Consider the following 60,948-nt stretch of genomic DNA (forward strand, 5'->3'; position numbering starts at 1 on the left):
TGGCTTGTTTACTTCATGCAACATAACTCAAGCCCTATATTACCCATTAACACAGAGAAAGATTTCATGGTCCTTTCGCATCCATAACAAATTGAGGGCGGACAAATATACCTGTTCAAACTCAATGGATCCTGACCACAAAGGGGTCAGCCAACTGTATGTTAATTGACTGTGTTTTCACCCTGACTAATTTAGCACCTAATTTGTATTGCAGCTTAGCCTCTATGATCAATTATGAAAATGTTCTCAGAATGCATGCACTCAATTGCATTTTCAACCATGGCAGAATATGAATATAAGGCGTATATCCATTTTAAATTCCAATTAATAATTTAAGAAGAAAAACAGACATGTTCATTTCATATGGCCCTGTTGGTCTGTTGTAGTGCACCGGACAATGTGTAAGAAAGATATATCCATTTTCTTTATACGTCTATAAGTCAGTCTGAGACACAGATATGGGACTAAACCAATTTCAGGTGCATTCGCTCAAAATTAGACAGTGCTTTTTGTATCTGTGTAGGTTTACATGGTCATGTTCAAACATCACAGCCTACTACCCAGCCAAGACTGCTGCTCAGTCAGACAATGCCAGATTGTTTTTTCAATATATAACCACGTTAAAACAAAGTGCAGCAAAGGAAACTTTGACACTAAACCTGATTTAAGGGGGTCTGAAAGATAAATGGATCCAACACAATGTTGGACTTTAACGCAAGAGACCATTATTCACTTACCTACTCAAACTGAATGTGGGTTTGTAACCATGATTACAAATGTGTTTGTTCGTTGTTTCTTGTTTGAGACTGTCGCTGGGGTTTAAGAATCCAGTTTTTATAAATGAATATTGGTTAAAAGTAAAGAAATATTTTCTTTTCTTTTTGACTTTACCAATGTAAGTGTATAGTTTCAGGGACCAAGGCGTAAGGCCAATGGACAAGTGTTCAAAGCAAAACTAGTCATATATTTATCTATTGCTAAATTTAAAATTGGTAGATTAAGCACATGAATATTGTACCACTGTGCTGTCCTGGGAGACATTTTGTATTTATTGACAGTCAACAGTGTGGAGAGACCGTAAGCATGGGGAGACATTCCTGATGTGCCTTGACTATGAGGTCACAGCAGAAATATTTGAGTTCCAAAGTTTATGTTACAAATTGTTTGGTGAAACTTTCCAAGAAAGGTAGAGGTTAAAAATGCATGCATGTTACATGTGGTTACGACTTTAGCGACTATGTGAACCTCAGAGCATTCATCATTGATGATAAATTCATGATTTATTTAAAAAGGTGCAAGGACTCAGGTTCAAGAAAACTCTAAAGAATATCCACAGAAAATGTACTGCATGTAATTCCTATATTTAAACCAAAAAAATCCTCGCTGTGAAGGAAAACTACAACCAAGAGGAAGATTTCTTAACTCTTCCATGCTTATGTCAGCTAATTGAAATGCAATGAACAACAACATTGCTATGCATTCTATTTATTTCCATCACATACTCACAACAGCAACACAAACAGAAGCCACAGGGCACAGTATTGTTGTCCCTCATTGTTTCTAGCCCCGCGTCAAGTATTATGTGGAAAATAGGACAGCCATTGAACGCTCCTTCAGAATCCACTCCAGCAGAAATGAGTCACACAGTCGCTTCTCTACACTGCTATTTCCCAAAACTTCCTCTACAAGGTGTCTCTAATTAAATGAAATAGAAGTCTAAATAATATCCCCGATAAATGGCTCCACAGTCAATTAAGAACCCTTTGCCCCAGTAAGTTAAAAGGAGAACAAAGACTGCGTACAGCCCCTTATTTATGGCTGCTGCATGCTCCTGCCTCATAAAGCTGCATATAGCTGGCCGCAGCTTCACATTCAAGTCAACACAGCCAGAGTTGTATTTCATGGTTACAACTATTTAATTATAGTCGCTTGCGTGTCATAAAAGACACTGCAGTTAAAACCCACTGCATGCCAGTTGTAACGTGACACAAAGTGTACCGATTCCAATCTGCTGTGTACAAATCATTATTAGTGCAATTGATCTATGGAGAATGGTGGGCGAGTTGTGTGCATGGAGTGAACAAAGGAGTGGGTATCTAGTACACAAGGAAATAAACACACTGTTAATTCTTGGTTCCTACAAACACCCCTGAATGTTATCTACATGTACATCTGTTCGTGTTCAATTCAAAGGCTGAATCAGTCTTTCAACTATATACAAACACCCACCCTTTATCAGAAAAGACAGAATGTTAAATGTTCCTAACGACATGTCTTCCAAATTAAATGAGAAAATACATGGAATGGAATACATTTTACAGATCTGATGCTCCTATCGGCAATCACAGTTAAAGAAACACTCGGTGTGCTAAGGTAATGATACACAAAACAGACAAGGCCAGGCTATCTCTGTCGGCCACACTGCCTGGCGTTCCTGTCTGAATGCAAATGATGGCGGCGGGGTAACATGGTGTCCAGTTTGTCATTTAGTTTAGCCCGACATGTGGCTCGACAAAAACTCAGCTGGAAATAAGACTGTGAGAGCTTAAAAAAGGCACAGGAGTTGCTTTCCCTTGTCGAGAGCACTGATGTCTGTCCCCTTCGAGGAATGCACCACAAAGCACTTGCTATATTGCTGGAGGTGTCTACCAAACAGCAGGCTAAGTTGAACACAAATACAGCAAAGATCAAAGAAACCATTGCTTGTCAAATGTGTTCAGTAGCATGCAATATGGACAGCAAGGGAATGCAAAACCTTGAAACGTGATATGATCTTCGATCATGTCTCCAAGACATTCACATGTGGCCTTCCCCTTGGCGGCTTTACTAACCCGTCTCCACATATTCATGTCTGTAATGACCTCTGCCTTCCATTTTAGTCTGTTGAGCTATAAGTGATACTGTTAAACATTACATGCGCTTTGAGCAGGCTATATATAGTTCTGTACACAGTTGTTTGGCAATATCAGGAGATGTGGTGCGCCCCTGACAGGAGTCATAGACTGGCACTTAACAGGTGAGAAAGAAGGATCTACATATCTTCATGACATGCTATATTTTGTGTCGGTTCTATTTGGGATACTCTTTGGTAGAGTCTACAGAAGGTATGATAATGAGTCAAAATAAGTGATAAAGGCCTTACTGCTGAACCAATAAGGTGAATTTCACTGCAATAATTGTTATTTTTCTATTGATTAAAAAGGCATTATTTATACTTTCATAATTTCATATATTTTTCTTGGATTTAATCTCCATGGTAGTATTCCATGGATATACCAATAATGCTAAACATAACTTTAAAACAGTGAATACAGCATTCTCATGTGAAGGACTAGAAAGTTTAACTTGGGTAAGTAGGTCAGGTCTTGGAAAAGCACACAGTATGAATAACAGTAGACAAAAAGGGCAATGACATTGACCTATGTTTTAAATTCAAAATAAACGGATAATAGATCTGACCAGAGGTTAGAAATAAATAGCACTTTTCTTTTTACTACACAAAACAAGATATAATGTGTTAATAAGTGAGCTTTGACTGTGTTGCTACCAGTGTTTATGCTGAGCTCACTGTGACAACTGCTGGTTTCATATTTCTCTTATTCGTCATCTGTCACATCTAACTCTCGGCAACAATCATCACACAATGTGACCCACTGTGTCACCACATCTATGTCTTATTATGTTTTACTCAACACAAGGGCGTAACACAGACATACTGTATTTGTAGGCTGTATCTGCACTGTCCTAGAATCAGTTTAAGATCCAACTTGAGATTTGAATCTACATGAAGATCAAGCTCAATTCTAACAAATAAATACAAAGCTTTTCATTTATATTTTCAGTATTTGATGCTTTGTTTCAGGCCAATTTCTATCATGTTCAAAAACGTAACAATTCAGTCATCCAAAACAAAACCAATCCTTGCACCTTAAAGTTATACCTTTTATATGTCTTTTACTCTCATAATTTATTTGAGTGTCTGAATGGAGGACAACAGTTTTGTAAAAAAGAGCCTTTGACCATCACTAATATGAGTAACATGTAGAGCCAGTTTTGGGTTAAATTTACTCTGACATTGTAATCTTCAAATAATTTAGCTGACTGACTCTAACCTACTCTGTATTGTCTTGTCGATTCCTACGTTGCAACCATGTCTGTCTGTCAAAGCCTATAAGCTTTCTTTTGGCTTGGCTGTCTGCTTTGGCTTGCTGTACAAACTGAATGGGTGCCTTATATATGCAGACTGATGGGCATGTCTGTCTGGATTATTTCTTCATTTTATACATCTGGGAAGACCTGGGCAGTGTTATTTCTCTACACATTTATGTCTACACGGGGAGAATTCCTTTGTGTTAAATTTTTACAACACACTTTTCTTCTAAATAAACTTTGTCCGAAGTGAAGATTTCAGAGCTGAAAACAATAGTGAGCAAACAGCAAAAGGCCACCAGGATTAGGCTGGAATGGGTTGAGTCCCATATTTATTTATGAGGGGGTTAGATATTTCCAAGCACATTCTTCATTGAGAGTGGTTGGTTCTTCTTTAGGTGTATCCTTTTAAAAACGTTGTCTGTAGGGGAGACCGGGGTAGGCACACTTTTTACTCTAGTGAGAATTGCTCATCACCGAAACATCTTTCAATAGTCATTCCTACATTAAATTGAAGCTTAAGCTGAAATGTGAACCCCTCACTTTTTCTAACTTATTGTAATAACGAAGAAATTTACCATCAAAGACGCTCTAACACATTGTGACAACCAACCCCATCAAGGGGTCGGTTGTCACACACTATGGGGTTGTTTGTCACAATGTTATCTTTATGGGAAAAATCTTAAAAAGAAGGCAAGAAAGCAGAACTACATTTGAAAGTCTAATTTCATTGTCAAGTTGAAAAATAGGCCTACATAACTGTATGCATCTTAACACAAAATGAGCAAGGAATTAACAAAAAGGAAATCCATATTAAGACCAACCTACTGTATGTAACAACATAAAGAACAAAACAAATAGATCTAACAATAATAGCCTACTCAACTAGGATACACACATTCACTATCTGAATTACAGTGATGGCAAATGTAGGGTCTGCTCACTCTAACTAAGCAGAGATTGTGTGCCCACTGGTTGCACATACAACACTTCTCCCTTACCTCCCCTGAACGGGTGCTGGAGAACGTTTCCATACAAACCAAACACAAACTATCCTCTTCATCTGATGAAGATTCCTCCTCCTGTCTCTTTCTCTTCTGTTTCTTCTTCCCCAGCTGGGGTGGAGTGCACTGGGTTGTTTTGATTTTGTTGCCCTTTTTCTCTTTTGCATGCTAGCTGCCTCTCCTGCTCAATTCTCTCCTTCTCTGGGGTGTCAGTGAGGATACAGCTTGACATTTTATTGGGTTCCTTTCCTGGCGGCACCCTTTGGATAACATGTGACAACCAACCCCCCAAAAAATGTGACGACCAACCCCAACTGGAATTCATTGCTAGCATCAAGACCAACAACCATCTGAAAACTAATTAGCTTGCTAAAAACAATCTAAACTATAGCTTACCCTTCACACTTTTTTAGGGTAACAAGTGTTTTGTTATATACCCATTGTGTAAAAGCCTAGAAGAAAAATACTGAGCAGCTAAATATTTTCAATTCGACATGAAAAACACTAACAGTCCTCTCACCTCAAATGCAGCAGTCTAACTCCAAGGAAGACTATGTAGGTGACCTCTGATCCCAGTTGTGGATATTTACGTACCAAAATTTAACAGACAGCGCCTTCTGGTTCCGAGATATAATGATTGTGACAACCTACCCGTGTGACAAGTTACCCCGTTCTCCCCTATACATGTTGTTAGATAATTGTTGTAAATTATGAGCTGACACTCCATCGTTTGACTTATATACAGAAAATAGAAGATTCCACAACCAACTAGGGACCACAATGGAAATAAGCCTTCGGGCTTTTTTGTGTTTTTATCCCTGGCTTTTTATGTATTTTAATTGTAACAGAGTGCTATTCTTGTTTTTATATATGATATGGTCAAAATAAAATCAATCAATCAAACTACAGACCTTTTCCGGTCATTGACGAAATAAGATCACAGAGCACCAAAGATTGTTTCCAACCAAATACAATGTATTTAAATCAAACAAACTAAAACACAGTGACTTTCCATCTGGAATACGAAAATCTAGTCATTCTGTATGACTTGCAAGTTTCATGCTTATTTACCATTAAAGAGCAAATACCATTGCTCTTTATACTTTTGATTTGATTTGTTTGTTGTACTTTATTGTTCTGCATTTTACATTATGTTTGTTTTACTTACATTGTCTGCTGTCATTACTCAAAATAATAATACATTTGTTTTGAAGCTGCTTTAACACAATACCAGGACACAATCCAAATGAAACAAGCAAAAAGCTAAATTGAACAAATGCTTGGCTAATAAACTCAATCTTTGTTCTAAATTAATTTAAAAGAAAACACTTGTTAAAAATGACAGAAGATGTAAAGAATGACGCTAGCTTCCTCTCACCTGTCACCTATCATAAGATAGTGAGTGAGTGAGTGAGTGAGTGAGTGAGTGAGTGAGCGAGTGAGTGAGTGAGTGAGTGAGTGAGTGAGTGAGTGAGTGAGCGAGTGAGTGAGTGAGTGAGTGAGTGAGTGAGTGACAAAAAAAATTACCAAATATAATTGTCTCCTGAAATGGATAACTTGGGAAAGTGCAGCTAAAGAGAGCATGGATGAAAGAAGACAGTTTCTTAACAAAGGCCTATCAAATTCACACAGCTGAGATACAAGAAGAGAGACTAATGTCTCCATTTAAGTTTCTTGAAACATTTTGAGGATAACCACCTCTTTAGGCTACAAACAGCATGGATCGCTGCACAAAGCTTCTTGTATTCACCCAGACCCAACAGCCACGCAGACTCTTATTTACTCTGCAACTCCTGCCAAGGGTCAATCTCCCATGGGGGAGGGAGGGGGGGGGCTCAAGATTGGGATTTTGTGCCATGCTGAGCAGCTATTTTCCAGGGAATCAAAGGCGTTGAGAACCCTTTGAGGTACAACTTGGGCAGCTAAAAATAACTTTCACAGCAAATGTACGAATGCTGGACACAATGACAACATAACTGATGGCTGATAGTTGTAAAATTGCACAGAAATGTCCACTCCTTTGGCATGTTTCTGTCTAAACTCTGGTCTGATTACCACAAGTAAAGAAACAAGCCTGTGATGTCACGCCATCTCAAACACTGTCTTGTAGACGTGTTGAAGGTCAAGTTCGGTATGTGTCTATGAATAAAACAGCAGCACGGCTCATGGTTATATTAGGGTTGGTCTGGTCAAAGGACACTTTTCGTTAAGTTGTACTAGTGAATGGAAGGGGGAGTGATCACCACAGCTGTAATTTGACCTTTCATTTGCAAGCCACCGATTAATCCAGCAAGCTGAGATCTGGGCAGGGTGAGAGGTTACGGAGTGACAGGCTAGATAAAAGGGTTGACATTTTCAGCATTCACTTTCAGATATCACTTGGGTTGCTTATCAGTATACTAATTTCTCTCTGCAGAGTTGTTTATTTTCATGAACGTTGAAAGTGTAAGTAAGTTGACTAGAGCAGCTTGCGATATTTTATATTTTTCATAGAAGATCGTGAGGAGATATTCACTGATTTTAAGTAGCTGTTTCCCACTGTGTCCAGTTTTCATGCAAAGGTATATGTCAACCAGCTTCTGGCACTAGTGGTATATTTACAGAATACATATGAGACTAGTTCCAATCCTCTCATCCAACTCTCTGCATGGACATGAAAAAAGTCTGGTCCAAAACATTTTGAATTATTTGTTTACATTTTCTAAATCTTCAGTGGGATAAAATGCTTGAGGTCACAGACAGGGAAGTTGTTGAATATTATATGAGACGGACTAAAACATAGTTATGGTCTTTTTATTGGATTATTTGACAAAAAAAATATAGAAGAGACAACTTTATCTCACTCACATAATTAGACAAAAGGTTATACAAAGAATCTCCAATGATCAAAATTCTTGACTTCATTGGCTACGCCTCAACCAGGTAATGTGGCTTGTGACCTGACATATATTATCCTTTGCGAAGATCCGGTGGTCTTCTAGTAGGTGACATACTTTAACGTCCCCTTCTACTGCTAGCCCACCATTTAGGAGAGAAGAAACAACAGTTTAGCTTCCAACAACACAACCCTGATTTTTTCATTTCCTCTGTTTCACCACCCTCACCTCTACATCTGCTCACCCCCTTGCCACCTTCCCCCTCCTCACACACTTTCTACACTACCTCGTTGGCCTATCAGGTTTCTATGGCTGGCAGAAAATAAAAGGAAATGCAATAGTTTTCACTGGCGGTGTTGGAGTACACCCCAACCATTTTAGCTATGAGAAACGTTCTAATAAAGTGTTTCAATAAATATAAGACTTCAAGGGTTTTGACTTCTACTGCAGCCATGAAAGCCTTCCGCCAGCTCATATAGCCGAGCCACACACAAAAGCAGCATATCAATGATATTATTATTAATATCAACTGGTTTAAATGATTGAAAATTGAAAAAGAGGCTTATGATTTGCCAGGCCTGTATAAGAACAGAGAAATTCAATGCATCTTTAATACCCATGCTTCAGTGAAGGGGGAACAAGGATAATGAGTAATTGTAGAAAAAGGGAAAGGTTAATCTGGAGTGTTTTCCCACATGAAGAGAAACATAAGAGATTTACACCTCTGCCTGCTTGGGGGAAACACACTGGATGTGCTCGGTGGAAGACAAATTACTGCAACAGAAGCAATTTGATGGTCAGACCCTGTGAGTGATGTGTCACATTGTCCCACTGCCCCCGTGATCTCTAATATACAGAGACTTTAATGGATCATGAAAGTGCACAAGACACAGTGATCTATGACCTGAGACACTTGCCCGTCTGAAACACACCTAGTAGGAATCTGATCGCAACAGATTTATACTCTGATGGAGTAGATAGAACCCAATCCCGCAAGTACGGGGATGTGGACATTCTCCTTGGAAATATTACAGGATATTGCCAATGCATTGTTAGTGACAAGACAAGAGCTACATTTGGGTTTATTTATATATAAAAAGGAGTAATTACTGTTTGTAGTTAATGTTAAAATGATGGTGACTTTGTACCAAAAGCTCCTTATCTGAAACAAAATATGCCAAAGTTCAGTTGACTCAAGGGGGGACTCACTTAAAAACATGACTTTAATTCTCTGATTTCTTTTGCCCAATCGTAAAGCCGCTATGTATAGGATTTAAAAATGTCGGACTATGGTCACAACTAGAGCTAAAAGAGACACTATATTCTACCTGGTTTATACAATTGACAAACATATGCTAATCATTCATGTCCCACAACAACAGTACATAACTATAAGTCAATGTTGAAAAAAATACACTTCCACATGGGGGCAGTCCTACAAGCTGAAGACATAGCACTGAAATGATCCTTCTGACATTGATACAGTATGTCAAGCAGGTTAGCCTATTGTCGTGATTGCCTTTTTACATGGAGCAACATTAAAAAAAAATTGAGGCCATATTGGTGTCCACCTGATTAATGAAAGTAAAATCATCACCCTGCTTTAAGCTCTCATTGAGTGTCCGGCAAGTATTTAGAAAAACATTGCATAAGGTTTTTCAGCTGCCAAACGCTCCATTATGTTCACCTAGTGGCTACATTTGGAGCTGGGCATATAGTGTGCCATGGGTTTATTTCCAGCTGCCTGCAGAAAATAGTGTTGATGAGAGCAGAGTTTACAATAAACAAGCTGGAGTCCATCGTGGCCAAAGAAGCACACAACACTTATAAAAAGACGATAGTCAAGAACCCCATAAAAACTCAAAAGTTAGATCAATTTATAGATACTGTGAGTAATCGAACAACACAGAAGTTATACACTTTACAGCAACAATATTGGCCCATTACCAAAAATTAGTGCGCCTACTCCTACACACTTTGAAGCACTTTGTCTTCCAGAAGACCTCCTCCTCCAATGCCATGTCTCCTCCTGACTAAGGTCTATGTTGTGTATCTATGTTGAGTATCACTCCAGATTGGTCGTCAGCCATATGTATTCAGCACTGCGATTTGGCTTATCACCATGGCCATCACTCCCTCCAATCCCAATTAAGCCTAATTACCCACGAGGCAGCCATCAAAAAACAAAAGCGACTGCCCCCGTAAGTCATCACCTCTTTTAATTGTGTGGAGCAAGGGGGAAGAAGAAAGAATTGAAGAGGGGGGCAGGCCAAACCAACACACACACACACACACACACACACACACACACACACACACACACACACACACACACACACACACACACACACACACACACACACACACACACACACACACACACACACACACACACACACACACACACACACACACACACACACACACACACACACACACACACACACACACACACACACACACACACACACACACACACACACACACACACACACACACACACACTAATCGACACTCCCCCTTCACAACAGGCACAGAACTAACGCACTGAGCAGCTCCGTCCAGCCGTCTGTGAGGCAGTGTAGATGCGCGCAGCTCTGTGTGGACTTGGTGGGAGGGGAGAGAAGTTTCCCCAAAGACGAGCCTGGATCACTGAGAGAGAGACGATGCCTTCCTCCTCCTCTAGTCCACTCTCACAAGCCGCTCAGTGGATTTGCTGATATACCTAAAATTATTTTTTTGTCTGCTATAGTTATTCCTTGGGACTGAGGGGTGATTTTTGAGCCAGAGGATGCTCCCACAGGTCATTCGGATTCTGTATGTCTTGTCTTTCTGCTTTTTCCAAGGAGGCTTTATCAGGTGAGGCGCACTTACGGTTATTATGCTATTTGTTCGTGCGAGATTTTCCTTGTTCTTTCTCTCAACTGATTGACATTAACTTTTCGATGGTTAGAGCCGACGCTGTACAGCCTATATACTCGCTGTTCACATCACATCTGTCATTTCATCGACTTTTTTGACTCTCTAATTATATATTTGTTTTATTGTTGAAGCGACGCAACTGTTCAACCAACTAACTGTCCGTTTATCAGGTGTTGATGCTGTGTTATACAATGTAATTAAACGAGAGAACAAAACAAAAAAACATGCGGTACATGCCAGAGGACCCATAGGCATTATTTCAGAAATCAGCCTTTTACGCACAGAGCAATCCGAGAACTCTCGTCTAAAACTCCGAAATGTGATACCAAGGTCTTAGTTTGATAATTGGCAGCAAAATTAGCAACAAGCTTATATTCAAACAATTTAGGCTAAAAACACAATTGAGGGGGGAGAAATGCATCAGCTATGATTCCGTTATCTTGGCCCACAGAGAAAACCTGTCCTTGTCCAAACTACCTGTGGAATCCTCGCTTCTATGGCAGGATTGAAGGGGAAGGATAAAGGGTAACGAATACGATTGTGTATGTATATTATGATATTCATGAGGTGATTTGCTACAAAATGCAATCAAGGGGCTAAATGGGAAATTTGCATTGTGTGTTCAATTAGTCTGGGGACAGATTTTATTTTTTAAACACCCGCCTTTCTACCTCTGTCTTTCCCTTCTTTATTCTCTCAGCTTGTCCTCTCACATACCTCATGTATCTCCCTGAACCTCCACCAGCAACCACGCTCAGTCTTCGCTCTCCTTCCCCCACCCCCCTTCTCTCTGTCCCTCTTGGTGGCAAAAAAAAACTTTTATATTTGCAGTGAACACTTTCCTTATTTCATGCCCTGCCAACCTCAGGTGTGAGCGGAAGGGGGGAATTAAGATCTGCATAATCCAGGAGCGAAACAGCAGGAAGCCGTGACACTGTGAACCCAGGGGCAAGAAGAGCAGCTTCTTATAGCCTGGAGAGCAGTCAACTTGATAGCACCTCCTCAGAGAAATGATATGCTCCCCAGCCCCTCTCTCTATCTCTATATCTGTCTCTCTACCCGGCCATCTATAGGGAGGGAGGAGGTCAGGTGTACAAGACAGGCGGAATCTGATGAAGTCGCGGAGAGGTGGAGGGTGAAAAAGTAAATGGGAATGTGCGAGCAAGACATCCTAAAGGGTGATTCATTTAGCTGGAGGCGTCGGAGGAGATTAGTAAAGTGGAGGATGGGCCTCGGAGATGGAGAGAAACGGTTGAGATAGGAAGGAGGAGATGAGATGGAGAGAGAGGGAGAGAGCGGGCGAGGGGGTGGGGGGTTTTGAGCGACAGGCAGTGTTGAAAGATATTTTAAAAAGAGATTTCTATGTGGAGTAGATTCACAAGCCGGATTTGTGTGAGGAAATGAACGGACTAAAGGTGTAATCAATAACCAAGTTCATATCACATAATCTGAAAAGGGTGATTGTGCTGAGGGGTTATGAGGTGTTTGTGTGTGTGTGTGGTGTCTTGTACGACTTGAATGATAGCTGGAAAGGAAACTCAGGATCTAATTTCTTTTAAATCTAGATGTTTGCCACCCATTTTGCACAAATGTGAGTTTTCTCTTTGCAGATTCATTTGAGGAATCTTTCAAGGGAGAAATATGACACAAAATACATTTTCAGTAGAGCAATAGCACAGGCAGAGTAGTCGTTATACAGTGGAAGTGATATGTTGTGATGTCACTTTAATCGTCACAGCTTGCCCAGGCTTGCTGCTTGAGATAGTTGATTTTTTTTACCTCAGTTCACCATTGCCTGCAGTCATTGATTGGATGCATTTTTCACGTGTGCTGTTGGGCTGCATTTTCTGGTTTTAATTGCAATCCTATTTAATTTTGAATTAGTTTGAGGTATGCTTTGGTAAGGTAAAATACTTTTTCAATATCTTACTCTATGAGATCATGCTTTTCTACGTAATCGATTTTTTATTCAACAAAGACTACACATTTCTGAAATCTGGAAGTTTTCCTCCAGGTCAGTAGGGGGCAACCGCATGTTTATGGTGGTTGCACTATTACACATGGATAAACACCTGTTGACTTGGTTAGTGTATGAATGGCGGGAAGGCCTATTCCATGCACTGCAAGACTGTGTTACGAAGTAATATTGTACGTCCACTGCACTGCAAGCCACCTCAAATAGTGTCATAATTTCTGAGTCAATGCTATGGACAAATTCTGGTCAAAAAAAAAGGTACGGAGAGGGTTAGCCCAGCTTATGGTTCGGAGCACTCAGTTAAGGACTAAAGACACTGGATGTATCCTATTGTTAACGCTGATTTACAAGCTCTCACTTCTGGTGTGGAGTGTCATTAACAAGCAGAACTCATGTTGTGCCACTTGCATTGGTTCACAGTGGGCTCTGGAACAGTAGCTTGTTTTGTTTTTTTCTTGGTACCCTGCTTCCATCAGAGCTGTACACTGAGATATTGTTGTTAACTCTAATCATGAGATGCTGTTTCCAGTGCAAAGTGATCACATACAACGGCTTCACAACAGTTTAAACCCACATTGTGCAAATGTAGAAAAGTCCTCTCGTCATCTGATGAGTGATTGGCAAATTGAGAGTGATGTGTAGTGGATTGGTTTGAATGAGGAGAAGAGAACCCCCACCAAGGGTCCCTGCTGCCCTTGCCCCCAGTCAGTGAGAGATCATGAGTCAGAACTGGAAATATCAAAAGGATAAATCTTATCAGATGGAACTGTGTCCTCATAAGCCTGTTTATTGGGTTTCCAGTTGATAGTGTCCATGTGTTGTGTGACGTGGGTGTGTGAAAGAAAATGTCAGATTTTGGGAAGGCCTGCCATCTTCCCCTCTTAACTAAACATTCAAGTTGATAATGGCTTTATTTAAAGTCATCACATCTTCAAAAGAGTGTGTCAGTAGCAGAATGATCTAAATGCATAAATGATGGCCGAATGTTTGAAGATCAACATGGGGGGAAAAAAACTGTAATCCAGTTAGGGGAAATAAGGGAATTTCAATTTTCTACTCTATCGAGATTGTCCTTACTTTATTGCTGAGATATGTTCTGTTTCTCATACTTGAATATATGGTATTGAATATGTGGATAACAACCCAACAACAAAAATCTAAAAGGTATGCATTTTGGGTCCATTTTGTAGTTTGGAGGCAGGTGTCCTGTTTCCCAATGGAGGCCCAATTAAGATGATGTAAATGCCACGGGGAGACTTTCAGTGTTTGCAGTTTTGTTTATTTACAGAATAAATGTGCTGCTATCTAAATGCTCATCTCATAGCTCATACATGTCTAATTTCAGAATCAAGAACATTAAACACACTTGATTTTTTTAACCCAAAATCCTTGCTTAAAGCTGGGGTATGTGATTTCTGATTGGTCAAAGTTAACATGAGCTGTGCACTTTGACCAATCAGAGCGAGGCTCCGATTCTCTGTTTGTATTGGCTGTTGGGACTGTCCATTCACTTTGGCACGACTTTGTTGGTGTAGAGCGTGTCAAGGAGGGACCATAGGGGAGGGACCAAAGAGAACAAGTGGAGCGGTTGAGGTATTTGGATTTGAATCTCTATCCCAACTGCAATTTTCTCCCCAAATCCTCCACCCCAGCTTTAAGTCAGAGAGCTCATTATTTTTAGTTTCAGATTCTTGTCAGCTGTGAACTGTGGTGAGCACTGCAGTGTCCTCGTATAGCAGGAAGCTGAACAACTTTTAATGGATTCTTTACAAAGAACGTTGGACAAAATTAAATTATGAGCTTTATTTACTGAGGGTCCATTTATGCCCAAGACTAGCTGCCCTATAGTTCTTTACCATAACAATGTTTTGCGTCTAGTCTGAGTTTTTTCCAAGCGGCTATGGTTAACAAATTGCAAAGCAGATGTGTGCAGGGAAGGGAAGAGTGTTTGGGATTGGGTCTGGTCAGTGAGCAACAGGAATGGGCGATAACATTTTGTACCAAATGATGTCTCTTGGGACAACTGCACCTGAACACTGACTTTTTTCCTGAGCACAAACTTCCCATTTCAAGCACTGATGGGCAAATGGGTGCAGGTGTGGTTGGATACATGCAGCAAGTGCACACTGAGCTGGTTAATGCCAAAATTAGTTTTAACGCTGGCTTGAGATGGTTTTTGACTTGTGCGAAAAAAGAGAAGGCACAAAGTGTGAGACGGAAACACAATTTTGGAATGAGTTGTGACCTAGCGAACATTGTATACACACATGGCTGACAACGGATGGATTGATAAGATGGCTATATGTCAAAATCTGCCTTACCAACATACTTGTCATACCATTAAACTGCAAACGCGATGTTGATTTTTAAAAAGGGGAAGTGTTTTCATTCATAGCCTACTGGGAGAGCCAAGCGGGGATATACAGAGGTGTTTGGAAGAGACGATTTTTAACCTGCCTTATTTACTTAGCTCGTCTAAAAACTCTAATTTTGACACCAAAATGTGAAGATGAGGTGCTAAGAATGTGCAGTTGTCAGCTTGGTTTTCCAGCCGAGTTTGCCAGGTAAAAGTATCTGAAAAAGTGGCTGACAGGTGGGCATAGGCCGAGCGAATGCCGCTTTTCCTGCATGCCGTTTGGTGCTGCAGAGACTGCTTGTAGTTTTAGCATTCATTTCACATTTAGATGGAAACTTGGCTAACGACTGTACCTCATGCTCATGTAGTTGTAATGTGTAGCCTTCTTCTTGTAATAGCTAGGCCGTTGACCAGTAAGAAAATGACTAGCCTACACTGTGCTGTGCTGACCTTTTGCTTAACGTAGAACCAAAGCTTTTGTAGCATTTTTAGCAACACAACTACAGTGGAGGAAATAAGTATTTGATCCCTCACTGATTTTGTAAGTTTGCCCACTTACAATGAAATGAACGGTCTATCATTTTAAAGCTAGGTTTATTTTAACAGTGATAGACAGGATATCAAAAAGAAAATCCAGAAGATCACATAAAAAAAACATAGAAATTATTTTGCATTTCATTGCGTGACATAAGTCATCCCCTATCAAAACATTGCTTAGTACTTGGTGGAGAAACCCTTGTTGGCAAGTACAGAGGTCAGACATGTCTTGTAGTTGATGACCAGGTTTGCACACATCTCAGGAGGATATTTGGACCTCTCCTCTTTGCAGATCCTCTCCTAATCTTTAAGGTTTCGAGGCTGTCACTTGAGCTTCAGTTCCCTCCACAGATCTATTGGATTAAGGTCCGGAGACTGGCTAGGCCACTCCATGACCTTAATGTACTTCTTCTTGAGCCACTCCTTTCTTGCCTTTGCTGTATTTTTAGGGTCATTGACGTGCTGGACCCATCCACAACCCATTTATACGGACCTGGCTGAGATAAAAAGAGGTTGTCACCCAGTATTTCATGGTACATGGCCATAGTTCCCTCGATGCAGTGAAGTCCACCTGTCCCCTTAGAAGAGAAACACCCCCAAAGCATAATGCTTCAACCTCCATGCTTGACTGTGGGGATGGTGTTCTTGGGGTCATAGTCAGAATTCCTCTTCCTCCAAGCATGGCGAGTCATTATGATACCAAAGAACTTTATTTTGTTCTAATCTGACCACATTACCTTCTCCCAAGCATTCTCTCAGTCGTTCAGGTGTTCATTGGCAAACTTCAGACGGGCCTGTACATGTCCGTTCTTGAGCAGGGGGACCTTACGGGCATTACAGGATGTCAATCCATTACTGCATAGTGTGTTACCAATGGTTTTCTTAGTGACTGTGGTCCCAGCTGCCTTGGGATCATAAACAAGCTCCTCCTGTGTAGATCTGGGCTGATCCCTCACCTTTCTCATGATCATTGATACCCCACAAGATGAGATCTTGCATGGAGCCCCAGACCAAGGGAGATTGATGGTAATTTTGTGTTTCTTTTATTTTAGATTAATCACACCAACAGTTGTCTCCTTCTCACCAATCTTCTCGCCAATGGTCTTGTAGTCTATTCCGGCCTTGTGCAGGTCTAAAATCTTGTCCCTTAGACAGCTCTTTGGTCTTGCCCATGATGGAGATGTTGGAGTTTGATGTATTGATCATGTGGACAGGTGTCTTTTATACAGGTAACACGTTGAGACAGGTGTGTTTTATACAGGAAACTAGTTGAGAAAGGAGTACTTTTTTAAAGCACGAGAACTAATCTATGGGGGCCAACATCCTTTATGGTTGGTAGGGGATCAAATACTTATTTCACTCAATGAAATGAAAAATAATTTATATATTTTTTTAATGTGATTTTCTCACTGTAAAAATAAACCTATCTTTAAAATTATAGACCGCTCATTTCTTTGTAAGTGGGCAAACTTACAAAATCGGTGAGGGATCAAATACTTATTTCCTCAACTGTAACTGACAGTTAGCAGGCTTGCTAGCACAGCTTTTTCCCCTGAAATAACTTTACTGGAGGAAACAATGTTCAATTCTGGGAACAGATTGTCAGAGAGAAGAAACAAACCAGTGCAGAGAAAATGTAAAGCTTCTTAGCGGTGAGCTCACCACCTACAGTAGTTAACCAACTAGCCCTGAGAGAAGTCTGTGTGACCAAGCTGCTAGAACTGCATATTTTGTGAAGATTGATGGATGGAGTTTTCAGTGGCACTTTCTGGTGTGTGTATTGAAAAAGTTGATGATGGCCTCAAGCTCATGTTGCACTCATTGAAAGTGAGTGCAACATCAGTCCATCACAAACGAAAATGTCAATGTAAAACAAAGAAGAAGGGGATTTATAAAGCAGAAAGGTCTAAGAGACATAAAGTTAAAAACATTTGACAATATCATTTGTGCTTGAAATATACAAAATATTGTTTTCTTTTAAGGTAGGCCTACTTTCTGAGGCAGAAAAGATGATTCTCACATGAAACAACAAGGCCTAAACAAAATGTAGTCAGTACAAACGTCAAAAAGCACTGTTCTTGGACCGTAACATAATCTTCCTTAAGATAGCATTCAATTAAATTCTGATGGTAGTCCCAGCTGGTAGAGAAGTATCGGCAGCAGCAAAGTAATATCTGGTGGCTAGTAAACAGAGTAAGGGAAGAGGAAAGTAATGATAATGTGGCTTAATTTTAAATGTTTAAGTGTAGTTAAAAATGTGGCTCATCCCTGGCAAAAAAAAGACATGCTTGGGTGGGAGAAACACCATTTCCACCTGTGAATGGCTTCTGAATATAGAAGTACACTTCACTTTATCACGTATGAAAAAGGCACCCGCAAGCTGAGAAAACATTTGTATACCAGTTTGAATGTGGAATGTCAAGCAGAAGTGTCAGATACATTTTTTTTTTTAATTAAATTAAAATAATTTGAATTTGCATGCAGTGTGAAGCGGGTGAAAAAATATCAACTGAAAATAACTCGGATATCACCTTGAGTTAGACCGTCACAGACACTTTCGGGTCTCTCTTATCCTTTCCAAGAACACAGGAAGTCCCCTCACACTTGACTTGTACAAAGACTAGAGCAGCTAGGAGTGCTGATGAAAAGCAAGCGTGAAAGGACGACAGATGGGATGTTTATGTGAGGTAATGATGACTAAAAAATGAGGGCTATGCTGGAGACAAGAGTCGAACAGACGGTTTACTCTTCACAGCCAGCCCCTCCATGAACGATAGTTCTGTACTTATCAGTAAAATATGAAATCTACAGAAAAAAATGAAATTCATCAAAGATAAACAAAGGGTTTATATGTTTGAGCTGGTACGTTTTGAATTCCATGGAGGATATGTTGAAGATGTAATTGTAGCTTCAAAACAATTCTTTGTGGCCAAACTGTCACGAAAATCAGTGACTGACACCCAGCTGCCCATTCCTTCAGTAGGCATTCAATTTGTGTTTGGATATATGGTGGGAGTGACAGCTTACTGATGGTCTCTAGCATTAAGCCAGCGCCTTCAGTGTACGGCTGGAGCCTCGGGTTGTGATGTGACTGATGGTTTCCATTATAGGAAATGTGCATAACAACATCCTTTACCACACCTTAAGACATTGTAATTTTCACCCGATATCCTGATACCGCAGGAACAAACACAGCAGTAGTGCCCTCAGTGTGTATCCCCGTAAAGGCATGCCAATCATCTTTTCTCTTATTCAGTTTAGAAGCTTTAGTTTAAAAGCTATAATCACTGACATCTTACAGAAATGTTTTCCATCCCGGATCAGAAATGGGTGTCCCTCCCTGTCTATGCCCTACCTACATTGGCCGCGTTTCCCAGATTCGTTAAGAGCCTCTTTGGGCTAAGTACTTCTTTGGAGCGCTCTTAAGAACGCTGTGAAAGAAGAATGCGTTTCCCAGATTCGTTCTTAGCGAAAGTAGTACTTTCACTAAGATGGAACTGTACGATGGAGCTGACCCACTCTTTCAACCTTCTTAGCGACCAAATCGTCAGTGATCATGCCGCGTCAGGGAAATTTATTTCCTCCACTTTTCGAAATAATAAAACAATGTTCAATGCGGACCTGGCGCAATAAACATAAACTAAAAACCCCTACCCCTTTACCACCAGTCACCAAGCACTGATCACTAAACCATAAACCCACAACCACCACATCACCCATATCAACTCTCAGGCCTGAAGGCTGAAATAAATAAACAGAACCAGCAGATGTAGGCTACATGTAACGTCCTGCACACTATGAGTATTGCTGCAGTGTCTGAGTCCTTTACCTGAAAGTCTGGCACTGGAATGCTGTTGAAAGGGCGCACTATACGCACACGTCATTAACCTACGCTTAGATAAATTACAAATTGCCTGGAACTTTTTGTTGCTATAGGTTTGACACCCTCATTTCAATGCAAAATGATCCACACAATACATGGTTGAAAAGGAAACCAAAGTAGTTTATTGAAACCATATGGGGGAGGGGTTACTCCGCGCTGTCTTTACTGGGCATCTGCATCACCTGCAACGAAGGGAGATTGATTAGTGAAACCTTCGCACTCTTCCTTTTTGTTTGGTTCTGGAACTCCTGCCACTTCTTCCTCACAGCACGCCAGTCACGCAGGCCACATGGGCTGGAGGGGGACATATTTTCGGCTATGGCCTGCCTAACACGGTTCTTCAACGTGATGTTCTTTTTGCCCCTTGTTCCCCTGAATAAAACTGCCCGGTGCTGCCAGACCTCGTCCACTAAGACGCCCATCTCCTCCGCGGTAAACGACGGTGCCCGCTTGTTTCTTTTGCTGCCGCTTTCTTCCACTCTCACATGTGTGTGCCTATCCACGGGGTATATATGCGCTAATGGGCTTGATTACTACTTGGATACACTTGTTGCCACACACACACCCGCACCCACACACCCCCACACACACACACGATACATGCGTAGCCTAATTCCACCTGTGTGGGGGAGACCACGGGGCGCTGTGTGTGACTTATGCACTGATAAAGAGGTGGGTGATCGATTCGCCTGGCATCGATTTATTCAGTTTCAGCACCACTGCGGTGGACAGCTCCCACCAAAGAACTTCTTTCGCTTCATCTTACGCGTTCTCCAAAGAAGGCACTTAGGATGCCATCTGGGAAACACCCGTATCTTAGCGCTACTTCTTTGACGAACCCTTCTTTCGACCCTTCTTTGGTCCCAAAGAACGATCGAATCTGGGAAACGCGGCCATTGTCTGTCTGTCTGTTATTCCTCTGCTGCCAGCCTAAATCTAAAAAAACCCTAGCCCAGGAATAATAAATGAATCATGAAGTGTAACTGATGAACTTCAACTCAGGGTAAACTTTTAATCTCTGCAGACATGTAGCCAGCTATCGCTAAACCAGCGAAACCTTTCAGGCACGCATTCACAGAGGTTCAAACCAAAATGTGTTTCTATGCTTCCGGCATGTCACTCGCTTCATGCACATTCAGGATAAAAAGTAAGCGTTGAGTTAAATAAATAATTGCATGGCCACAAACTTTTCTGCTTTTTTCTCTTTATAACATGTTACATCACTGTTTTGGTTCACTGTCATCGTTCTTATCAAATGGCACATTTTTTCGCTCACAGATCATATACTATGCGAGTATTGTCAGTATCCAGGTAACAGAATGCGTGACACAGTGAAGAAGTAATGCAATTAAGTGGACCTCTCCACTCTACTTCTATGGCCATGGCAGATTAAAATGGCCACTTATTGACTGGGGTGGCACTAAGACTCTGAAGGTTCACTGCTGTATAGGTCTTTATGTTCCCTGCGATTAGGAACATAAAGTGGGGGAACATTATGAAACCCTCCATCGTGTTGTTTTATACTGTAGGACTATACAGTCTATGATGCTTAAACTTCCCTTTACATTAGAATGAAAACTATACCTCGTAATATATGGTTTGACAAAAAGAAAACAGTAGACAGTTGAGTCAAACTGAAGCTTGGCCTTGTAACTGAATCGCAGTCGCATTAACCCAACCATTAAGAATGAGCGTGCTGCAATCAATCAGTAATTGCTGAGGCATGTAATTCATCAGCCAAACGCTGCAGGCTAAAGCTAACAGTAGTCCATCATACAATACTTATTCACCATTAACGAAATTTACTCACAATCCAACCCTATTGGCTTCAAATGTAGTCCTTTAGGCAGGCTCAATTGACTCTGCGCTACAATACAGTGAATTAATCAGTGAATTAATTTGAATCATTAGGTACAGTATGTTCAGTATATAATTGGTTTCAGGTTCAGACCTTGCACTTTTTGATTCAGGATTTGGCAAGTAAAAGTAAAAAAATACAGAAGGGAGATATTTAAATAAAAAAATGACACATGAACGTTTGAAAATAATCAAGTTCAAGTTTAATTTAAGATTAATTTAGAACCTATATAACGCTACCGACCTCTCTTTTGGGCCAAACGATTTTGAACTGAATAGTTGGAATTAAAAAGCTGTTTGGTCTTTTTATTTTCAGTTTTCGCAATGGTATACTTATTTTGATAGACCATGGTGCATGAAATGACAGTGGTCCATTTTGGGATTCAATGCAGTAGTCTGTGTAATTTTGTGTCTGTGTATAGGGCACACAACTCTTAAGACACACTATAGAAAAAAGCAAATTGCATATCCAAGGCCTGATCACAGTTTTCCCACCAGTAAGTGAACAGGTGCATTGATGTCCATTGGTTGGTTTTGTGTATCCGGCTGAGTAGCTGTGCAATTTAAAGCTCTCTCAATTGTAACAGCAAGGGATCAAATAGGATCTCCATGCATCTCTTTCCATAGAAATAGCACTGTATTGATGCTGCAGATGTCCATTATCTTACACCATGTGATTCACTGAAAGTGGCCTTCAGGTGACTATGTGATTTTTATACACAGTGTAAATCTGCTTCAAGGGTAAAAGGGTTGCACTAATCTCTTACACTCTGACCTATGGATCACTGGCAGACTTTTCCCCACACATTAGTGAGATGACTGGCTGTCCTTTACAGGTGAAGTGTGTTCAAGTTAAAAAAATAAAACCATGACGGAAGCAAAACCAAGTTTTCATTAAGAGGTGAACACAACAGTTTGAGCCTTAAATGGTGTTGTTGCTAAGCCCGAGGATATTTTGGGTCGCAATGGTGCTCAGATTCATAGAGAGGTTGGATTTTGAAAAGATTCAGCCATACCTCGACTATAGCTCCACCAAGGATGTTTTTTTTCTCATGATAATTGGTGTCTAAAGTTTACAACCACTAGCACAGCTGTAAAATAAACCTTATTTATGTTTAAAACTGTAGAAATTCTAGTTACTTGCGGTCTAATTATTTAACCGCTTGCCACTGAATGAATCAGAAGAAAATCCTTGTCTAGGTGGAGAAAGAGATAAGAGTCATTTTGGACAAAGAACATTTTATGCTAGCACTTTATAATACAGCCCGTGTTTAACTGTAAGTGTACGGTGTAACGTTCTGTCACGTGCCGAGTTATTATGTGGAACTTACTGTGGAACTTTCCGTTATGTTCCTAGTCATTATGTGGAACTTACGTTGCAGTTCCACATATTTACTTGGTAAGTGAAGGAACTTAAACAGTAAAAGGCGGGTTGTAATATGCATATTTTAACATAGTTTAACCAATTTAGTAAACTTGAGCTTATTCATCGTCACACATACAGTATTGCCGACAGGTCATTTGTGGGTTATTTGAGATGAGCACGATAATGCTGCTTTTTTTAATTACAAATGCAGGAATAACCATCTTGAATACATGAGCAAATATCTAGGGCAGAAGCCTACACCGTCGTTGTAAACCTCTTTAAATTAGGTGGGTGTTTTTTTTAGTAGGGCTAGACTGGTAATCGTATTAACTATCATCTTATTAATTAAGAGGACGGGCACTGCACTCTTTTTATGCATGCAGATTACTGTCGGCATTGTATATTTACAGCTCACTGTCAGTTAATATCGTGTGGTAACTTTTGACCTACAAAAGTGTTGCAGGCCTGCGAAGGTAGAGTTATTTAAAGCTTGAATGGGTCGATTGGGCTCTGTATGCATGGCCTATGGTGGCAAAATGTGATATCTTCAGCACGTCCTCTCACTGCCACATACTACATATGTGAAAGAAACAAAAAAAGCTTGTGTGTTGAGTACGCAGCAAAATGAATGTATACCCTTGTTCGGTCAAACAAGGGTATACAGGTAATCCAGCTCGTATTTCATATTGGTCTTAGGTTTTGACCTTGGGTGTCTTGAAAGGCGCCTACAAATTAAAAATATATTATTAGTCTTAATGAGATCGTTTTTTGAAGTCAAATTGGCATTGGGTAAAAACAGTAGACATACCAGTTAAGAATGTGTTCTGACTTTTTTATGATATCTTTTTTATGGGCACAACTTGGTTGTCTGGCTTCATCCTCTTTGGAAGGGTTTTTATCTTCTCTTCTTTTCTTATCTCAGGTAACACACTAGTGTCAGCGCTTCCTAACCACCCATAATAGGGCTGGAGGCACATCTCTTTATCATGTTGAACAGACACAGTGCGGGTACTTAGTGTATTCCCTCTCTCTCCCTTGTGGTGCTGACCACTGAGACTCCCTCCATTTGTCTGTATGTCCCCACTGGAAGCCCGCATTGTTTCCTGAAGTAATGTGTCAAATCCTGAGGTCCTCTTGGGATGAGAAATCTTTGCTTTTCAATAATCTTGTTGCACACTTGATAAGTGTGCACGAGCATATGCAAATCCATGCTCACATTGGCCAATGTATGTACATCAGTCATTATGTACTACATTTTTGAGGTGCAAAATAATTAGAAAATATGTTCTCAAAAACCTCACTGTACATGTCTTTTTATCAATAATGATTAAGTGTTTGGCTGGAGAGCGCCATACAAATTCTTCAGTTCCACCACAATTATGCCTCAAATGGCTGTTTTGACTTGGAATAGCAGGAGTATAGCAAAAGTCCATGAGGCAAGACAAGCAAACTATGGTGGGGTGCAATGGAGCCATAAAATAATTCTGTAGTCATTTCTAACTTGTTTGATAAGGAGATAGAAGAAGGTGGCGTAACAACCTTTTCTGAATTTTCCTTCAGATGCCTCTGCTGAAACAACCTCAACTGCAAGTAAACACTGATTAATAAAACGTTCAGTTTGTGGCTAACTTTACAATGCGGTGTGAAATCTAATCTGTATTTAATTGTTGAAGGATTGCTAGAATCAGTGCAGAGTCTGTTTCTGAGGGGGGTAAAGTGTAACGGTATACCTATGTATAGGGGAGAACGGGGTAAGTAGGCACACTCTAGTGAGAATTGCTCATCACCTAAACATCTTTCAGTAGTAATTCCTACATTAAATTGAAGCTTAAGGTGTTGGCTTGAAATGCGTACCCCTCACTTTTTCTATCTTATTGTAATAAAGAAGAAATTAATCATCAAAGACACCCTCACACATTGTGACAACCAAACCCATCAAGGGGTCGGTTGTCACACACTATGGGGTTGTTTGTCACAATGTTATCTTAATGGGAATTAAGATAACATTAACATTGCCTTAAAAGAAGGCAAGAAAGCAGAACTAAATTTGAAAGTTTAATTGCATTGTTAAGTTGACAAATAGGCCTACATAACTTACTGTAGCCTTGGCAGCTTTTGCATGCTAGCTGCCTTTTCCTGCTATATTCTTTCCTTCTCTGGGGTGTCAATGAGGGTACAGCTTGACAATGTATTTCGTCATTGGGTTCCTTTTCTGGCTGCAGCCTTTGGATAACATGTGACAACCAACCCCCCAAAAATGTGACTACCAACCCCAACTTGAATTTCTTGCTAGCATCAAGGCCAACAAACATCTAATTAGCTTGCTAACCACAGTCTAAACTATAGTTTACCCTTCACACTTTTTATGGGTAACAAGTGTTTTGTTGTACCCATTGTGTAAAAGCCTAGAAGAAAAATACTGAGGAGCTAAATATTTTCAATTTGACATGAAAAACACAAACAGTCCTCTCACCTCAAATTCAGCAGTCTAACTCCAAGGAAGACTATGTAGGTGACCTCTGATCCCAATTCTGGATATTTACATACCAAAATTTCACAGACAGCGCCTTCTGGTTCCGAGATATAACGATTGTGACAACCAACCCGTGTGACATATAACCCCGTTCTCCCCTATTGTGTCACGTCAGATCACAAATTAAGATAGCACATACAGATTCACAAAACCACTGCAAAGTGAGAGAATACACATCCAAAAACAGAAATGCTGCAAGTACCAACAGTGTCCCGTGTGCATCACTTTAAAGTATCCCCTGGAAACAGTTGCGGTCGCCACTTGCAGTGTTTCTGTATTTAGTTGTGTTTCTTTCCACTTTCCAGCATTTTATCTGAATGCTAATGTGTCAAGATGTATCTCCATTTGCATGTGTTTTCATAAGTGTGCAGTGTGTTGAGCTCTCAGGGCCACTGTAGAGCAGGGAACAAACGTTATTACTTACCATCTGACAGCAGCCTGCACGTTTAACTATATTGTCAGCAAGCTGCGCCAGACTAATGCTCACTGGCTGCACGCTGTGACAGCGAACACATTATACAAGTAAATTATGCTAGGAAAACTAACAGTTAGTCATTTTGTATTATGAGGGTGATGGGTAAAACTTATGTGTGCCGTGTATGCCTACTGCAGAGAGATACCTTAGAATTGCGGTAATATACGGTTACATGAAACTTTTTAGAGATACACGGCGCCTTTCAGTGATAGATTAGATAGATAGATTTGTTGCCGTAAGAGCCACTCAGTGTCTTAACCAGCACGTAAGAATGTCATACCGACACAAAACACCCAGAAAACGCTCATTACATTGATGGTCCGTCACTGCTCCAAAACAGAGCTGCATTTGAAACACAACGGCCACTCAAACATATCTGTGTCCTGTTGTCTGGCATTTCTGTATTGTTGGTCACTTAAAGTTCTGAGTCAGAAAGAGAGAGAGAGAGAAATTGGACTTTCAAGTATTTGGGGGAACAGACGGGCATAAGCAGAAGTAAGAAACATGAATTTGACATGATGTTTCACTATTCACATCCCAATATTTTGATCGACTACACTACCAGGTCATTCTGGCTAGAAATAGATTTATGTGGATATTTTATCATTGGTTGATATCTCTTGTATGTACTGTAAATCTATGAATTATATTTTTAATTATGAACTAGTTGGTGATGTAAACTTACACATTGTTGGCAAAGCCAATTTATTTTCATATTTTAACCCCATGAAGAAGATTGGATATGTTGAAATGTTGATCCGCTGAATGTAAAAACATAACATAGATCTACAACATGAGTGTGTACATCTCCTCTACTTTATTCACAACCTCATGACCCCACTAATACACACAAAGTCACTGTGATCTATCTCTTGTTTGACTTGGCAGATACTATATAGATTTTGACAATTCAACTGAAATAGTGAGGGATTTCAGCTTTGAATGCTCATGATACAATTTGAATTTCAAGACCCAAAAACATGATAACGGAAACAAGCCACAGATGTTTCTATATTAAAACCTGGCTGTCTGAGTTAGTCAACCCGTCCTTGAAGGTAAGCTGCAGCTGTCTCTTGGAGATGTCAGGGGACCACTTCAAAAAAGTTTCAGCCGATGATACACTCTCCAAAGCTTGTCCAACAACATGTGAAAATACCAAACAGCATTGAAACTCAATAGTTTGTATCGTGCAAAAATTATAACACAATCAGGGACACTGGCTAAATGGTTTTTACTATAGGGTTTCATCTCACTTTATTTCATATCCACCTTTTCCTGACCTGCTTGCCTAGCAAATACATACACACATCACTCTCTTAAAAAACACATAAGAGGAGGAACTCTCTCTTCTTTTTCAAACATAGTGGTGTTTACGGTCGTTTGCTGTTAACATGTCATTCATGATCATCAGAGGAAAAATTAGACCATTTCAGAAATATTGAAAAGTTCCTCATAGCACATTTAAGGCTATTATATTTACATAAGCTGTGTTAAATTGTCCAAACGGTTTTATCCCTTAGCTGACAGTTACCAATGAATGCTTTATTTTTCTGAGGCTCAATAATTACACAAACAAGCATGGGGTGTTCACAGTAGGAAACAGTAAACAATGCACGGTAAATACCTCCTTGTTTTCTTTTTTCTGTAATGATTTTGCAATGCCTTGGAGTGGGAACACATCTGCTGCTGAAATGATAAAGAATATATTCTATTAGCAAAAATGACCATTTTGTTTTCTTATTTAAATTGTGCTCAGTTGCAATAAAACATTTTGAAATAAAAAGATAGATTTATCTTGACATAAGTAAGATGGCTAACCTGACCCGTTTGTCTCCTGTAACAATAGAAAATGACACATCTGTTAGTGGCCAAAAAATGTACAAGAATAAATAACACAAAACCCTAATGCAGTCAAGGTTCTTATCAACAGCTTAAAAACAAGTTAACCTTTAGACATGGGACATTCTACTTTAGCAGCATGAGTAACACTGTATGAGACACTGGTATTTCACAAAGCATTGTTATACTGTCTACTCCTTCATGGGTATGATTCAGAAAATCCCTGGTAGACCCATCCCCATGGTGACTTGGTCATGACGCTCTTGGTTCCAGATAACAGCTTGATCAAGCGCAACAGGCCAGCAGCTATGCCTACATCTTTCTTCCTCAGTGTTGTGTCCCAAATATGGGTCATGTGAAGTGCGGTGTGTGTGTGTGTGTGTGTGTGTGTGTGTGTGTGTGTGTGTGTGTGTACCTCACTTCATTGTACAGATTTACATTAAAACCCCTGTAGCTTTTATTCTCTGGTTTAAAGCACAGGTAGACCATACAATGGAGCCAATCGCACAATGACTCACCAGCTAGCCTTTGGCTTTTTCTCATGTCACTCTTTTTAATGCAATAACTGCTGTGATGCTCTGGTCCCATGGGGCAAAATGAGAAAGTCACCCAACTTACTCCATAAGTAGCAACCGCTGACAGTTAATAATCATGGAAGTTGCCAGAGGACAGTCAGAGCTGTGGATGACTAATCAAGGTCTAAAACCATATAAAGAAGGGAAAGACAATCGCTTAAGCCGCTTAAAGTAGCTAACAGAGGAAAAAAAGGATGGCAATGACCAGCGGGTTACAGGAAAACAAGCATATGCTATCAGACGAGGTGATTTATATTGTAACTGATTGGAGCAGACACCTCTATCCATATTCACATAGATGCATGTGGTAAATGGAAGTCATTAATCATCGCAGTCAAGCAGTCTATGGCTTCTAATAACATGTTCGACTGTTGTTACCTCTATAATAATCCAGCTGGAGAGATTTCCCAGTGGCCTTTAAAACTAAAAGAAAGTTGGGTTGTGGGGTGGATTGCAGAGCCCAACATGTGCAGCTCAGCAGCTGGTGAAACCCTCTATTTGTACGCTGAAAAAAAAAATCACACTTTTATCCCATAGCGCTTGATTATGCAATTACCATTCTAGTTGGTTGCATAAAAAAAATCCAATCTTACTTACTCCTCTGTAGAATGTTACTCTTACCCTAATCACTGCATATCATTACCTTGAGGAAAGTACACGATGAAGATGAGACAAACTTCCTGCTTTTATCATGGTGTTTATACCCACTGAACATGAGCACAACCTTTTCGCTTACAGCCCGGTTCATAACGGCAGCATAAATTGGCATGCATCAGCTATGTCCGCTTCAAGAAACCACAAGAAGTGTTGAATGTGCAGCTGAGAAGTACAGAGATGTATATATAAATGGCCAGGTTCTATTTGCAAGAAACCAGATTGGATTTAGTTTTTAATCCAACATCCATCCAACATCCAATCCATTACCCAACAAAATGGACAATTATTTTAGCACTGCCTAGAAACATGACATTAGAGCTTATGTGGTGAGGAGCATACTACTGTATGTGCCCCTGAGCAGACACATCATAGCAATCTTTTGCAGTCGGTAGGCTACAGTCCCTTCTCTCAATCAGAAATCCTACTTGCACTGTTTCACAGTGACTGACAGGAGGCAATCTGTGGTGATATCAGATCTTTGATGTGGAAATGGCCTGAATACAGAGAGGCTGGGAGAAACATCTGGAGGATGGGCAAGTCTGTTGACACTGTGCTAGATTCATTTCCCTTGGCGGGGGGAAAGGTCAGTCCCTCAGGTTTATCACAGACAGAGATTCCCATTAAAACTGCCACTGTTGGAAACATTGTCTTTGATTTAGCTTTGGGCAGATTTAACAGGAGGTAAAGGCTGAACACTTCAAACGCAGTCAAATACATTTTTTTCCTTCCAAAGTTCAAGCCAGTAGGAAAGGGAGCTCTCACTCAAATGGCCTAGGGTAAGTCACCATTAATTCAAATGTCACTGATGTCACCAGGAATATACATTTCATACCATGCATACCGTAATGATAGTGCACATTAAACAGGGACAAGAGGACTAAACAAGTGTGGCTCCCCTCAAAGGCTAGTATGTGATGGGCTGCCATAACTCGTTAACACGTACGCATCTAATGTAATGCTTCTTTATTGTGAACCAGTGGCAATTGGAGAAAATAACTGAGTGATGTGTTTAGGCTGTTTCAATCGGGAGGCGACATTCATCCGCTCGCGTTGTCGCCTGGCCCAGCAGCGTGGGGTGAAAAGACAGGTGGAAAAGCGCGATTCGGATTTTTTTACCGATCAACCATTAACCATTGAGAATGCATTACCAGGCGCGACAATCGCCTCCCGTCTGAAACGGCCTTTTTCATGCAATGCTGTGACATCCCTTTACATCACCAGTGGCCATATGTGAGAAGGAATATGGGGAATAACGATGCACACTTAAGCACATAAGTCTACAAAGAATTGACCTTACCAGATCAAAGTGTAAGATTAAGACTAATAGTAGGCTACACAACTACAATCCTGATATTGTTTGACAGTTCTTATCCAAGCACACACACTGCACTTCTTAAGTAAGCATACATTCTAATTGAAGAACTCTCACGGATCTTTGATCTTGAACATGTTTGTAATTTTATATTAGAAATATAAATTCAGTTCCTTATATACCCAACTTTAAAAAAAGACTATGTTCTGAGATCAGCTCCAGAAAAAGTATTTGCTAGATAATGAGTGGGCTTAACAATTCATTCTGTCACAAGATGTAGCAATTAGGAGCAAGATAACATGGAGGACGTTTTTTTCATATTTAATCATGCAGTGTTCCGAAACTCAGCAGACAGGAGACTTAAATAAGAGAAGCTTATTATATTTTATACAAACATGAATTTCATGTCACTAGACATAGGGCCGGTTTCACAGACAAGGCTTAAGCCTAGTCCGAGACTAAAATGCCTGTTGAGCTGGATTAATTCAAAGCCACTTGCACAGACTGAGTTTAAAATAGTCCTAGATTAAAACTATTCTGGATTAAACAAAGCCAATTGCAAGACTGTCGACTAGAGCTACTCTAGGTCTAAATTTTAGTTTAAATTAAACCTCCAAGGAGGCAGGTTTAACTTCAGTTTAGTGGTGTTTGTGAGAGAGCATGGACTATTTGGAATATCTAAATGAAGACCAACTCCCACTGCAGAGGCCAGCCAGAAGAGTACTTGTGGATAGGTCTTATTAACATTTATTTGATGAACTTACATTTCGAGACCGCTTTCAATATGGAAAATGCACTGAAAATAACAACTTTGCTTGAGCTTATTAGATGGATGCATTTAAATTGAAGATGTATTCAGCATGATACAATGAGTGTCTAAAACAATTCTGTTTTCAAATGTGGTTGTTGTGATTTAAAATACTGACACACATGAATAACAAAATGACAAAACACAACATGAACACCTTTTATTTTCTACTTATATCTTCACTGTGATAAGTAATCACAATTGTCTCAGTACTGTATCTTGTTTGAATCATAGCTCTCGCTTCCAACTTCATGTCATACAGTTTACGCTCTCTGGACTTTCTTTCCACCTCTGTCCCCAGAACCCGTACTGAGTTTGGGAAGAGGGCTTTCATGTACTCTGCTCCCACCGCCTGGAACACTATTAAAAAAACACTCAAATTGCAGGAACTCATCACTAAGAATGATTTTTAAAACTTTTTTCATTGCCTCAAAATTGTTCTTCTTCTTCGCCTTCTGGAATGTATTTGTCTCTGTTTTCTCATGTCTGTGCTTTCTTCTTATGTTTGTCTTATATTTCATTCATTCTAACTGCTGCCATTTTCTACCAGGCCTTGCTCGGAAAAGAGGTCATTTTACCTAAAGGAATAATGAAGATAACCTGAAGTTGGTGTATTGTTCTCTTAGTAACATTTTCATTAATTGAATTTGTTGCAAATTGCGGCCCAACTATTTATTTGCTCAGTCCCAGCAGTATGGCTTTTAGATTCAATAGCCGGATGGTTTCAAACTATTTATTTAAGAGATTTTTTTCAAATTCATTAAAGTTTATTGACAGGGTTTTTTTAGCCTCTGCCATTGTTTTTTCTCACAAGCAATGGTGTTTCTGCTCCACTCCGGGTTTTTATGATCACCGTTGGAACAGCAGCATGTGCTCATGGGCAGGTGTTTACAATCAGGCTTACTTACCTTACTCCAGGACTTCATAGTCTCAGACAAACTAAGCCAAATTTAAGCCATATCCATGACAGTGACTTAAACGTCCCAGTTTAACTAGTCCACATTAAGGCCTACTCCTGGCTTAATCTAGGCCCTGTCTGTGAAACCGGCCCTAAGAGTTCTAAAGATTAGTTAAGGCTGCATGGGAAAAGCCCATAGTGGTAGTTTGAGTTCAGTGTAGAAATAGGCCATCATGAACATATGTCGATCTGCCACAGCTCATTGTTCCTCTACTATGGCACAATCCCAGAAAGATTATTCCTGCTATAGGGACTCCAGAGATGTCAAGCTTCACTCCCACAAGATTAAAGATTGCATTATAAATGAGTTCGCATGAGCAAGACTACAGAGTTAGGTGAGCATGGATTCATCTAAAATCATTAAACCCTGGGGTTTGCACTAAGACGGCTAAATATACTTTTAACCAGCAGTAATGTACTTGGCTCATGGCTAAACTAATTATGCTTTAAAAAAACACAACAAAAGATCAAAGACTACACTAAGGATAAAAAGTTCAAGGATAGGGATATAATTGAAAGTGAACACTATCTAATGGGAATTAGTCTTCTTCCACCATTGAAATAATTCGTAATCCACAACCATCTCTGTTCGGCTGTTTTTCAGCTAGATAACCCTTCTACCCAAATGTATACTGGAGGTGTATAAAAAATAATAAGGTTGCTGAAGCAATCCAATACACCGTTGTGTTTTATGTATACACCTTTCCATGTCCCTCCCCAGTTGTTTCTGGTGGAATTGTAGATTTCTTATAGTATTAGTAGGATTAATTTATTGTTGACAGTAGGAATTGTATATGTAGCCAAAGCTGGTCATATAATTCATCTGTGCCATAGATCTCCATTTTTGTCCAGTAACTAAAAACAGAAGTTGATGCACTTCTTGTCATGTCATTGCCAAGAACATGGGTCATATACACCCCAATACCATAAATACTTTCAAGCGTACTGTATCTGCAGCTGGAAATAACCCCTAACAAATACATTAAATTTACTTCTGGCTAAAAAACTGTGATGTCCAGCTGTTTTGGCCTTCTAAAAATCAAAGTTATAGACATTCACATCAGTCAGAAAGGATCATTTGCTTTATTGACAAAAGTATAAATGTAGAATGCCAGCAGCTTTATTATCAAATGCAGTAAAACAGAATTAAGCCAATTGTCCTCTTGAAGGTACACAATATATTAATAGTCTTTTGTGCGTCAACCTCCTGCATAATGATATATATTAGATATTACTGTACAAATGGAGGTCAGTCATTTCAAATCTACTCTGGATAAAAATATGTATTTATGCCCTGTAGGTTTCTCCCAAGATAGCTTTAACCCAATGGAACAATTTCCTCCAATCTGAATTGCAAAAGGGTTCTCTGTTCTGAATGCTCAATCTGTGCCCACTTTTTTTTCCCTTCACCTATGCCCTACTAATAAATTAATTTATATAAACTCTGGCTTATTTTTGACAGACAGAAAATGTCAAGTGGCATACAGTTTTTAATTTTTCAATACATTTTTCATTCCGATTGTGTCGTTTTTGGCCAATATTGTCTGTTTTCGTATGTGTATCCATCATTTCCAAGTTTGAACACACACACATATCTGGTTTACTAGTTGATGTTAGACAGGCTCAGTGAGAGGGCTTCTACTGCAGGAAGCTCCGGCGATGTTTCCATACCTAGAGGTGTCACTGTGCTGGAGTGGCAGTGGTCATGTCATTGAAGATAAATGTGCAAGGGAAAATCCAATTCCACAGTAAGTCTATTGATCAAAAGGGAGCAGCATTTGCCATAGGCCATCATATGTGAGGACAAGGGCTACACAGGACATTAAAGACAAAGAAATTACATTGTATTACCATGCAGCGGTTGAATGTAATTTAATAAAAAGGCCTGTCGCTGGCATGACTCAATTCGTATAATTTGGTGGGCAGAATAGAACGTGGTGTTGATTGTCCAAAATCCCTGCATTCAACCTCATAGTTAGAGCCCTTTTATGTTAGCAATATCTAAGGCTCAAGTGGATGTCAAGGGCAATTTGATTAGTACCAAATTAGAGCAACGTGTTTCAACAGGCAGAGAGAGCAGTTTTCTATTGTTTCCCATTATGCTAATGGAACTTAAAAAGTTAGCATCTCCATGCATGGATGTCTAATGGCCTTGATATCCTCTAGTGCTTCCTTGTAGGAAACCAGGGAACAGCCATACTGTGATATGATGTGCTCTGCGATCACCAGCTTCTTAATGAAAAAGCAATTAACAGAATATGTTTGCACTCCATGGGCAGAATCCCATCCCATATAATTAGAGATCATTTCAACTGGTTACTTCCAAATCTGAGGCTCAGCGAGGGTAAAGCCGTACAGAATAAGATGAAAACCGACAGACAAGGCTGCTTCTTGTTGCGTCTAAGTGAAAAGGAATCTACAAGTCCTAAGCACTGCGTATACTATACATTGATTAACGTCTAAAAGTAAGCATTTAACATGTTTCTGTCGATATTTGTAGAATTTTTATTTAATATATATATATATATATATATATATATATATATATATATATATATATATATATATATATATTTTAATAATAATTCAATTAAAAAGAGAAATAAACAATGGCCTCTTGCTGACCTTGCCTCCCTCTGACACCCTCCCCATATGTTGTCAAAAGTTATGGCCTGAGGTACAATATGACAGCTTGGGCTCTTTTCTTTTACTGCGTTGTATATCAGTATGACAAATTTGTCATGACTTACAAAACCATTACAAATCACCGTTGGGAAAATAGATCACTTTTTTGATCTAACAACACTATGGGATTCAGGTTTGGTTAGGTTTAGGGACCAAAGCAGTCAGGTCTAATTCCGTCCTTAGCAAAGGTTAGAAAAACATTGTAGGCTACTTAAAATGATGACTTTGTTAAGGTCATCAGGTCTTCATTTGTTCATCACAGTTATAAAAACATACAGTACATGACTGTGATCATGCTTTAAAGAAAACGATGTTGACCGTTGGACGGAAAAAGGAAACAAAACAATGTTAGCCTATGGGTTCTGTCGACACATCCATCTACCCAAAACTACTCCCTAAGCGGACTTTGTCACCTTAGCTCTTTAAGCATAGCCTCTCTATAATTAATTTTCAATAACCATGATCTTCCAACTTACCGGTGCCATGTGCAGACATTTTAGAAAGTTAAAATTCTGAAACAAAAAAAACATTTTGTTCTCTTCTGGGCCCTCCCCGATTAGGACTCTTTACATTATGATTTTGGATTAACACCATACAACAATCACTTTGAATATGGACAAAGCTGGCTTTTGCCGCAGGAGCCTTTTCCTGTGAGAAATACTGGAAAACAAGGCAACCATGACCAACGCTGGCCCATGCATCCATATTAGCAGAAAAGGACTACATGCTGTTTTCCTGAACAATTGGTCATGTGTACACATATTTTGATTAAAATGAATGGTTGAGTGAATTCTTTGCGTAACTGGAGGTGGGGTGTAATTGTAATCAAACACCGAGTAGCTGTTAAGATTAGTTGTGGCTGGGGGCGCTCCGGTGGCATAGTGGATAGACGGGAACCGTAGCTCCGGCCTTCGTTGCAGTGGTCGCGGGTTCAAATCCGACCAGTGGACCTTTACTGCAGGTCATCCCCCCTCTCTCTCTCTCTCTGTCTCCCCATTTCAACTCTACTATCTAATAAAGCCTGGAAATGCCAAAAAAAAATCTTAAAAAAAAAAAAGATTAGTTGTGGCTCTCAGTGGTTTATCTGCTTATAGCACAGTCCTGACAGGTCCGTCCTAAGAGTGTTTCCTTCTCATAGCACTAATTTTAAGTTCTGTAAGCACGGGATGATGAGCCAATTATACAAACTCGATCCAGACTATAAGTTGTAAATCTTTAAGTCTGTTGGAAAGCAATGCAGGGGTATTTCTGGAAAGAAAGAATGCTTTCATACGGACATTTCAACGAGAATTAATCCTTTTGGAGCAGCTATTTAAATTCTACATTTTTATAACCACTTGTGCTGCTTTTCTTATACTTAAAAGTGTTACACAATTGTGTTTGAGCTTTATTCAGCTCTGCTTTCAAAGCCAAACAGTAACTTACTAAAAAAAGAAATGACGGCCGAAACCTGCTCTATAATAGAAGTAGCTGTTGTGTATTCTTGACAGCAGTTGGTCATGGAATCTCAGATGAAAGGGGCGTTGGGGGAGGAAAAAGGTCAGGCTCATTAAATGTCAGCAAAGAGCATCTTCATAATTGAATCATTTTGACAAAGAACCACAGATTTGCCACTCCAGTTAGATTAACACTTGTCATTTTACATGTCATGAAGAACAAATCATTTTTAGACCTCAAAATACTTAACGTATTGTGTGTCTTATGCAATTGAATAGTTTGTTTTAGGCTTCTAGTTAGGTTTATCTTTTTAACTGCTCCAAACCGGTCATGCTGGATGATGTTGCAGGCAGCAGAACGTTCTCCACAGTGTCTCCAGACTCTGTCACGATGGCACATGTGAACCTGCTTTCATCTGTGAAGAGCACAGGGCGCCAATGGCGAATCTGCCAATCCTGGTGTTCTCTGGCAAATGCTACTCGGGTTGCATGGTGTTGGGCTGTGAGCACAGGCCCCACTTGTGGACATCGTCCCCTCATACCACCCTCATGGAGTCTGTTTGAGCAGAAACATGCACATTAGTGGCCTGCTGGAGGTCATTCTGTAGGGCTCTGGCAGTGCTCCTCCTGTTCCTCCTTGCACAAAGGAGCATATAGCGGTCCTACTGCTGGGTTGTTGTCCTCCGACGGCCCCATCCATGTCTCCTGGTGTACTGCCATGTCTCCTGGTATTTCCTCCATGCTCTTTACACTGTGCTGGGAGACGCAGCAAACCTTCTTGACACAGCACATTGATGTGCCATCCTTGATGAGCTGCATTACCTGAGCAACTTCTATGGGTTGCAGACACCGCCTCATGCTACCTCTAGTGGTTAGGGCACTGGCAAAATGCACCAAAGTGACCAAAAATCAGCCAGAAAAGATGAGGTCAGGGATATGGTCTGTGGCCACCACCTGCAGAACCATTCCTTTATAGGAGTGGTCTTGCTTATTGCCTCTCATTTCCACCTGTTGTCTGTTCCATTCGCACATCAGCAGGTTAAATTGTTTAAGAATCAGTGTTGCTTTCTAACTGGACAGGTTGATATCCCAGAAGTGTGATTGACTTGGAGTTGCATTCTTATGATTATGTGTTCCTTTTATTTTTTTGGAGCAGTGTACTGTGAATTGTATGCAGACCATTGTGTTTGATCAGTGTCAAGAAGCGTCATAGAAATAATAGGACTTTTTCCGGCTGAGGACCCTCATACTCTAGTTTCATCACTGTTTGTTATTATCAACACACAGTATTTTCTCACACAAAGCTCCCAAGATCCAGGATGCAGTTGTTCTGGAAGTTCAGTACTTTTGACTTCGAGTAGTGACTCATGAAGCTACAGTGTAGAGATAGACCTTGTCTCATGTGCTTGGCCAGGTCTTAGTAACTGTGTTCTTTGACTGTACTGAACCCTTTTATGTTTTTCATGCCAGAACATGCAATTGAGACCCACTCTTCTTCTATCAGTCAATCTCTCTGAGTTTGTAACTGGGTATGTGTTTGTGAGAAAGAAGGATGAAGGTGTTACAATAAACTGCAAGATCAGCAACGCTACAGAACGGACTTTAGCCAGAAGCAGTGGAGTGGAGTGAGGGGGGCCAGGGAGAGTTGAGCGTCATACTGCAAGAAAGAGATATATGGACAGCTCCACTGAGGGAAAATGGAGAATTATTTTTGTTTTGCTATTTGCTTGTATTATTTTAGCTGTACAGTACAGAAGTAGTGGTGTGGCTCCAGAGCTTGAAACTATCTGGCACATGGATAGCATGAAGATTTTTTCTAGTCTATCCATGCAGGACTATTGAACAGGCTAAGCATGTTACCACAAGCAACTTAACTTAAAGGACATTGCAAGGTGTAGAATGCTTGGTTCTGGTGGAGTTTTGCAACCTTTGGAGTGTCTCAATATATAAATATTGCAAAGGCAACACTATACAGTTATTCCTCGATTGATTTATACAGATGGCAACATTCATTGAAATTCACCAAAGGACAGAAACGTTCAATTCAGCGTTTTGAGGAATTGACAGCATGCTGCTTTCCAAGACTGGAAAGTATTGACAAATCCTGAGCGAGGACACCTCAAATGTATACGTGTCAGTGAGAAATCGGTGCAAGAGCAAACAGAGAATGACCATAACTTTCTTTGATCGGAAAGCCTTCTTTTATAAGGGTGTGAAAATGTGTGATATTGGGCTGAATGGACTTGACCACTCTGTAGAGAAACACTCTGTAGTAGAGTATCTAAGCATAACAGCATAGCAAAGTGAAGGTCCTGCCTCAGAAGGCTGATTGTATTGCCTCGGGCAACATATAAGATGGTTGATCCTTAAACTCATTGATAGCCATCGCTATTGCTTCATTTCAAAACAATTCGGAATTCTACCCTACACACACGTCTTTCTTTGTTTTTATCCTTTCCCTTCCATGCTTTACTTTCACGTATTCCTGTCAGTGGCTGCCTGAGCCTCACTGGAGCGTGTATCAACTCCTTCCTCTCTGCGGTGTAACATTCATAGCATTACAATAGAGCCATCAATCTGACAAGCTTTACCCCCTGCTACACTAAGCAGTGGCAAGAATAGAGGTAAAGGTTTGCTTTGCTGTCTGTTTTGCTTCTCTGTAGTTGGGGCCTCACGACCACAGTAAGTCTCATACAGGATGTGAAATACATAAGCTTTTAGTTGCAACCAGAGGATAGCAGCTCAGCCGTTTTTGACCTTACCCTCGTTTCCCCATCGACCGGGTATTTTTTTGGGTATAGCTTTGTGATAGATGTTGGCCTCGCATTATGTTGGATTCTCATTCTTTTTTCTCCCTTCTAACCCAACTGCTACGTCCCTGTAATCCAAACATTCTCTCTTTTCTTCCCCTTTGTATTTGTTCCCCCGCTGTCTGCGTCCTCCCTGGGTAATGTCAGACTGAGCTCCTGTAAGGAGGAGATAAAGCCCCCCGGCAGGGCAGGACCACAGCTGTCGCCTTCTGACTTCCTGGACAAGCTCATGGGAAAAACATCAGGATATGATGCCCGCATCAGACCCAACTTCAAAGGTACTATATATGCCAAGCCGAGACCATCACAGTATCCTTCAAGAAAATCCAATAGAGAACACAAACACTAGAAACAAAAGTAAAAGGCAGAGGTGGATCTGTGCTGTGAAAGCTAAACAAGTTGTTGTTGTTCAAGTTTACGGATGGTGGATATCAAAAGACAAAATTCTTCAAAATTGTATGTCATACTGAATTTGTAATTATGTGTACCTGTGCTTACATTTGAGTTATGACTTATAGTAAGCAATTCAGTTTTTTCTAATCCTTATTGCAGCGATCAGCTTTAGAAGTACCTTAGTTGCGACCATGAGCTGCGTGTCACAGCTGCTGCTCATGATGATAAGTGGGCAAAATCATTGAGCCGAACTACAAAAAAGTTACTTCCTGATGCTCATTGAGAACCAGCATGCACCTGTCCCTTTCACCTCAAGCATAAGAATAAAAAACTAAAGCCATGCTGTAGTTGCAAATGAGCAGGTGCACTATTGCCAGAAATAATTCCAGGATATTGTAGGGGAGACAGATTAAATGTATCGTCTGTGAAATGATGCAAAAACTATTGCAAAACTGCCTCCTCAAACATCATTCAGGCACTCTTTGTCAGACACCAAAATAATTGAAGATATATCTGAGCTTAGATACAGTATACAGTTACAATACTAACATCATCTGTTATTTCTCTAGAAGGGTTTTCTTAACTTTTTTGAAGTCCATCTCAGTCAATGCTATTTTTATACTTCAAGTGACAGACCTGAAAAAAAGATTGCTTAAGGAGAAGGCTTTTCAAAAGCAGAACTGCAGCTAGCAAGACTTGCAGCATTTTCAGTCACAATGCCTGTAAAATTAATGCTGATCTCATGAATCCAAATCTGAGACAAAAGATGTGTCAATTTAGTTTCTTTCTTTCTTTCTTTCTTTCTTTCTTTCTTTCTTTCTTTCTTTCTTTCTTTCTTTCTTTCTTTCTTTCTTTCTTTCTTTCTTTCTTTCTTTCTTTATTTCTTTCCCCCTTAGGCCCTCCTGTGAATGTCACCTGTAATATTTTTATCAACAGCTTTGGGTCCATCACAGAAACTACAATGGTAAGAATACCATGCAGATTTCAAATGTTTCACAAATTTCTAAATTGAAATGTATTTTGACATCATTATCATTAAGGCATGATTGTGCCTTGTATTGTTTTTGTTTAATCGACGCAAAACGCTCGTCTTTTTTTCCTTCCAACTTCTTTGCTAATCCACTCAGACAGTCCCGAAGCCATTCCCTCATTTCTGTGTTTCCTGGAGCATAACGGTGCAACCTTCAGAGACCAATGGGTCACTGACATGCTGATAATGAACTGTCCACTCTGCAATTAAAATGAAAAATTGAGAAAGGGAATGAAAATGGGTACGGGAGAGAGATGACGAGGGAGTTCAGGGGGAAAATGGTTGTCCTCAAGTCTGCATTTACAGTGCCATAGTTGCTGGGTCAGCGCAATACAGGAGTGAACTGTTTAAAAGGTGTCTGAGGAAGACCCAGGGGGTCAGACCTCAAGCCAGTTCAGCTCAGAAAAAGACAATCCTAATGATGTCATTGTATGCACTGGTGAAGCATGCTTTTTATTCTGATAAATTGAAGTGAACAAGCAAGAAAAGGAACGATTTACAATGCCCAAAGATTAATTCTCACTGTATTGCACGGATTAGAATTCAAATGTGATAACTCATGTATGCTGGAGTGATTGTGTTCAGTACTTGTTCCTATGCCTAGCTTGCAATGGAAACTCTCTTCTCTCCAGCACCATGTGGCTGTAACCACTAAACAAACAGTACACCATCTTAATCAATCCGTTACTTAAATTTGATGAATATGTTAAAACAGGGGCATTTCTACATGAGTGGTACCTTAATTACCCTGAGGTTACCATCTGTGATAACTCTAGTGATTGCAGCTATCATTATTACTAGGAAATATGTAAACATTAAATAGTACTTCTATTTACAGAAACATTTCTCAAGTACATTTTTCTACTTACAATCAACCACTTAATATCTTCAAAGACCAAATGTCCTTTGCGAACACAACTCTTCGCAGAATGATGCTGTGCAGTAAAAAATCAAACACACACACACACACACACACAGGTGTGTGTGTTGCTAAGGATATAAAAACACGGTGGCCACATGTGCATTGCAATGATATAATCCACATAACAACGCTTTAAGTAGTAGTAGTGAAAGTAGTCTTTAAACAGATATCCATTCACGAAAGCTGACTATTAAAAGGTCTCTTCATAGTTTAATGTAATTTATCATATAATATCGTAGAATGGACTCCAATGTTGGCCTTTGACTATTAAGACATAATGTATTTTCCATTAAGTACCCTGATTTCTTCCACAGGACTACAGGCTCAATGTTTTTCTACGGCAAAATTGGAATGACCCTCGCCTGGCGTACAGCGAATACCCAGATGACTCGCTTGATCTTGATCCATCCATGTTGGACTCTATCTGGAAACCAGATTTATTCTTTGCAAACGAGAAAGGAGCCAATTTCCACGAGGTCACCACTGATAACAAGCTTTTACGGATTTTCCAAGATGGCAGTGTTCTGTACAGCATCAGGTAACTAAAGATGATATCCCTAAAATTAAAAAGATCTGACCCAATGAATATCGTTACTGCCAGGGGGAGAAAGACATCATGGGCTTATTTGAAATGCAGCTGCAAGTATGCTATCGTTAATTCAACTGCTTTAATATAATCAGTTGCCGTCTGCTGCTAAATGAGGAAGTTTGTCTATGCACAATGAATTGATTTTTATGTTTAAAAGTTGACTTGCAAAATGAGCAGCATTGCTAATTAGATGCTGAAAATTGGCATGCAAATTTTGGTCTGACTGTAAATATATATCTGTTCTATAATTTATATGATCAACATAAAATAAGTAACCATAATACACATAGAAGCTGGTTTATGGGATAGCAGAGGGTTCGTTTGGGTTTATTTCTGTCAAGTAAAGTTGGAAAAGCTAGTGAAACTCAGTCTGGTCCAAACAGACCGAAGGCAAAACAATCCCACTCAAACCTGACCTCTTGACCCATGTTGCAGCAGATTGCAGAATTGTGAACCACTGACTCCCCTGGCAGCTTCTTTCCGCCCTCTGTTACATTAGGCAGGTCATGGGTGCAGGCAAGGAAAAAAGTGAAAGGAGATGTCAAGTGACGAGTGTGTTTATTGACACTATACTGAAATGTGCAGATGGTTCATTAAACTATAGCTTAAGAGGAGACGACATATCTTACGTCCTTGCTTCCAAAAAGTTCCCATTTTACAACTTGAAACTGATTCACATGGAAATGTGAACAACGTCCTTGCACATTTCAGAAATAACAGCTAGGGCAACTTATTGCTTCATTTCTAAAATTGCCATTCTGCCTATGAAAAACAAACTTCACACCTCCCACGGGTGCTTTTCCATAAAATATTATTTTTAGGGCTGTCAAGCGATTAAAAAAATTAATCTAATTAATTACAGGCTCTGTGATTAATTAATCTAAATTAATCGCATACTTTTATGACACTTTTATACCTGTTTATAAACGGCTGTATAGCCTGCTACAGTTTGTTTATCTCTCTCTCTCTCTCTCTTGCGCGCGCGCGCGCTCGCGCTCGCTCGCTCTCCGTCTCTCGTAACTTCTGTCTCCTCCCCTCAGCCAGCTTTATACATGAACTAGCGCCGAATTTTCTCAAAAAACAAGCAGACAAATGACGACTTTCCATCTCCCACAACAGACAGCGCTGCACTGCCACCATTTCGTAGCCTACTTATAGGCAAAAATATTGACACACACACACACACACACACACACTCGTTTAAGTGCGAGACAGCTAGCAAACAAAATTGGAGGAAGATTGAGAGATAGGCCTACTGTTTTGAACCTATAGCCTACATTGTTGCACCCACTAAATCAATAATGCACGGACACTGCGGATAATTAAGTAAGATGTCTTCCTACCTTCATGTTTATTTGCCGAAGCATCCCATAAACCGTCCATAGAGCCCTCGAGTCGGCCCCTTTCCCCTGCTTCACTCTTTACATTTCTCCCTTTTACCCGCGCGCCCGGCCACATGGACATATAAAAGCTACAGGTGCAGCTCCGCACCACTTTTGCACCGTATCAAAGGGCATTATAGAAGTGCGATTAATCTGCGTTAATTTTTTTAATCGCGTTAATTTTTCTGTGATTAATTAATCGAAATTAACGCGTTAATTTGACAGCCCTAATTATTTTCTATATAAAAGTTTGAATTTGGGTCTTTAATTTTAAAGAGTTAAGATTTAGACATTCTGATAGGATTTCATTATTGTTCTGTGTTTGCTTCACTGAATGTGGGGAAACAGCTTTTAGAAGAGGGCAGGCACACTACATAAATCCTCTTTTGTACTTACACCGACAGTATAGCAAATACAGATAATTATGACCTCATTCCTCTGATTTACTTTGTTCTCTGGATTTGCCTATACCAACTCTTGTTTTCCAATTATTGATCAAGCATTTTTTGTGGGTTCTAAATACATGCCACAATTAAGGCAATAGCAGGAGAGTCAATTACTTGGATATTTGTAGTTTGTTCTTTAGCTAGTGAAAAATACATTGTGTCATCATAACACAGCGGCAAATGGGTGCCTGTGTGTATACTGCTGGCGGCTCTTGTTTACCTCTAAGTGATGCATTACAGCAGGTAATTACACTGCTTCCTTCCAGACAGACTCACCAAATAGCTCTCTCTCTCTCTCTGTCTCTTCTTTGAGGTTCTCAAAGGCTTAATGTATCAACACCACTAGCAATAAAAGTAGGGATGCCTGCACCACTTACTCTGCCATTACAGCGGTGCGACAATGGCAGAGTAACTCAATGTGTTATCCAATCTACTGTTTTCAAAAGGAATATCCGTTAACATTTTTTCATTCGATCAAATTGTATTGCACTGAACACATACATTCTCCCGTTTAACATAAAGTAGCTTGGCCCCCAAATTATTTCACAGTTCTTTTAATCTGATATTCATCAACCATAATTTCTCCTTGTGTTTTGATGTCTTTTCCTTGACCCCCTGTGTGCCTTTTGACTTTCCCTATTGCTCCTCTTCTCTCTTCCAATCTGTTTTTCTATCTCAGGCTGACTCTTGTCCTGTCTTGCCCCATGGACTTGAAGAATTTCCCAATGGACATTCAGACCTGTACCATGCAGCTTGAAAGCTGTGAGTCTTCTTTTCTTCTTCCTCTTCCTCTGGTCTTTCCGTTTATTCTCTCCCCCCTCTTTTTGATTTTCTACCCACTGCTTGGCTTGTAAAGTATCTAAACCTTGGTATCTTCCAAGATATTGGAGACAGGAACTGTACCATAACTCTAAATATTTGTCATTATTAAAAGGGATATGTCGGTATTTTTGAAGTGGGGTTTAATGGGGTTATTGGGCAGTGTGCAGATACACAAACATTAGTATATCAGGTTAACTAATAGCTTACTCCCTGCAGTAACCCAGCATGATACCAAATGATGGGCATTTCACTCCACATTATTTTGTGGGGTTACATTTTTAATTTTTTAACAAACCTTTCACATCCACTTTGTGGTGTTTTCTCGATGTGAAGAAGCCAGTAATAGATGCCATTATTATTGTGAACAGACATCCTGTTTTTTTCAGGATTTTCCAGGTTTCAAGCTTGGTGTCCCAACAAATATCTGTAAAAAACTGAAAGGACCAGGTTTTCACCATTCAATAACAAAGTGACATTTCTCATGTTCCGTCCTAACTTAATATAAAACAAACAGTGCACTACGCGGTCTTAAACACTGATTTTTATGCATGTGTCTTAATCATTATGTATCATTGTGCTGTTGTTGGCGTTTGAATCATAATAAGGGCAGGTGCATATACTGATGGTTAGCTTTTATGCCAACAAGAGAAGTGGTCTGTTTTCTTCCTAAAGTACCCAGCAACGTAAAAGGTTTGTTTGTGGCGTCCATTGTGTTGAAAGGTGAGCTCAGAAGGTGTGACAAGCTAAGCGCTGAAATAATAATGATGAAAAGGCCTATGGCAGGGGTGTCCAAACTACGGCCCGCGGGCCAACTGCGGCCCGCGGCCCACTTTTTATTGGCCCGCGGCCGATTTTAAAAATACAATGTAATATGGCCCTTTGAAAAAAAAAAAAAAAAATTTTTTTTTTTTTTTTTTTTTTTTGGCATTTCTCAGTTAACCCACTAGTGCAGGGGTGTCAAACACTGATTGATTGGCCCGTGGCACATTTTAAAAATATAATGTAATATGGCGCTTTTAATTTTTAAATAATTTAAATGCACTCATTATATTACAGAGGAATATGTCCCATAAAAGAAAAAGAGCCCATCCCAGAGGACCCTGCATAATATTTTATTTTAAATGAATATTATTATGGAAAATCTATGTGTCCTTCTCCAATAGCTTCTAATTCATCTGACACAGTGTCTCCATTTTTTTCATACAAAATTCTTCAAATTTAGCCTCTTAATTTCCCTCTCAAAGTGCACCAGATTCATGCATTTCACTTTAAAAACTTTAAAAAATCTCCCGGGGGGGCATACCCCCGGACCTCCCTAGGAGGGTCGGGACCTCGGCTGGATACTATTTTCACCCTGCTGGACATTGGACGCAAAGGCAGAAAACACTGGGTGTATCATTGGCATATAAACAAGAGTGGGAATGTGTCTGTTTAATGTACAAGGAAAGTGTTGCCGTGAAGAAGGATTACAATTTACGAAGACACTATGAAACTAAACATCAGAGCAGCTACATGTCCTGATAAATGTGTTATTTTTGCAAAGTGGCCCGGCCCTTCGTAGATTTTTCTGTATGTGGCCCTCAGTGAAAAAAGTTTGGACACCCCTGGCCTATGGTGTATGCATAATTAAGCACATACATGTGTGCGTGCATGAAAGTAGCCGAGTGAGACCAGCCTGATCAGTCTGGACTTTTTCCAATCGATTTGGGGGAGGAGCCCAGTAAAAAAATTTGGACCAGCCATATCTCAAAATCCATTAATCCATGTTTACATCAACGCCAACAAGAACAAATCAGGGGCTGTCTTCCACTAACGAATGGAAAGTGGGTAGGCCCGGTCTGACTGGAGGCTATATTGACAAATTCATGAACCAATCAGGGCTGCCTTCCATTAACAGACGGTATATTGGAGAAAGTCCAGGGCCCGGTTTCCCGAAGCCTTCTTAAAGTCATTGGTAACCCCTGCTTAGAGTTCCTACTTAACATTTCGCGTGTTTCCGGAAAAGTTCTTTGCTACGAATCTCTTTCGTACGTCGTACGTTGGTAAGGTTGGTCTGGAGCGCCCTTAGAGCCTTCTTAGCTCTACTGTAGTGATGATTCAGCTCCTGACACTAGTCGCCGCCACTTTAGAGTGACCTATGGCGCTTTTCCACCGCAAATGTAGCTCGACTCGACTCAACTCGACTCAGTTTAACTTGGTTTGGTAGCAGCACGGGTCGTTTTCCACCGAAAATAGTACCTCCTGAACGTGGGCGGGGTTGTCGTAAGGGGCTGAAAGCCAACTCCGGAGTCAAGTAGCAAAGCAGAAATTACGAGCAGTTGTTGCACTATTAACTGAACCAACCGCCAAAAACACGGATGAGAAATGTTTAAGAAAATACTCCCCTTGTATCTGTTTGCTAAAAGAAGTAGAAGAATATTGCTACGGGCCGTTAAAAGGGAGGGTTTGTGTCCTGATGTGTGACTGCCACACAGCTGTAGGGATGCGTCACGTACATCCCTATGCACGTAAACACGGGCATGATAAAGTTCACTGTTAAGTGCTTGTTTCAGGATACGTGTTTTCAAATGCAAGCCGTGTCTCAGCCTGAATATTTTATTGAGGTAATCAGTGCAGTCCGAGGCTTGTAATGTAATCGCTCGCTATCATGTCTGTCCCAGCTTGCTGCTATAGGCTATTTAGCCTAGCTGCTATGTCTCCTCTCGTATGTTCAAAGTAACTTCCCCAACAGCCAACACAACTGGGTGAGCTTAGCGAATATATGGAGAGAGAAAAATCGGGTCTGTGATGCTAATCAAATGAAAGCGAGCCAAAGAAGGCTGCACGCGGCGAGACAAAATACACATAAAAGTCCCGGAGAATTGTTGAGAATCAAGGGGAGAATAATCAACAGAATGAAGCCGGCAGACGGTAGTCTCTGGCCAATCAGCGGCCGGCCGTCTGCCGACGTCACCTTTTAGCTCGACTCAGCTCGCTTGGACCCTAGAGCAAGGCGATACTAAAAAAGCAGCCGCTAGCAGGTACCAGGTACCATGAAATTGCGGTGGAAACGCCAAAAATGCGAGTTGAGTCGAGTCGAGCTGATACCATGCGGTGGAAAAGCGCCACTAGAAACCTCCGTTGCGCATGAAACTGCCACATTGCCAGTGTTGTGTTTCACCAATGGTTTAAAGTCTTTAATGAAGAAAATAATTGCTGGAAACAATCCTCATCTTAATCTCCTCAGCTGTTTCTATATTTTCTATATCTTTTTTAAAATCAGTATAGGCTTTGGTAGTAACCTATGTTCGACCATGGTTAACACTAGAACCTCCGCACTGTGTAACACACCGCGGCTCGTCCGGATCAACTGACAGCTGAGTGCTGTCAGATGAGTCGGACAGAGCGTCGGAGGGATCCACCGCCTCAAAACATGTCAATGTGTGAAAAAATGAATGAATAATCAATTAGAGCTTACCTTAAAATAAGTGTGCCATGTTACTGTTTATTGTAGCCCAGGGCTATTTAATAGGCGAAGGAATATTTACTGGCCCCCGCCTTGACTACCGACGGACCCCCCAAAAAAAACCAGGGCTATTCAATTAGTTTTGAATGGGGGCCGGTTGGTGGGAATGATCCAAAATGAGGGGCCAGAAAAGAATGCCTAAAATTGATGAGCATCACATCAATAGCTACATATACTGTAAAACACTACAACGACATAGGAGTGCATATATTGTCTTTATTTTATCAAATAGAGTTCACCAGTTTATCAAAAAAATCCCTATTTGATTAACATAGGCTGCCTGTTGTTTAAGTGTTTAACAATCTTATCAGTTCAGGAAAACACAATAGGTTAACTCTTCAACAGCTTATCAAAATACATAGAAATAAATGTACTCTAAGTGCAACAGCTTGTGCAAACATGCAAAGTTCTACTGGTGCAATATTATGCAGACACACTAAATACAAATAATGGACCATACACTTACACTGCGGTACAATCGCGCCCGCAATGTGCACATTTATTTACTGCAGATCGCGGCCTTTCGCGCAGTTATGACCATGCAAAAGCACACATCGCACGTGCTAGTACATTAATTGTGCACCACTAAAAAAATAAAAATAAAATAAAAAATGTAATAGTCCTGGCCTAGAAGGACTTCTAGCAATCTTTTATTGGCAAAGACTGCAATACGTTTTATAATATAGTGCTGTCATGCACCTGCGCATGAAATGCAAAATCGAACTCTGAGCAATCGTTTTCAGCACTATCTTTCTGGACAGCGCCGTGTACGAACGACGTAATGGGTGTTTCTCCTAAGAGACCGTTCGGGAACCACGACTAAAGAGGTAAACAACTTTGGTAAGTCATAACGTAGGAGTCTTCGTAGTGCGCCAAGAGTGGACATTATCGGGAAACCGGGCCCAGAACGATCTGCGGGAGAGACACAAATCTGAAGCTCTCTGCATCAAGCGGGTCTCCTCAGTCTCGCATGAAATATGGTCACAATATTGTTAGTGGCTTTAATTTAGACAACAACACCGTTGAGTCCTCACCATGGAAAAGTTAACATGTTGAAACATATTTGAAATAAGTGGGGGAAGAATAAACTGCTTTCTTTTCAGTCTCTCTTTGCCTTTAGCAGAGATAGTATCTGCCCTTCATGAAACCAATTTCCAGGATATAAATAATAAAACTTTAATTTTGTGTCCCGTTTATTATATGTGACCCTGTGCCTGAAGGTGACCTTATTCCACCGTCATATGAACAAAAGAGTTCAATTGTTGCAAAAAGGAGAGGAAACCGAAAGATTGTTCGTACCATGAGCGTCACTGCACCTGTTTAGAAGTGTTTTCTCACAAATAAACGAGTCAAGCCGAACCCTGCTATCTCTACCAACATCTTTATCTGATTCAACATGAACAAAAAGCGATTGTTTTGTATAGAACAGGTTACTCCCTCTCTGTATGGGAGGCGGCATGATTTATTTCTGCAAATTAACACGGAGGCAAAAAGGATATTAAAAAAACGCAATAGATTAAGGTTGTCGGGCAGCATAAAAAATAAAGAGATATTTTATCTGTTGTCGAGAGGAGAATCAGATGTGTGCTGCTTGCTTGGAGCAGCGGCATGTGTGTGTGTGTTAATGTGTTTGCGTATCACATTGCACTGCCATTAGAGGAGACATAATCCTTTCTGATTAAAGGCCTGCTGAGGATACTTGGCCTTGTGTTGACAAGTGCTGGTACACCACCCAAGGGTGTGATCACCTTGCGTATAGAGCTCAATGTTGAGAGGACATCATAGGTTTTACTGCTACCACTGGAGCTGTGGAAACGCTGTCTGTTCAGCAGCATGAGAAAGCGACAGAGAGGTGGGTGATGATGGGGGGGAAAAATAAGAGAGTAATCTTTGGGATGTGAAAGCACCAAGGCCAATCTTCTTTTCTGGCCTTTCATGCCATGGGCTTAAAGAGATATATATATAAAAATAGAAGCAACCATAAGATTCTGCCTCATTCTGACACATCAAAGCACCATATATGCAGCGTATATACCACTATGCATTGCCTTGAGCCATTAGTGTCCAGTATAACCCTGAATCAACGTTGTAACTTAAACTGTAAGTAAAAGACAAGGCTAAGATAGCAAATCGTAGGCATAACCTCAGCTGTATTAAGATAAGTGACTTTCATTAAGTCAACTACTTTAACACGAAAAAGAAAATGGGTTACTCTACCTTGCTAACATATTCCAGACATCCTGCCCATAGACTGTATATAAAGATCCTGCCTCATGAATTTCATTTATTTTATTGCACCATGAACACCATGTGAATTGGCTTTTGATGCCTCTTAGCTGCCTTATACTAGACATTATCTAAGGAAAGCATTAGTATTCTCCTTGCTTGTTAGAACAGGATGTGTGAATGACGGAAAATACTCCTCATGAACAAGAAGTGTGTTTTAGTGGCGCTGTTTTTCCAAGGCACGTGGTATGAGGTGGGGTCTAACATTCTTGAATAATTTATGTTGTTGTAACTAAAGCCCTTGAGGGTCCCAGTAGACTTTCAGTGTGTTATTCCGATGTGCAAGGAACACTGCTTTGATGTTGTATGTGGCATGCATTTTTAATATACTTATAATCAGGTAGCTGCGAGAAGGAGGGAAACCCTCAAAAGGAGCATGCAACTCAAACCTGTGTGTGAAGGCAAAATAATTATTAACTTATCCTGGAGTAGTCAGGTCTCAGTGCTTTAGAGTCTAGACCATATATTTTCTTGCAAAATGAAATACAACTTTCATTATATTACGGTTCATTATTGGTGCACATTCAGTGTGTGAGCGCATGCAGTATCTCCCGTTGTCACAAGCACACAAGCTGATGTGCTCCTCAAGCCCCCCCCCTCCCCCTCTTATTCTGTAACCTTCAAGAAACTGCAAACAGGACTATAGCAGCAGTGGGTGACCTTTACTGTGACAAACATGATGTCAGAGGGTAGCTGGTAGCTGCACAGATGGGCAAAAGTGTCATTACCACAATCTTCAAACTCAGTCTTATTAGCCAACATTTCTGATGTTTCCTATGCACATATTTTATACTATGGCAAAAACATCCCAGATAGAGATTGAGTTGGAATGAAGGAAAGACATTAGGTAAAGAAGAAGGATCACAGCCATAGTAACAACAAATGTAAGAGTATCTAACAGCTAGCACAGTGGTGCACCTGTTTTTAAGCTGTATTTTGAAATACAACAAGAAATGTTAATGTCAATGTCATATTCTGTGACTGATGCATTCCCAACTCATACTCAGTAACCAACATAGAGATTTGTTTCAGTATCTTCTTTTATGCTGTGCAGTTACAGGTAAAATGCATCTCTCAAAAATGTATGTTTAATTTATCGTCAAATGTAATAAGCTGGTTTGACTAATTGTTATGTAGGGTTGACATGGCTGACAAAATGCAAATTAATGAGCAACAGAGCATCTTATCCAAGCCAATACAATTCTGAATACGCAAACTTGTCAAATGAAGGCCACGAGGAAATAATGAGTTATCATCTTTGCCTGTGTCGGAAAGATGCGTGGAAAGAGCAAAAATAACTCGTAGTCTATTCTAATTAAAAGGTGAAGTGAGCGGTTTATTTATATTAATATAAGTGTTAAATCGCTATTTATTCATACAGTAATCACTTACACGATGAGTGCGATTCATAAAGCCAATCTCTTAGTCAGCTGCTCTGCATGTAATAAGCAATTAAACTTCATGTAGTATCCCGAAATTTTATCCAATCACAAGAGAGAACGCTACAAACCGACATCCGTCCGCACCCGTCTCACTCATGGTCTCACTGCCGGTGCACGCCAGAGCGACACATGGGTGAATGTTTATGCGCCAACAATGGCGGAGCAGGTAAAAATCCTTCCCAATGTCTGTTTTGATGGTTTTTATCATGTTTTATAATTATCACACTTATGGATCTGAGATGATGCTAGATAACTTGCTGCTCGAAGACCGCAGTGCATTAATGTGGTGACGTAGGGACGAGCGAGGGGACTGCTAACTGCAGTAGCCTAACTGACAGGAAGTTAGCTAAAAGAACAATTCCGCTTACAGCTCCTTTAATATAATAGAAGTCTCTGTGAAAAAGAGACAGCATCACATTTCCAGCCATTTCCGCCGGATTTAAATATCCCCTCTCTCCTCTTTGTCTCCTCTGTTCCCTTTTCACAGTTGGTTACACCATGAATGATTTGATCTTTGAGTGGCTGTCTGAGAACCCTGTTCAGGTGGCCGATGATCTTACCCTCCCCCAGTTTGTGCTGAAAGACGAGATGGATTTGGGCTACTGCACTAAGCATTACAACACAGGTACATAATGAACTCCAATGAGATGTTGGGAGAAGGAAAAAAAGGAAGACAAATCTAAATCTAAATTTCAATTGAGCGCTGAAGTTGATTTTCTTCTCCAGGAGGCAAGTAAAATACCTTTGGTCTATGGCTGATATTCAACAAGTACAGCAAGTTGAAGAACACGTTTGGTTGTTGGTGCATGGTGTTTAACCTACGGTTTGCTATAAGGTTAATGGAACAGCTGTTTTAAACCATTGTCGATTACTGTGTGTCGTGCGTCTTCAGGCTTTTTCACCTGCATCGAGGTGAAGTTCCACCTGGAACGACAAATGGGCTACTACTTGATCCAGATGTACATCCCCTCCCTGCTCATCGTCATCCTCTCCTGGGTTTCCTTCTGGATAAACATGGACGCCGCACCAGCCAGAGTGGGTCTGGGCATCACCACTGTGCTCACCATGACCACACAGAGCTCCGGTTCAAGAGCCTCACTGCCAAAGGTGGGTCCGGAGACTAGTGAAGTATGATGGTTTGTGCGTAGTGGAGGGTGGAGGGTGGACGCTTTTCTGCATATAGGGACTATGAGCAAACTGATCAGTAAGAATAGACAGATAAAAAGGCAATATATCGCTCAATTTGGCATTTCTGCTTTTTCTGCCCCTGATCCAGAATGGTGTGGAGCATTTAGACAGTATATATACTGTATCAGTTTTTCTTCTCTAAATGCGCTATCTACCTATAGACCCTGAAATATTGCTCAGAGAAACAAATAAACAAATGTTATAACCAATCATTTGCTTCTTCTCCAAAAAGCAAGTATGTATGAGAGTAAATAACATTACATTATGCAATCAGCTCAACAAAAAGGTCAGTATTCTGACGTATTGCTATGACATTATACCCCCTAAAAAGTAGAAGATTTACAATTACTATTACCTTTCATCGCTATTATTTCCCCGATTCAAATTCTTTGTGAAAACAAGGGATGGATGCCAATACATTTTTGGGTTAGAGGTATTTTTTAAGTTGGGGTTTTGAAATTGGACAATGTATTTCAGCATATTCATTCATGAAATGCTGACTTTGCATGAGGCAGCCTGCCGCAGGTGCCAATTTAGGACAGGGGAAGCACACACACACACACACATGCACGCACACACACACACACACACACACACACACACACACACACACACACACACACACACACAAGGGCAGGGTGGAGTGAGGGCACAACACTGGCATCTGAAAGACACGCAGCGGCGAACACAGCAAGCTTAGGGGGAAGGTTAGGCAGCAGAGGAGGGGACAGTATGATTTACATCCGTGACAATAAATGCATTTAGAATGGACAGCTGCCAGCCAACTTGTTCCAGCCAACAGTTTAACCGACATTTCTAAATCAGTGCACACACAGGGTATATTAAATCACAGGTAACCATAGCAATAACCCTTTTGCTACATTACCAGTTAAAAAAACACTGGTGGATGTAGAGTTTGATAGAGTTTTGTTAGAGATTTTAATGCTATGGAAATTATTTTTCAAAATGTATTTAGTCATAGAATTATCACCGATAGCCAGGACGTCTTTTATATGAACACCCTGTTGACATTCGCACAGCTTCACACATTCACACCTGGAAGTTCAAAGTACGAGTGAGTGAATCATTTCTAAGATAGTTTCATTCAACAGACTTTTAGGATTACAAGTGATGACTGTACCTTTGAAACAAAACTAAAGAAAATTGCACTGGCATTTAAAATAAATAAAAAATTAAGGATAGAGGAAATATATTAGATTACATGTAGTTTTCCTGTGGCTATTTCAATGAAGTAACTGCCTGAAATATGTACAAGAGAGTTTTTTTTAAACGTAGAAGGAAGAGGTAAATAAGCAGGTGGCATTTGATTGAAGCACTTTCATAGACATTAATTGAAAACCTAGCCGGCAGGTGTTACATGGCATGTCAACAGTGAAAAAAAGATGGATGTTTGACAGCTGTGGTGCCTTGAGACTAATGTAGTGGGAATTTTTATTAAAAAAAGTGGCCGGTGGTGTTTCTAATGTTCACAAGACATTTGTTATTTCATGATACCACCCCCCCACCCCACACACACACACACACACACACACACACACACACTTCTACTATGTGTAACAGTCAGCAAACTGCTGCTCAATTGAGTGAACTTTCCACACAATGCTTGCTCCGTGGGCGCTGCTGATTTGCTGTGACATATCTCTCATGAACAACCGGGCCAGGGCTCTCCCTCTAGTCTCCTTAGTCGTGACCTGTCTCGCGGCTATGTGTCAGCTGCCCACATCCTACTGACTCATTAAGATTCTAAGCCATCCCAATGATTTTTTTTTTTTACGTGCCAGTGCTGTGGAACCGGTAGATTTGTAAATATATCCCACGGATTATCCATTAGCCTTATTGATTGGCTGTAGGTGACTGTGACATTGTCCCTTTTCCAGGTGTCCTATGTGAAGGCCATTGACATTTGGATGGCGGTGTGCCTACTGTTTGTGTTTGCTGCCCTGCTGGAGTACGCGGCAGTTAACTTTGTCTCAAGGCAACACAAGGAGTTCATCAGGCTGAGGAAAAAGCAGCGGCAGCATAGAATAGTAAGTGTAAATCTCTCTCACACACACACACACACACACACACACACACTAAAGCATGCTTTTACATACTGTACGCTTGAGCGTACAAATACACACCGAGTCACACATTGTGGCAGATTCTCAAAAAGGTAAGCACAAGGGGCACACACACACACACACAATCAAGTCCCTGTCAGCCTCCATAACGTTGACTTATGCCTCTTGTTATTGTGGGACGCTGTATATTCTGGAACTGACACCATCAACACGCTACAGCTGGCTGTCATATTACATGAGGCAGATCGGCTCATTTCAGTTCAGTACGTTTCCATGGTGAGCACTGACCTGTGAAAAATCTTTGTGATCCTTTTCCTCTGTCACTGATACAGAGCAACAGCCAACCCTGTGGCACTGGGGCAGCCCTGTGTCACCCTGTGTGTATTCACACATTGAGCTGTAATTCTCACCTGTTTGTCTATGACAAATCCATGGGGATAAATTTAACCACCCACAATTCTTATTAGAAAGTGATTCCTACATTGCAAAATATTTGTTGGTTAACAGAAGTACATGAAATCCCCTTGTTTTAGAGAGCCATTCCCTTCACACCAGTGACAAAACAGCACAGAAAGATGTTTCCCTTGTCAGGTCAGGAAGTGATCCCATCACACGGCTGAGATGTCGGGCATATTCTCAGACTGGTGGCAAACCTCCCTGTAAAGGCAGAAGAGTCCAACAGATTAACTGGGCTGGCTTCCCTCCTGCATTGAAACAGGAGAGAGAAAATGATGCTCTCCACAGGAGAGGATTTTCCCTGTCCACATCAGTTGTACAATTACTCCCGCTGAGGAGTCCGAGGCCACAAACAATCCATCTGAAAAGGTGTTGATCCATGACCCAGTGAGAGGCTGGGAATCTGATGGAGTGCACAAATCCTCAGACTCACCTGGTTTCAAATCAATGCACTTTGTGTTCAACAACTCTGGTGTTTTCAAACAGCTATAGCAAGCATATCCACACGCGTTCAAAAGAAAAATAGCGCTTCCATTTATAGACTTCCAAAAACCAACTTGAAGTGGATCCTTGAGGATTCTTTATTCTTCTTCAAAGCCAGCTCTCTACTAACAGCTGCTAATAATGTCCTGTTATCTCACGAGCAGTTCCTCTTTCATTAAACGTTGAAAATGCCTGTGCTTGGGTTTGTTTCTTTCATTTTAAGTTTTCATCTTTAAACCATTGTTTTTGGCATGGCAAAGGAAAGCAGTGACTTTATTCCAAGCGTGAAGGCTCATGTCCAAAACTACTTTTAAATTCTACAATTTATGATTAAATTTAAGAGTATATTGAATTTATCTTACAACCAAACTCCTATTTTTACCAAATAGGATGACATAAAGAAGCATTAAGTCTAATTTCAATTGGTTTATTTTCCTTTCCAATGGAGGCTTTGGCCAGTCAGCTTGGGAGTGTGGAGTCGTTGCGGAAAGTGAATGACATCCCTGGGAACAACTCAACCTACAGGAATTTGAATCAGCACTGCAGCGCCTGTGCCCGGGTAAACAAAAAAAAAGAGAGAGAGAAAAGTGGACCCTGTGTCAACCCTGACCTTCAAAACCCAATTTTTGTCCATGCCCCTTGCTCTTCTAAATTGAATGTGCCTGCAGCTTTTGCTTCAAACCTGAATATATCCTGGCATCACTCCAGCAACCCTGCTTTGTGCTGATCTCTCTCCCCGTCACTATAGCACTCTCTTTGTGACCTTCTGCACCAACATTACCTATAATGTCTTGTCCATTATTCCTTCCCTATGTGTAACCCGTTTTTTAAATTTGATTTATTTCAAATTAAATTAATTCACTTGAACATGCATTTCCTCCTCTTGTTCTAACCTTGTCATCAAACTAATCTCCTTTTTCCCAGGACACTCCCAACACTTTTGGCACAAATTAAAAAGATAGAACAATAGTTGTTTGTTTTGTTGTTCATTTAAAGAAATAGTTCAGCATTTTGGGACATGGACTTGTGTTAGCTAAGATTAGAAGACTGATACTACTCGGAAGTATTTTTGGTAAAAAATATGCAGGGGGAAATAATAGCTGCCTAATCTCCCAGATCATCTGGGGAGACCCAGGCTATGGGTGTCTACAAGCTAAATTAAGATAATTGTGACCGCCCGAAGCTTCATATTTACCCAACAAGTATGAAATCGTATCAATCGTCTGTCCTAACTCAGTTAGAAAAAGGATGAGTGCATTTCCCAAAATGTCAAATATTCCTTTAATTTTTTATTTCTACCTACAAAAAGGATTTTCACAGAGGACTCCCTGAACACAACCACCTTCACCGTATATTTCTATTCTCCACAGAGACCAATGTGATGGTCACAGCGGCCAACAAATCACAAAGTGTGTAGCTGCTGCTGAAAAGCACAGAGCACAGACGATGAGCACCTATTATCTTTAGAGAAACGCACCATTAGACTTTAGCACATGATGTACTGTATCGTTTAGGAAAGAGTAGGAGGGATAATGAAGCTGTGCTAGAAGAGCTACCACTCCCTATCCCCAGGTTGTACAGTGCAATTTTTCATCGGGGCACCATATAGTTACAAACCATAAAGTGATACTCACACAACCACGACATTGTAAAAAGGGAGGAAAGTTTACAGTAAATGGAAGTTAGTGGCGTTGCCTTTGGCGAAAAACAGTGAAGGTGCAAGTAGAGGGCAGTTGGCAGAGAGCAGCGGCAGAGGAAGGTTTTCAAAGGACTAAATGAATATAGCGTGCAATAGAAATTTAACAGGAAGAGACAGGTAGAGACAGGTGTGAAATACATTAGCAGTATTGGAACCTTTGACAGGAGCTGGTAACGTCTCAATGCCAACGTTTGTCCAGCAAGCGATTTTGCAAAGTTTGTCGAAGTAGCAGAGAGCTGCCAGGGTCAGTGAGAGAGAGAAACAAAAGAGAGTGCAGGGCGCAGGGATCAGAGCGTTCAGGGCATTTCACACAGACTACTAATCATCCAATTTAGATCCCACATCTTTACTTTCCCCTGCTAAAGTGAATCTCTCAAAGTGTCGGAGGGGCTGTCAGAGTTAAGCTGCATGTCTATTAATATTCTCTTCAGAGGGCGGGCCCGGGAACAGTGTCTCATTCACTGTTGGTTGAAAAAAAGTTCCCCGCCATTCATCAAAGCATAATGCCAAGTGCAAATTCTGTTTTTTTTTCGTCGGGTAGAGATCATGACTTTTTATTAATGGCGATTTTGAAAGGTTCATCATTACATCAACGTCAGAAAGAGCCGGAGAGGAGAGATTGAGGTTAAATTTCTGATTAACTTTCAGAGTTAGAATTTTTCCTTTCTTTCTTCTAATGATGATGCCCTCTGATTCCCCTCTTTGTGTCATCCAAACTTCATTAAGCGTAATTAATAAAAAAATAAGTTCCGTTTTATGCATTACCATAACATTCTAGACAAAGGAGGTTCCCCCCACCCTTAAAATGTCTGATGTCTGAAATTCAAGAACACTCCAAATTCTTTACAGAGTAAACACTTGCAACAATTGACCCAAATTGCCTATTTTCCAAATTCAAAACAAAAATATTTGTGTTTTTGTTCAATGTATATAATGTAAAGGAAAATGTACATTTAAAATTTAAAATTTAGTAATTATTCTACTTTACATTTTTTACTTTGTAAATATTTTCTTATGTTGTACCAAAAGAGCGAGGACAGCCACCTGGATTAGAAAATATAGTCGATGGTTAAATGACCGTATGGATAATCGAGGATTAGTTCCAGTTTTATACACAATCAGTAAAAAAAAATTAAAATAAATCATATTCTTCTCTGAATTTATTTTTTCTTTCATATTAACGTTGCACTTGTGCTGATAAAACCAAACCGCATTTGAAAAATCACCCACTTAGAGGAAATCTAAAAAAAAACTGTATGATTATTCTTGTTGCCAGCAAGATGCCAATCTGTTTTCCCTATATGCTTGACTCCACAGGAGGACGAAATGGTGAGGGACAGCCGTGGTTTTTACTTCCGAGGTTATGGAATGGGCCACAGCCTGCAGAAGGATAACACCGCCGTGGAAGGGGCCACTGTGTTCACCACCCCCCCGCCTCCCGTCACCATGTACGACAGAGACATGGTCCACAAGCGATTTGTGGACCGGGCCAAACGCATCGACACCATATCCAGAGCCTTCTTTCCCTTGAGCTTCCTCATATTCAACATCTTCTACTGGATCACCTATAAAGTGCTGCGACACGAGGACATCCATGCAAACTTGTAAAAAATAAACACTTCCTGCCAACCCTGCAGATTTTTTTTCTTTTTCTCAGTACCAAAACTGCCTGTCAGATCTACTTTACAATGGAGGAAATGTGTCCAGAGGCATTTCTGCTTCATACAACCATTGCTAAAATCGTTGTGCTCAGGTGCTTCTTCAGGATCTTCCTAAGAAAGAGAGAGATCAAGAAAGCTGCGGGGTTTCAGGGGGGTGTTGTGACGTGATTTTCCCTATTCATTTCTTTCTTGGTTTTGGTTCATCCGGATTACAAGAGAGACAAACACTGCTGGTACTTGTGGGTTAATGACGTTTGTTTGAGATGAGGACCGTTCAGAAGTTACTGTTGATCATACGGGATGAGACACTGACTTGAATTTTAACACAATACGCATCTTTGAATGAATGTTTTTGAAAATTCAAAAGATAATGTTTTTTTAAAACAACCTCTCGATTATCAGATGGGTACCAATGGGTTCAGGGGGGGGGGGATCTTTGATATATATTAATATTCATTAAGTGGTGATAATTCAATTTAGATTATATATACCAGTGTATAAAATGTATATGAACAAATACTTCATTAAACTGCACAAAAGCACAAATATGTATTTCATTTTGTCTAAATTAAATAAAAATTGTTATTCTGCCAGGAAACCAGAAATTATTTGTTCCTCTTTAAACTGAAGATTTGGTGGATTACTTTGCAAAAAGGATTTTTCATAGTGATTAAGTCACATAATAACTGCATCACAGGTAATTACTTCCCGATTCCAGGCCTTTAATAGACCACATCAGCTCCAAATCCCAAGAGGGGAAGAGGAAAATCTTAAACCGATGGTAGAAATCAAATTCTACAATAAAGTAAAGTGTAGATGCTGCAGATGCAGATTAAGTAATCAGTTCACATCAGTGGTACTGGGGTCTTTCTATTTGATCATGTATTGTTAGCTGTGAAACCATACAATTGCAAAATCAATCTCTGTGGAATCTGTACAAAATTGCACAAGAGCTGCCATTTCTCTCCCAGTCTCTGGAGTGGCTTTGAAGGTGTGGAAATGCACGGTGGTAGAGTGGAGAGAGGAGTGGGGGGGCATCGGCAGCCAGGGAGGACGAATGGCTTTTTTAAAATGGGAAATCAAAGGGTTGTTTTATCAACTAATGAGTTTGAAAAGGGCTTGGTGTTCCACTGCTAATGACAATGAATTCAGAGAGGCGGCTGGAGCCGACTGTCCTTTTGTCTGCAATCCTAATCAACTCCTCTGCATTGTATGGTTCCCCAGGTAATGAAAAAGCCTGTGTGTGGGTATGTGTATGTGTGTTTTCAAGCATGCCTTTGTTTCCACTTTATCCTTCCTCCGTTGTTAAATTGATACAGATTTTATTTTAATGTATCCACTGTTCCATATTATCTTTTTTGAGTCACAACCTACTCTACTGAAGCAAAAGCTGAAAGTAGGGCATTCTGTTGAAGAATTTCATAAGGGTTGATGGTGTGTTATCTTTTGAGCATAAATAAAAGACACACGAGAAGTCATCTTATTTTCTGTTTCCCAGATAAGGATGGATTGGCTGGACATATTTGCTTTAGTCCTTCATACTAACA

General features: G+C 40.3%; 1 protein-coding gene across 1 annotated transcript; it reads left to right on the forward strand.

Moving 5' to 3' along the window:
* Positions 1-10,814: 10,814 nt before the first annotated feature.
* On the forward strand, positions 10,815-59,348 carry glra4a (glycine receptor, alpha 4a; the record flags this gene model as incomplete). Its single annotated transcript, XM_080035074.1, has 9 exons — positions 10,815-10,888; positions 39,161-39,291; positions 40,303-40,370; positions 41,673-41,896; positions 44,455-44,537; positions 52,318-52,455; positions 52,723-52,937; positions 54,917-55,066; positions 59,058-59,348. The coding sequence occupies exons 1-9, from the start codon at positions 10,821-10,823 to the stop codon at positions 59,346-59,348; spliced, it is 1,368 nt and encodes a 455-aa protein (XP_079891200.1). The 5' UTR covers positions 10,815-10,820.
* Positions 59,349-60,948: the final 1,600 nt, after the last annotated feature.

This window comes from Ammodytes marinus (genome assembly GCF_949987685.1).
Source record: "Ammodytes marinus genome assembly, chromosome: 10".
Taxonomy (NCBI): domain Eukaryota; kingdom Metazoa; phylum Chordata; class Actinopteri; order Uranoscopiformes; family Ammodytidae; genus Ammodytes; species Ammodytes marinus.